This window comes from Mus caroli, unplaced genomic scaffold (genome assembly GCF_978045245.1).
Source record: "Mus caroli unplaced genomic scaffold, Mus_caroli_1 scaffold_12, whole genome shotgun sequence".
NCBI classification, from domain to species: domain Eukaryota; kingdom Metazoa; phylum Chordata; class Mammalia; order Rodentia; family Muridae; genus Mus; species Mus caroli.
In genome coordinates this window covers 35,653,114-35,725,202 of record NW_028227267.1, presented here as the reverse complement: position 1 = coordinate 35,725,202, position 72,089 = coordinate 35,653,114, and the positions used below count along the sequence as shown (strand labels likewise).

The following is a 72,089-nucleotide window of genomic DNA, read 5'->3' as shown; positions in this document are numbered from 1 at the left end:
AAAATAATAATACCAAAAAAAAAACCTTTGTGTTCCTTCTCTGTACTCAGTGAATAGTGACTGCCCACTGGAAGATCAGGGGACTTGTTGCATCTTCTGAGCACCCTAGTTTGTTTTCTTCCTTCCCTGCTACCATTTTCTTTCCAACTTTGCCCATGCTTCACTCAGTTGTTCTTGGCTTGGAGTTTGTCCAGGGTGTTATGATTTGAAAGAATGAGTGGCTTGGTGTTGAGAATGTACTAATCTTAAGGTGCATACCTATGGTGAAGTGCAAGAACAGGACTGCCTCAGGCAGCCCTTTAGACTCACAATAGTCTACAGAACAAACACTGGTCTGTCTGTAGCACTCTGTAACTACTCTTATTCAACATCATTCACTCTGTGTTAAAATCATCCTCAAAGAGGCTGGGGAGAAATGAGGATACTCAGACATTGCTGGTGGATTCAAATGGGGTCACCCTGTGAGATGCCATGTCCAACTCTTAAAAACATTGTACTGCATTGCGCAGGGACCTGGCAATTCCAGAACAAGCAGTAAGTGTCCAAAGAGAAATTAGGGCACATCATGGTTTTAGGGATATTCCTCATAGCAGCCCTGACCTATAAACTATCTATAAGTCCATCAGTAAAGCAGTGAAAATTACACTGAGTCCAGCCTTTCCATGGAGTATCGCCTAGTGGAATAACACATGCAACCATTTGACTGTGAACTATTCAGACTTATTTTCCTCAAAACATCTCTGGCAGAATCTCCTTATAGGGAAAGAAGTTTCACTTAGCATCCTGGTTATGGAGATTTACTAGTTGCCTGGGCTCCTAGCTTGGATCCAAACTCATACAGGCTATGGTAAATGAAGGGCCTATTGGAAGATTCTGCTCACTTTGGAGCCACTGAGGAACAGTGAGCAAGAGGCAGGAACAGGCTGATCTACCTCCATCCAGTGTGCCTTTGTTGGAAACAAGCCTACTGCGCATAGCCTTGGGAACTTCCTAAGCAGCTTTGGCCACAAACCCATATTTCCATTTTCTGTTTTTTAGGAGAAAGCACACTATTGACTGAGCTGTCTATAGGCTATGCCTACTCTGTTCTTACCCCAGTCAAGATTATTTTCTTTTACTTTTTCTTTTAAGAAAAAAAAATATTTCTTTAAAGTATGTGAGTACACCTTCTGTTCTTCAGAAACTCCAGAAGAGGTCTTCAGATCCTTCTGAAGACGGTTGTAAGCAACCATGTTTTTGCTGGGTATTCAACTCTGGAAGTCAAGAAGACCAGACACTGTTACTAAGTGCTGAGATACATCTTCAGCCTTTTATTTTTCAATTAAATGTTTTTTTTTTTAAATTCTGGCTCTGTACTGTCCTGGGAGGTCTCTGTTTTTATCATTAGCTTGGAAAATAAACATGTTTCTTCAATGAAATACATTTGTACGTGTGAATACATGTGCTTGTGTTCGTTCAGAAATGTAGGAATGTGTGTGTCTGGATCTCTCTCTCTGTCTCTCTCTCTCTCTCTCTCTCTCTCTCGTCTGTATCTCTGCCTAGGGCTGTGTGTGTGTGTCTTCTCTGTCTCTGTCTCTCTCTTTCTCCCTCTCTCTCTCTCTCTCTCTCTCTCTCTCTCTCTCTCTCTCTCTCTGTGTGTGTGTGTGTGTGTGTGTGTGTGTGTATGTGTGTGCAGGTTTGTCCTGGCATGGCTGAAAAGATGCAGCGTCCTTTCTCTGTCTCTGAGATGAGGTACTAGCACAGGATGGCAGTACCTAAGGAGCCATATGCATAGCGAAACTATTGGGTTTTGGGTTTAGTTTTTTGTTTTTCCTTCATGAACATCCTTTTAGAGTTCACTTCTTACCCTTGGAAAGATTGGCATGAAGCAGACTCTTGCTGATTACAGTATCCTTTCAATGTGCATGGATTTCCTGTGAGATGGATTCTCTGGGGATTCCCAAATATAGGGGTTCAAAAGGAGAGCCAAGGAAGGATTCTGCACTCCAGAAATAATAAGAGGCTTCACTTCAACATTTGCTAGGCTCCCTAGAAGGCCTCTGTTCAATGGTAGATTCAGACACTGATACAACTTATTTTTCAATATAAAGTATTTAGACTATTGGAGAAATGTGGTGTTTTACTTTAACTCCAGCACAGTGTGTAGTTCACAGTTCAGTGTCAAGCAATTTTTTACATTTGAGAAAAACATCCAGGCCCAGGTTCTCTCTGCCCCTTCTCCTGTAGGGATACAGGAAAGATATCAGATGAAAGGTCATATTGGATTGTCCTGCTGAGTAAAGCTGGTGTTTGCTGGATCACTGACATGGCAAGATCTCACCAGGTTTTTTTTCTCTTCGTCCCATAGGTCTGAAATATTCTGCAGAAGCTCAACAGATCAGAGACCAGGTCAAGATCTTGCTCAGACACAACTGTTCACCAGGAGCACTGGGTGTGCAAAGCAAATTAACCACATCTAATCCTTGCATCTAATCCTTGTAACCATGGCAAACTTGGGCTGCATTTTCTTCTTTTTTGGTTTGCTATGGGTAATGAGGCCTTTATTTTGTCTAGCCTCTCGTCCAGCAAGATGCCTTTTTGGAAGGCTTCAGAAAAGTGCTGACATACATCAAGATCTGCTGGGCATCCAGCAGGACTCTGACAATGCCAATTTTAGATGATCCTGTTGGGTCATCAAGAATTATTTCATGCTGATCAGTCATGTGAATTTGAAAAACTTTGAGGTATCATCTGTAACATCTCTCATGTTAGCCTTGGAAGGACTAGTTCATCAGCAGAACACCCACCCCAATGAGGCACGCCTATATTCATCTTCAACAGACTATTACCATCAGTGACTTCCTTTTCACTATTTTACTAAGGCCAGCAACAGGCTGTGGGTCTGTGCTAAACATCTGCAGTAAGAGAATGATGCTTAGCTTAATTATTGTGTTTCATTTTTGGTTAGAGTTTTGATTTCTTTGGGTCTTTGGTTTTCCTGTATTTTCATTTGAAGTTTCATTATATATTCATTATCGATTTGTTACTGTAATTAATTTGCTTTTTTGCTAAGTCTATATAGTGTTTAAACTGACTCCCCATTTTAAGATGTTATTGAATAAAATTAGTGTATTGTTATGAATAAAACGTCATCCCTAATTATTTCTATTATAAGGACATTCTGCATTTATGTGTGGTTCATACATAGTCCTGTAACACTAGAAGTTTCAGGCAGGAATGGGACTCTTCAAATATCATGTTGTTTAGGCTTCATAAGTAGTGCCCAGCCAGCCAGAGCTCCACAGAAAATTGAGCTTTTGATGTGGATAATGTGTCAAACTATGTGGATCCCAATGTCAGGATGAAAAAAGGATCCATGTTCTATCTTTATAGTCATAAATTTAGCTAAAGTTATAATGTATTCTCCTTTGGATGACCACGTCAATCAAACAAATGAGAAATACAACAGTATTTCTCTAATACATCCCAGGAAATAAAAATATTCACTTTGAATAATTAAAATCTTCTGAATTATAAATAAAGTGATTTGAATAAAAATGACCTTCAAAGGTCATTTCATAATTGAATGTTTGATACCTACTGCATAGAACTGTTTTAGGAAGAACTAGTAGATATGGCCTTGCTGGAGGAGTTGTGACACTGGATGTTGGCACTGAGGTTTCAAAAGCTCATGCCAGTCCCTGCCTCTGTCTTTGTCCCTGTCTTTGTCCCTATCTGTCTCTGTTGATCTCACTATGTTTCGCTCTCTTTTTCTCTATATCTCAGTCTACACTCTCTCTGTCTCTGTCTCTGCCTATGTCTGTCTGTGTGTCTTTCTGTCTGTCTGTATCTATCTCTTTCCTCTGCCTCCTCTATATGTATCAGATTCAAGTTCATCCACTCCTCTAGTTCCATGATGCCCGTATGCATGCCTGTCTGTCTGCTGCAGACAGGCATGTGTACATGGTAGTGCACACCTGTAATCCCAGCAGTCAGAAGGCAGAGGCAAGAAGAACTGCATGAGCCTCTGGACAGCCTGGTCTATGTACTAGATTCTGGAACAGCAGGGGTAACTAGAGAGTCCCAGTCTCAAACACACTCCCTTTTAATGTTCTGTCCAACTGAACAGAATCTTCAAAAGAAGAGAAAGAAATGGATCATAGATATGTATTTAAATGTTTAATATCCTTCCTCATTAGAAAAAAATGCAAATTAAAATAGTTTTAACCTTGTATCTTACTGCAGTCAGAATGGCTCTTACCAATAGACTAAATGACCACAACTGTTGGTATGAGTGTGTGGTAAGAGAACATATATTCACCCGTACAGTCACTATGGAATTCGGGAGAAATGTTCTGTAAAACATTGTAAGAGATAGATCTCCCATATGAACCAGCTGTACTATTTGTGGTGGTTTAAATGAGAAGAACCCTTATAGGCTCATACATTTGAATAGTTGGTCAACAGGGTATAGCACTATTTGATGATATTTGGATCTGTGGCCTTCTGTGGAGGTGGGCTTTGAAGTTTCAAAAGCCCAGCTCAGGGCCAGTATCCCTGCTTCCTTCAGATCCAGATACAGAACTCTCAGCTACTTCTCCAACACCAGGTCTACATCTGCATGATACTGTCAAGAAAAAAATGTATTAAAGTTCTGAAATGGTAAGCAGGCCCCCATTTAAATGCTCTTCTTAAAGGGACCTATCATGGTCCTGGTGTCTCTTTCTAGCAAGAGAACACAGACTCAGACACTATTCCAGAGCATATAGCCAAAGGCATGATCCTAAGACAGAGACCGGGGTGTGCTCATATTTCTAGCTGCTTTCTTCATAATAGGCAGGACATCAAAACAACCCAGATGTAATGTAACTGATGCAAGGATAATGAATATATGGTTCATATACACAATGGTAATGAACTGTGACAATATAAATGAAATTTACAGGTTAAAGGATGGAGACATGAATAATCTTCCTGAGTGATATAACCCAGACCCAAAAAGACAAATACCACATGATGTGTCTTACGTGGATGGTAACTTTGAATGTCTAGAGATGTGTATTTAAACTGTAGTATCCATAAAAGGTAATGCACTAGTGTTGGGTTATAAGACGATATTTCAAGAAAATAATAGAACACATAATTTGTGAAGGAGAAAAAGGAAAACAGTAGAACAGAGTGAGGTAAATGTCTTGGGAGATTGCAGAGGAGTGTGGTGGCTTGAATATGGGAGTGGTACTTTTAGGAGTTGTGGCTTGTTAGAAACAGTGTGTCAGTGTGGAGGGTAGGCTTTGAGACCTGCATACTAACCATATGTCCTGGTGTCTCCACATATCAATATAACTCAGACTAAGACCTGGGACAGTAGACTACCATGTCCAGAATTTGGTAAAGTTGAGTGGGTTGGAAGTCCCAGACCCACAGTAGATGGCAAAATGTCACATGCTTCCTACCAGGCCTCTTTCATGGGACCAAAATCTCTACATAGGAACATGGCCTGTGGTCATTTAGAACAGAATAGTGTTCTCCCTACTAATGAGGTACCTAGAAGATGGTAGGGTTTAGTCAATAAGCTTCCCTTCCTGGACATTCCTTCCTCAGAATGTACTTAACTTCTAGTCTAACCTCAAGACGTGTTATGCTTTCATTTCCATGAAAAACAATCAATAAACAGTTTAGAACCACGGACTGTCTCTGTCATCAAACCAACTGTGGGTTACACGGAGAAAAAGCCTTTGCCTACAGAGCCTTGCCATCTAAGTCTCCAACAGAATGCCCCTCAGTACACCTGGGCTAGTCACATCTGAGCTAATCCAGAATTTCCCATTCCCAGATTTCAGGGCTAGTTCTCAGCCTGCTGGCCTCCTCCATGCTCAGATCCTCTGTGACTTCTAGCAGTGCCTGCATGTCCAAGGTTCCTAGGACCCCTGGCCCTGGTCTCCATGCAGGCCAGCAGGCTCAAACCTGCTGTGAACTACCTGCAACCCAGCACTGTCTGGATGTCAGACAGTGTACTCAATAACTTCTTGGAAACTTTTTCTAATAACATATGCAAATGATCAATCACCATGATCCAATAGGCATCATGAATAGGATGTAAGAATGATTCAATATTTTGGAATTCATCAAAGTAATATACTATGTAATAAATTTAAAAAATTATTACTTGATCATCTCTTTAGATGCTGTATCATCCCACGGATGCAGGAATGATTCAATATATGGACATCCATCAATGTAATCCACAAAATAAAATAACAAAATATATTGGATAATCTCATCAGATGCTGAAAAAGTGTTAGACAAAATCAATACAACTTCAAGATGAATGCATTGTAGGAATCAGAAAGTCGCAGTCTATATCTGAGTATAATAAGAGCAATATAGAGCAATCCAATTGCCAACATCAAAATATATGGAGAAAATTTTCAAGCAATCCCATTAAAATCAGAGACAAGGAAAGACTTCCCCCTATTCCCCTATGTATTCAACATAGTCCTTGACTTTTTAGACACAGCAAACAGTCACAAAAAGCATATCAAAGTGATACAAGTTGGGAGGGAGGAATTCAAGACACTACAATTTGAGGAGTATGGGATATTAGACATAAGTGAGCCCCCAATAATCCAGGAGAGAACTCCTACAGCTGATAAACCACTTCAGCAAAGTCAATGGATATAAAATTAACTCAAAAAATCCAGGAACTTTCCTCTACTCAAAGGATAATTAGGCTGATGAAGAAATTTTTAAAAACTACATACTTCACAATAGTCACAAACAATATCCTGGTATGACTCTAACAAATCAAGGGAAAGATCTGAATGATAAGAACATTAAGTCTCTGAACAAAAAAATCAAAGAAGACCATAGAAGATGGAAAGCTCTCCCATGGTCATTGATGAGCAGTATAAATATAGTAAAAAAGGTCCATCTTGCCAAAAGCAATCTACGGATTCAATGCAATCCCCAACACAATTCCAACTCATTTCTTCACAGAGATAGAAAAAGCAATTCTCAAATTTATCTGGAATAACAGAAACCCCAGTATAACAAAAACTATTTTTTTTTTTTTTTTTAGTTTAGAAAATCTCTTCTTTTTTGATAGGAATAATACTTCCTGTGAGGACTGGTGACAATCTTATCTCTTTAAGATACTTTTACATACTTTCACTCTGAACCAGCAAGCCTGGCATTTAAAAGAGTTGCCTCCCTCCCTCCCTCCCTCCCTCCCTCCCTCCCTCCCTCCCTCCCTCCCTCCCTTCCTTCAATAGCCCTGCTTCAGCAAGAATCACAGCCTTCTATTTTCCACAGTGCATATAGCAGCTCCCACCTTCATCAAGTCAGCTGAGATTGGCCTGGGTATGGCACCACACGCTTGTAATCTCAGCACTCCAGAGACACAGGAAAGAGAATTGGGAGTTCAAAGCCATGCTTAACCACACCTGAGATTTGAGGCCAGCCTGTCCATAAACAACAAAAGGGACTGAGTAGACAGTTTAGTCAATAAAGCACTTGGCTTGCACACTCATGGATCTGAGTTTGATCTTCAAACCCGTGTTAAAAAGCCCAATTTGGGAAAGATGCTTGGTGGTCAAGAACACATACTTCCCCTTTCCCATATTGTAGGCTGTGCCACTTTGCCTGACTGATGGTGTCCTTCGCTGTTCAGAATCCTTTCAGTTTCATAGGATCTATTACTTGTTGATCTTAGTGCCTATGCTAGCTCTGTTCTGGTCAGAAAACCTTTTCTTGTGTCAACATATTCCAAGGTTATTTACTGCTATTCTTCTGTCAGACTTGGTGTATCTGGTTTTATGTTGAGGCCTTTGATCCATTTGGAGTTGAATTTTGTGCAAAGTGATAAGTACAGATCAATTTGAATTCTTCAACATGCAATTGTCTAATTTGACCAGAGCCGTTTGTTGAAGATGCTGTCTTTTTCCCAGCATGCATTTCTGGCTTTTCTATAAAAACTCAGGTGCCCAGACTCTCTCATTTCATTTTGGAACCTGAGCAGAATAACAGCAAATATTTTTACACTTCACATTACACACACACACACACACACACACACACACACACACACACCCTCATTCTCTTATTTGCTCTCTCTTCTCCCCACTCTCATCACACCATTACAGTTAATAGAACACCAGAAGTCCTTTTGAGAAAAGATGGTCTTAAGTGTCAAGATACAATCGTAGCAAAGGCCAGAAGAGTCTGGAAGGAACTTGCCTTTATCCACATTTACCAAGATTGAAAAATTGTCTTAAGGCTCCCCAAGAACAGGCTCTCCTGAGAGCATTCTGTGCTGTCAATTTCCTGTCCTGTAAGAGTGCATGCAAGTAGCCCTTTACTGAGAGGCTGCACATTAGCTTCGGTCCCTTCAGGACTGAGAAAGGGCAGCTATCCAGGTCTTTCTTTCAGAAGATTAAAACTAGTTAGGGTCATACAGAGGTGATGGTTCAACTTGACATTGAATTGGCTTTTCCTCAATTCATTGAGAGGACAAATGCTGGCTAGGGCACTTCTTCTGCTGGTTTCTCAGTCACAGCAAGAGACAGAGCAAGTTTTATTCCTCTGCCAATCTAGTAGTCCCTGGCATTTCTTCTGGCTCTCCACAAGAAAAATCCAGCATTAGAGAAGTCTTGAAGATTTCCTTTTTTTTTTTTTGATTTTTAATATTTTTATTACATATTTTCCTCAATTACATTTCCAATGCTATCCCAAAAGTCCCCCATAGCGCCCCCCACTTCCCTACCCACCCATTCCCATTCTTTTGGCCCTGGCATTCCCCTACATTGGGGCATATAAAGTTTGCAAGTCCAATGGGCCTCTCTTTCCAATGATGGCCGACTAGGCCATCTTTCGATACATATGCAGCTAGAGACAAGAGCTGCGGGGTTCTGGTTAGTACATCATGTTGTTCTAACAATAGGGTTGCAGATCCCTTTAGCTCCTTGGGTACTTTCTCTAGCTTCTCCATTGGGAGCCCTGTGATACATCCAATAGCTGACTGTGAACATCCACTCCTGGCTTTTCTCTTGCTCCATTTCCTGGATATGACAAGTTCATACAGAACTGTCCTGGAACATGGTACTTCATTCAGATGGTTCACAAGAAGCACTGGTTTTGTTAATGTTCCATCAAACCTACTCCCACTAGTGTCCTAACACTGGCAAAGGCAATGAGACATGAGGCATCTATTCCAGGAGTTTCTGATTATTCTCAGAGCAGCAGTACAGCAGCCCACAAAGCCGGCAAAGTTAAGTGAGGTCAAACAGGGAACCTAAGAGCATACTGCTTCTTTCATAAAGTATGTTCTAGAGGATTACCATATCTAAACACACATAGTTTCGTACGCACTGGACACTAAAGTGCTCAGCATACATTGCTTTTGTCACTCAGTTTCCCCAAATATTAGAAGTCCCCAAATTTGGAGAAATTTGAAGGAAAAAATATGTCCCTGGGGTTGGCGATACCTCAAAAAAGTGTGAGGACAGAGAACTGTTTGAGACTCAGAGACCAAATGCTTACCAAGATCAAAGTCGAAGCCCAATAGGAAGATCTAAATAATATGCCATTGGATGAAACATGAAATTCGGAAGCCATAGGCCATGAAGGTAAGTCTTTGGCCTTCAGGCAGATCTATTTCGAATTTTCTGAGGAACCTCCAGATTGATTTCCATAGTTGTCATAGTACTTTGCACTCCCACCAGAAATGAAGTTTTGTTTCTCTTTTCTCACATTCTCACCAACATGTGCTTTTGCCAGTTTTTGATCTTGGCCATTCTTTATTGGAAAGTATACGGCCTTATACCAATCTCAATTGCTTTGGTTTTCATTTCCCGGAAGACTAAGGACTTTCCACATTTCTTTAACTGCATCTCAGCCATTCAAGTTTCCTTGTTTTGATTTTTTTCTATAGTTCTTTGCGACTTTCAGACTGGGTTCTTTTCTTTTTGGTGTTTATCTACTTGAGTTCTTTAGATATTTTGGAATGTAAGGTTAGTGAAATTTTTTTCCCAATATGTAGGTTACCAATTTGTCCTACTGACTATGCCCTTTGCCTTACATAAGTTTTTCAGTTTCATGAGGTCCCATATATCAATTTTTGATGTTAGAACCTGAGCCATCGGAGCGTATTTAGAAACTTTGCCCCTACTCCTGTGAGTTTGGAGCTCTTTCTCAATTTCTCTTCAATTAGATTCAGTGAATCTGGTTTTATGTTGAAGTCCTGATCCACCTGACCTTGAGTTTTATTCCTGGTGATAAATATGGATCTGCTTTCATTTTTCTACATATTTACTTACTGACAGTAGGACCAGCACCATTTATTGAAGATGCTTTCTTTTTTCCATTGTATATTTTTGGCTTCTTTGTCAAAGATCATGTGTCGATATGTATGGTTAAATTTCTGGGTCTTCAATTAATTTTGTTTTTATATTTTAAAATATTTTAATCTTACACTTCAAAATTTATCCTGTTTCCTGGTTTCTGGTTCAAAACCTGTTATCTCATGCCCCCTCCATCTGCATCTATGAGAGAGTTCCCCACTCACACAAACACTGCTGTCTCCTTGCCCAGGCATTCCCCTATACTGGGGCATTGAACTTTCAAAGGAACAAGGGCCTCTCTTCCCATTAATGTCTGACAAGGCCACTGTCTGCTGCATATGTAGCTAGAGCCTTGGGTTGCTCCATATGTACTCTTTGATTGGTGGTTCAGTTCCTGTGAGCTCTGGAGTATCTGGTTGGTTGACATTGTTGTTCTTCCAATTGTTGCAAATCCATTTAGCCCCTTCAGTCCTTTCTCTAACTCCTCAATTGTGGGCCCTATGCTCATTCCAAAGGGTTGCTGCAAGCATCTGTTTCTGGATTCTTCAGTCTCAGGCAGAGCCTCTGAGGAGACAGCTGTAGCAGGCTCCTGTCATCAAACACTTCTTGGCATCTTTGATAGTGTCTGAGTTTGGTGTCTGTATATGGGATGGATCCCCAGGTGGGAATTCTCAGGATGGCCTTTGCTTCAGTCTCAGTTCCACAGCTTGTCTCCACATTTCTTCCTGTGACTCTTTTGTTCAACCTTCTTTGACACTTTTTTTGTTATTTAAATGAATTTGCAAATTGCTTTTCTAAGTATAAGAACAATTGATTTGGAATTTTGATGGGGATTGCATTGAATCTGCAAATGCATGATGGCCATTTTTATATGTTAATCCTGCCAATCCATGAGAAGTGGAGATCTTTCTATCTTCTGAGATGTTCTTAGATTTCTTTCTTCAGAGACTTGAAGTTCTTGTCATACCAATATTTCACTTGCCTGGTTAGAGTCTCCTTCAAGGTATTTTCTTTTGTTTGTGACTATTGAGAAGGATGTGGTTTCCCTAATTTCTTTCTTAGCCTGTTTATTTTTTTAATAAAATAAGGAAACTAATTTGTTTGATATAATTCACATCCAGCCACTGTGCTGAAGTTGTATATCAGGTTTAGCAGTTCTCTGGTGGTCAGTGCTTCTAACCATTGGTTGTGTGCTGACCACTGTGGTTGAATTATGGAAAGCTGCTAACCCCTGTGGTTGGAAAGCTGGAAGAAGCTGAGGAGCAGGGGGGTGGGGGTGGGGGTGGGGGTGGGGGGTGGGGGGGGTCAACCCTGTTGGAGGACAAGAACACTCAGTAATCCCGGACCCTGGAGATCTCTCAGACACTGCAATGCCAACCAGACTGCATATAACCACTGTTATCAGGCCCCCAAAATATATACAGCAGAGAACTGCCAGGTCTGGATTCAGTCAGAGAAAATGCACATAAGCCTCAAGAGAATGGAGGCCCTAGAGAGTTCAAAGATCTGGTGCTGGTGGGCGTGGGGGTGGGGACATCCTGTGGACACAGGGGTTTGTGGGTGGTGGTATGGGTAATGATATGGGGGTGGATCAGGAGAGGAATAAAATCTGGAGTTTAGCCTGGTCTGGTGACACATACCTTTAATCCCAGCATTCCGGAGGCAGAGGCAGGCAGATTTCTGAGTTCCAGGCCAGCCTGGTCTATAAAGTGAATTCCAGGACAGCCAGGGCTACACAGAGAAACCCTGTCTTGAAACAAAACAAAACAAAACAAAACAAAACAAAACAAAACAAAACAAAAACAACAAACAAACAAATCTGGAGTTTAAAATATATAAAGGAAAAAAAATTTTTAAATAGAAGAAAGAAACAAAAGAAGGAATTCTCTGTTGGAACTTTTGTGGTCAGTTAAGTATATGATCCTATCATCTGCAAATAGTGGTATTTTAACTTCTTCCTTTCCAATTTGTATCCCTTTGTCCTCCTTATGTTGTCTAATTGCTCTGGCTAGGACTCTGAGTACAATATTGAATAGGTAGGGACTGAGAAGGCAGCCTTGTCTACTCCCTCATTTTAGTGGCATTGCTTCCAGTTTCTCTCCCTTTAGTTTGATGTTGGCTACAGGTTTGTTGTATATCAATTATACTATGTTTAGGTATGGGCCATGAATTCCTGATCTTCCCTAGACTTTTATCATAAATAGATGTTGAATTTTGTCAAATGCTTTCTCAGCATGAAATGATCATGTAGTGTTTTTCTTGAGATTTTTTTAGATAATGGATTATGCAGACAGATTTCTGTATATGGAACCATTCCTCCATCCATGGGATGAAATCCACTTGATAATGACGAGTGATCTTCATGATTTGTTCTTGGTTTTGGTTTTTGAGAAATGAAATGCATAAGTTTGCACTGGTATCCATAAATGAAATTCAGAAGTTCTTTCTTTTTTGTGGCTTTGTTATCAGTGTAACTGTGGCTCCATAGAGCACATAGGGTATTATTCCTTTTGTTTCTATTTTGTGGAATAGTTTGAAGGGAATTGGTATTAGGTCTTCTTTGAAGGTTTGAAAGAATTCTGCACTAAACCCATCTGGTCCGGAGCTATTGTTGGTTGGGAGATTTTACCCATTGCTTCTATTTCTTTAGGGGTTATAGGACAGTTCACATGGTTTATCTGATCCTGATTTAATTTTGGTACCTGGTATCTGTTAAGATAATTGTCCATTTCAAACAGATTTTCCAGTTTTGTTGACTACAGCTTTGTAGTAGGATTTGATGATTGTTTTTTTTTTTTTTTTGATTACATTGGTTTCTGTCATTATGTCTCCTTTTTCATTTCTGATTTTGTTAATTTCAATACTATCTCTGTGCCATCAGGTTAGTCTGGATAAGGGATTTTCTATCTTGTTGATTTTGTCAAAGAATCAGTGCCTTGTTTTCTTGATTCATTGTATAGTTTTTTGTTTGTTTGTTTGGTTGGTTGGTTGGTTGGTTGATTTCAGCTCTGAGTTTGATTATTTCCTGCCATCTACTCCTCTTGGGTATATTTGCTTCTGTTTGCTCTAGAATTTTCAGATGTTCGGTCAAGCTGCTAGTATATACTCTCTCCAGTTTCTTTTAGGAGGTACTCAGAGCTATGAGTTTTCCACTTAACATGGTTTTTATTGTGTCCCATAAGTTTGGGTGTGTTGTAATTTTGTTTTCACTAAATTCTAAAAAGTCTTTAATTTCTTTCTTCATTTCCTCCTTGGCCAAGTTATAATTGAGGAAAGCATTGTTTAGCTTCCATATGTATGTAGGCTTTCTGTTGTTTTTGTTGTTATTGAAGAACAGCCTTAGTCCGTGGTGATCTGATAGGTTGCATCAGATTATTTCAATTTTTTGTATCTGTTGTGGCCTGTTTTGTGAACGATTATATGGTCAACTTTGTAGAAGGTGACATGAGGTATGGAGAAGAAGGTATATTCTTTTGATTTAGGATGAAATGTTCTATAGATCTTAACCACACTAGATCTCAGAGTTTATTGAGGAAGTACTTCTTCCAGTGGATGCTTCATGCTTGTGAAGGTCTCCTGCAACAGATCTCATTCCTGAGACTAACTATGAATCACACACTTAATGTGTAAAGGAATTAATCCCCTGGATCCCCAAACTGGTGCTGTCAAACCAGGGATTTTAAGCAGAAGCCTGAGAAGGACTGGGGGATGTGTTAAGTTGCTCACTGTCTTTGGACACCTTCTCTTTCTAAGCTAAGTCTAACACAAAAAGGACACCTGTAAACACACAGGAAACCAATCTTCATCAAGTGATATGGGTCTTCTTGTCCATCTTTCAATTCTCTAGTGGATCCTGAGCCTTATTTACTTGTAGGTCTTCAGTGTAGTGCTTGGCTGTTTTGGTAAATGCTATCTGTCAGGTAGCTTAACCTGATATCTAGTGATGCTATTTGTGCAGGTAGATAAGACCTTGACATCAATCTTTAAACAACTAAACTGTCCCGAGCATGCAGTGTGGACTGAGACACTTCCTTTTCTCTTTCAGATAGATATTCCTTGTCTTGAAAGTATTCTGTCAGCCATCTCAAGGACCAATCTTGTAGCAGCCAAACTGACTATGGAGTCTCAAATTGCCACTTGCCTTGTAGCTGTTGTAGCAGATGAATGAAGTTACAGACCTGGAATGTAACTCAGGGAGCATTGACTTTTTTATTAGGTTCAATCATAGCACTGGGAGATCAAAGAGAAGGATAAATTACCCCATCTCACCAGACTTGTTGGAGACAAAAACAAACAAACAAACAAACAAACAAACAAACTGTGAGGCTCCATGGAGTCTTTTAAAGTCTGCCACCCTCTTCATAGATCCGTCTCAGATTCCATTTATTGCCCTTAATTGGGTATATATATTCTCTAGGGAAAGTTTTCAGTGTTGGGGTATAACCCAGAATATAGATACCAATACATAGATTATTAAATTCTGTATCTGTGGTAACTGGCTGACTAGATGGATCAGTGGATAAAGGTAATGTGACCAAGCATAGAGACCTGAGTTCCTTCCCTGTAACCTACATCATAGGAGAGAAAAAACTCCATAAATTGTCCTCTGACTTTCATGTAGGTGGGGGTGCCAGGTCTTAGCAGCTAAAGTTTCCCCCTGCTCACTTACACTGAGAACTCTCCATCTGATACAATCATGTAATTATATGACTCTGTGCTCTATTTGAGAGATTCAGTACTTTTTTATTTTCACTTTTGTTGCCCAGAAGTTAGAGAAACCAAGGAGGCCAGCATCAGACCAACACCTGAAATGCAGGTGAGGGATTATGGATATAGGGAATTTGTAACTGAGGTGTGAACATCATGTGTTCCAAACTGCTCTAAATGGTTTTCAATACATGTGTGGCCAACTGTAGTAGATGCTGTTATTTCATTGCTGTTTCTTTGTTGCTATAGTTTTGTTTAATTGTCTAACTCTGATTACCTCAAAGAGACAAAAAAACTGTGATGAAATTTGCACTAATCCCTGTGGCCTGTTGAATCCTCATTAGATGTCAGAGTCAGCTTTAGTGAGGATGCTGGCCTGGATGATGCACAGCTGCTTGAGGTCGCCTGTACTGCCATATGCAAATAACTTCCTCTGACAAAATAGCAGTTATCAGTGACACAGAGTGAAATTGTTTACAGTGCTAGCACTCCTAGGTTTAAGCAGACACCAGTTGCAAAGTACAAAGGACCCAAAGATGGAAACATATGCCCAGGCTGACAACAGTAGGCTTTGAAATGATTAAATTGACCTGGGAGTAGACAGTGGAATGTGAGGTGCAGGCAGAGGCCTAGTACAGAGTATCTGACAGTTTTCCTGGTAGAAGGTATTCCCACTACTAGAAGGTCTTTGGATCTCTGGTCTAGGCAGCATAAGGAGAGTGATGAAAGTCACTGTCTTGTGAATTTGCTGCTGAGACAATTGCTTTCTATTCTGAATATACACAATGGAGTTGACTCAAGGTCAAGAAGAAACAGCCATTGTTGTAGTTCATTCCTCTGAAGAACATTCTCCTACTCTTTTCAGCCCACATAGATTAATCATGTACCACCTTGTTCCCTGGACACTCACATGACAGGGATATGGTCCTACTTTCCTGTTATGTGTACCAGAAGATCACTTTACAATGGCCCAGATGATCTAGTTCAATCTTGCAAGACACAATAATCTATTCTAGTATGGTGGCACTTGCCTTTAATGCCAGGAGAGGCACAGGCAGACAGAATGCTATGAAATCAATGCAGTCTAAACAGTTGGTGGAAATTATGTTTTTTTTGTTTTTTATTTTTTATTCAGGATCAAGTCAAATAAGTTCCTGAGGCTTGGAGGTTTTAGGTTTACCTTTTAAGGGGACTTTGTACTTGTAGGAAGGGATAATGCAAATATTCACAGATAAATTGTGGAACCCAGGCCTTCATTCAGCTCCAAGGCAAGTGCATCCAGGGGACTAATGGATAATCTGCTTTGGGGATCCCGACTAGGCTAACAGAAGATTATTAAATGTAGTTATTATAAGGGAATTGTCCCACCAGTTCATATAGAGTAAGATGCAGAGCCCACATTTGGACAGGTTTTTTGGCACCATGTATTGCCATGCATCATGTGGGTACATGGTGTCAGGAGACACAGAAGAAGGCCTCATTTCCCTTGAAACTGGAGTTACTACCATCTCACACCATTGCTTGAAATACCAGCACTTGGGAGAGGAGGTCAGAATCAGGAGTTCAGGAGCATCCTTGACTATATAAGAAATTTTAAGTTACCTTCATTCCTCTAAGAACTTCATTGAGTTTCCATCTGTTGCTATGAATTGTAATGCTAAATCCTGTTCCTAGGAAGGTCTGGAACTAGGAGAGTATTCTCCTATCAAAAGCTTTTTTTGTGCAAATATGTTTGCTTAATTTAAAGCCATTAGTTAAATAAAATTGGCTACTGGTATTTACTGGACGGATTAGACGTATTTGAGTTTCTAGTTATGTGGTTGTGGGTGGAGAAGTGAAAGATAAGAGGAGAAACTAGAAAAAAGAGAGAAGGCACCATGGGGGACCTGTACCACGAGCACATATGGAGGAAAAACCGCAAGTATTTGGGGTGCACCACTAGAAAGGTAGCCAGGTGAGATGTTAGAAAAGCAGATTAGGGGTCACCCGACCCACAGTAATTATCTCTATTTTTGTTTTTTTTAAGACAGTGTTCCCCGTATTTCGCTGGCTGTCCTGGAACTCACTTCGTAGATCAGGCTGGCCTCAAACTCAGAAATCCTCCTACCTCTGTCTCCCAAGTGCTGGGAGTAAAAGTGTACACCACCACCTCATAGTAATTATCAAAGCCAAATGATATAACAATAGTCTGAGTCATTTCTTTAGAAGCAAGTCAGATTGAGCTTCCATTGGTTCTACTAAAACTTTGTCTCAAAACAGAAGGTGATGGGGAAAGAGAAGAGCATTGGCTGGAGGGGAGAGGAGAGAAGACCATGGAGAAAATGGTCAAAGACATACTTGAATAGAAAGTCTTCAAGAGTCAAAGGATGTGCATTTTTTCATTGAATTATTTATTTCCATCTGATCACAGCCCCTCCCTCTCTTCCCAGTCAGACTCAATGTCCCACTCCTCCCCCCCCCCAATTCCCTATTCCCTTCTCCCCAGAGAAAACGACCCGCTTTTTTTCCCCAATACCAACCCATCCTGGCACATCAAGATGCATCAGAAATAAGTGCATCCTCTCTCACTGAGCACAGACAGGGCAGCCCAGCTAGGGGAAAGAGATCTAAAGGCAGGTAACAGAGTCTAAATCCGAGGCAGCACCCACTCCAGTTGTTAGTCGCCCACATGAAGACCAAGCTGCATATCTGTTTCATTTATGTAAAGGTCCTAGTTCAAACCCCTGCATGGTGTTGGCTCATGGTTCAGTCTCTCTGAACCCCCAAGGGTTCATATTAGTTGACTCTGTAGGTCCTCTTGTGGCTTCCTAACCCTTCTGGCTACTACAACCCTTCCACCAACACTTCCACAAGACTCTCTGACCACAGTCTAATGTTTCGGCAGTGGGCCTCGGCATTTTTACATTTAAAGGGTGATGGAGAGAACATGCAATTAGAGGGACTGCCCACAACAGGTCAAAATGGAAACCTCTCAGCAGCCTGCAGCAGCTACTTGTAAAAAAAGATGGGTGTCTGTGTTCTTGAGAAGCAGGAGATACCTTCCTCCTGGGTACCTGCCATTTGAAGTAAGGGACTGCTTGATGTAGGCTGTGATAGAAACATCTCAATAGCCTGTGGAAGCTCTTCATACTAAAACATAATTCCCCTTTATCTTAACCTTAGCCCTGTACAATCATTGTATAGAATTCATTGTGCATGACTGCTTTTCAGCTGGCCTTGATATGTATACTTATTTTATTATATCTGAATTTCCTATTTCTTTCTTCTTCTGCTCAGTTGTAGTCTGTGAAACTCGATGTTTCATGATGTAATGATTTTAAACTATGAAAACCTGAGATATAAGGGCTCAGTACAGCACAGTTTAAAATGTTCCAGGTGTATTCTGTGTGTTCTCATCTTGGAAATAATGTAATAATAACTGTGTAATGGTAGTTCCAGATTAATGCATAACTTTCAAAGACAGCTTGAAGAAATTATTAGAAAATGAAATAGAGACAACATTGGGACCCAAGAAATGTAAAAGTTATTGACGTTATGAAATTAGTTTCACACAACATTTGAGAGTAGTCCTGAATAATAAAGTACAGAATATGTCATACTGTATGCCAGTCAAACTAAGTCAAAACACTGGGACTCTTACAAGGGTTATTGTGTGCAATGTACACAATCAGAAAGCTAGCAGAAGTACTGAGTTAAGGGTTAAGCACCTCTGACCCATTCAGTGCTTTAGTAGAGGTTTTCCCATCAGAGCTATACCCTGCAAAGCAGGGGTTGGATCTCCAGTACACACCAGCTACTCAAATGGATACCATGTTTCCTTTTGTAAAGAAATGGAAGAGTCCCTTCAGCCACCATCTGGGAAGGCTCTATCTCATTTTCAGAGCCACTGCAATTGCAAGATTTTAACTTAGCCCCAGCTCCATTGTCTTATGCCAGTATTCTCTGCATTGTCCACTTTCCTGTGGTAGTGTCAGTGATGGGCTCTGCACTATGATTTGTCCCTGTTACCTGACCTGGTGTTGCTGCTCACAAAACCTGCTTCTCTGATCAAAAGAGAAACTTCAAATCACATTCTAAACTGCTTTGGCCCTGAAAGGAAATCGGTGCTTCTACTTTTTTACAACAAAGTAAACATATCTCAAGAAAAACTTTCTATAGATATGATCCATCCCACTAATATAGCACACAAAGAAGGACAAAAGTCCATATTAGGCGATGGAGAGATAGCTCTTCATTTGAGAATATGTTTCTCAAAAGACCCACATGGCATCTAACAGTCCTCTGTCATTTTAGTTCCAGGTGAAACCCAATAACTTCTTCTGGCCTATGGGCAGTGGCATGCAAGTGTTGCACAGACCTACAGAAGGCAAATCATGCGTGAATATAAAATAAAACCAAATAACAAACAGAATCGCCACTGGGGGGAACAAAAACCAAGGGAGAAAACTCACAAAGCATATGGGCCTGGATTTGGTCTCAGCTTTTAAAAAACATCTGGGTACTGAATACTGAACTACACACTGTGCTTGTGTTAAAACCATAAAATGGAACCAAATGTATTGTCAAGCACAAAATTCACTCTCATAATAATGAAAAATAACAAAATCACCAAAAAATAATAAATCCCTATCTCAAAAGTTCCTAAAATTGAATCTCTCTAGTAGTAGTTACCACTGATAGAACATTTGAAGGAAAGCAGAAGCATACATGTCTGTGTTTTCTGACAGCTTTTATATTCCCTTAGAATATGTTTTTATTTCCTGAAAGACATTTCAGAAATACTGATATATTTCCCATTAATTTGTTCAACACTATCATACACAGTATTTTAGCAGCAGCTAAATGTTTGATATGAAAGGATACAATATGGGTAATTTTTCCACCTTCAAGTTGGAATCCACAGAGTTGGACACACTAGACAACTGAATGTACAAACTATTACTTTTGTAGCTCAGTCTGGCTGGGAAGTCATTATGGAACCCAAGCCCCTTACTTAGAACCACCTGTGTCTGATAGGTGTGGGATTTCAATAGGGTGATACCACAGCTGAATAAAGAAGTTTCTTAGCTGGGCGTGGGGGCGCACGTCTTTAATCCCAGCACTCGGGAGGCAGAGGCAGGCGGATTTCTGAGTTCGAGGCCAGCCTGGTCTACAAAGTGAGTTCCAGGACAGCCAGGGCTATACAGAGAAACCCTGTCTCGAAAAACCAAAAAAAAAAAAAAAAAAAAAAAAAAAGTTTCTTAAGAATGAAGAGTTAGAGATCACTGTTTTATTCATAAGAAAACATCCAATTTACTCAATAGTAACTAAAAGTGGGCAGTCAATATGTACAGTGTATAGCCTTATCAAAAAAGTAAATCAATTACAAAATAAAACAACAGCAAAGAAACAAACAAAAAATAAACTTTAAATGAAACAAAAGAGAAACAAAATAACAAAAGTAATCAAAGCTCAAACCAAAATCTAAAAACAACAATTGTGCTAAAGAGCCTTCTTTGGCTGTTATTTTGCAGCACAGACTTACAGCCCATGGCTGTCCTTGGAAACACAGTAGAAAATAAGTTACTTCTGGTAACAATCTTTACAAGAGAAATTTAAGTAGGTCTCCTTTTTTGGAGTATGGGTTTGAAGAACAAGGACACCCAAGACTAAGTAGAAAACATGTTATAGACTTTGGCTCAAAGTCTTTACGATCTTGTAGATAGATTTTGTAATTTTCCTTGATGACCTATCAGGACAAGAAAAATTTACACTCTCAGAATCTTCCTGTTTTCCCAGCAGCTCTTGATGTGTCTCAGCACATGTCTGAATCCCTCTACATGCTCACTCTTGCTGAGCCAGAGCACAGATGAAATTAAGGGTTATTCATTGCAAAGAAACAAAAGTAAAAGAAGAAAATGCCGCAGATGATAGCCATGATTACTGGGGATGAGATGAAATATTTGCTTTGCACATGCAGATATCCCCCTATAGAAGTTATCTTCAAAGGAGACCTTGTCCTGGTCTGTTCCATGTTCCAGTTTCTGCTGGAGTATTTCACACCTAGGGAAGGAAGGAACAAAGGCCTGATTAGGATTTGTCAATTCAGCTCTCCATCCCACACTAGATCTATTCAGCTGGATAATCTATTATGACCTATCATTGTCTAAGGTCATTCCCTGCATCCCCAAGTGTCATAGAGCACCTGGGCTTGGAATTATTTCTCAGCTTTTAAAAACTGCTAGAAACTGAGCTGAGAACTACACATTGTACAGGAGTTTAAAAGAAAAACACTATATTTCTCCAATAGTCCAGGTATAATATATTGAATAATAACAATGTAGCAATGTCTGATACTGAGTTCAAGTGAGATGTGAACAACCTAGAAAACCATGTGGATGCCTTATGGGGAACCTGCCTAGAATTGAAGTGAAGGTTACGATTATTTCTCTAGTGCAGGACCCTGACAGGGTACCACTCATCAACCCTTGTATCTGGAAATAACCAGAGAAAACCTATAACATGAAATCCACAGGCACTGCATGTGTCCTAAAATCAGAAAGAATGTGCTAACTGAAAATATTCCCAAGGCTAGGAACTGAATTTTAAAAGTGATGGTCATGAAGGAACATAACAACACACATGTACATCTGAGACTGTGGTAGAGCACTCTGTCAAATATGCAATTTATTTGTATTCACACAACCCAAGCACAGTATACCTCAGTAACCTGTTGATTTTCCTAGCTAATGCTATTATAAAAATCTCCCAGGATATTTTGGAGTCATAAAAACAAATCTTGAATGGGATAGGTACATAATGAGCAAAGCATATAGACAGCTCAGTCAGTGATAAGCTTTCCCCTCATAAACACAGACTCAGAATCAGGGTTCTTGGCATAGTATCCAATCTGTCTTAGCAAGTTCCAAAAGCTGTGTAGAGTAGGCTTCTCTGCCAGCAAAGGATCACGTGTTGGTGATGGACTAGCCTCTCCTTCACTGTTTCAGTTTTGTCCCAAAGTAAACAGTTCCCTCCATTAGAGGCTCCCTTTGTCATTGCTTGACTGACTTGGTGTCCAAAGGTATGATCCCAGAAAAATAGGACGTCATTATAAATAGGAATCAATGGAACAATTTTCTCCCAATAATGTGACTGTGTCAAGGATATTTTGAGTAAAATGAGGCTAACTAGTTGAAGGTCAAATACTTGCATGGATTATCTAACACTGAGCAGTAGTTCATGAAAGGGCTGCATCACATAGTACAGTTTCACTCTTTAGCTGATGGACATCAGGATATCATCTTCTTCTGGACTACTCTGAGGACCAGTACAGACCTCATGTGCCCTAGAGACTCTCTGGATATCTACTCCTTGTTCTGGAATCAGTGGGTCAAAGGGGACTTCTTTTCTACTTTCTGAACCTCGCTTCTCAAACACCTGATTTTATACTACCAGACCTGTCTGAACGTCCTCATTTCTCCCAACACCCATTGAGGCTGATTTTAACACTGAGAAAATGATTTTGTATAACAGCAATTGCAGAATCCCACACAGATAACATATTGTGAGTTTTTAGATTATCATGACCCTCAAGGGGCTCCTGAAACAGCTCTGTTTTGCACCACAGCTGTGGGAATTCTGCTGGATGCATGTACAGCTACATGCAACTCAATCTCTCAATGATTAGAATCCAAGCCATATCATAAGCAATGTTTTACTGAGTAGAGGTAGCTGGAAAGGCAATGGTAGCAAGCAATAAGGAGAAGAATCTGGAATGCTGAGAATACACAGTGAGCCACCTGATATTCCAGTCGGTCTTTTTAATTCTTCCAAAGCAGAAAAGGGACATAACACATGGATTTTATACACCAACTTCCTCCTCAACACTATGTACCATATTCCATTGATTTTCTCCAAAGGATTTCAATGAGGATCAGTAGTATTGCCCCTAGCCAGTTGAGAGTCTGACTTTAGATTTTGTGTCCTTTTTTTTTTGTCTTGGAATCTAGGTAGAGTTGCACACGAATTGGACTGCTGTATTTGATTTTTCATGAGTGCAGTCTGTAATGACAGGGGCTTTACTCATCATGCTTGGCCTCTAGAGACAGACATGGTTACATGTCTACAGGAACACACACACAAACATACACACACACACACACACACACACACACACACAGTTGTATATTCAAGCATCCATACCACAAACACTTGCAAAGGCATTTTGCCTTACGCAAACACACAACATAGAATAAACACACTGAGTCACAGCTGGTACACAAACATACACACACACACACACACACACACACACACCAACACACACACCACATACCACACAAAGACTGACACAAACACAAAAACATCAATGAAATTCTTGCTCTTATCTAGCATATTTTCTGTTGCATGAGCACATAGTTGGACCTATGATGTGTATAAGGCTCTTAGACTCAAGGGGGCTTTGCAGCCCTGACCTGTACTTGTCTCCTCTTCAGGAACTTTTTCTATGCAAATACTTGCTGGTCCTAAAGGGAAATTACAAGCTCTACACAGATATCCTGGACAACACAGCACTAAATTGCCAAGTAAGAGATTTCTATGTATAGCCTCCAGTAAGCCCCATTTTGACTCATCAAGGCCCTCTCACTAAACCTACACTGAGTCCTTTTGAGCATCCGAGGAAGACTGTGACTTTTGATCATTACTCAGGAACTTTTCAACACATTACTTATTATATGATATTAAATCATCCTCAAAATCAGTCAGGAGAAATCTAGTTAAATGACCTGCTGTGACATTTCTGAAATGCAGCACTCTGCACAACTCTGAGTGAGAATGTATCCTGAAACAAAGCCATGCCCAAAATATAGTTAGCAAAACAATGTCAGCAGAGTGAGCACTGTAGGCTTCTATGTATGCCCATGGTTAAGCCAATAAGACAAGCCAGAATCTTCCAGGCAATAACTCTAAGGAGGAAAAATTAAGAAATGTAATACTAATTTTAAAAATAGTAGTATTGTTTAATGATTTGCTGATATAAATAAGAGACAGATCTCCACCTGGTAGTGGACAGATGAAAATTCTACTGGACATCGAACAACAGGAAGTATCAGGTTTATTGAGAGACATAGGCCCAAAGAACTAAGTTAAAGAATGAATACACAAAATCAGATGTCCTTAACTGGCCTTACAGAATACCCACAAAGGTACAGATTTGCATAAGCATCCATAAACACACATACACATACACACACACACACACACACACACACACACACCTAAAATCATAAAAGACCAAAAACAATGAAGAATCTGTCATGCTAGTGGAAAAAAAAATTTAGACTATGCAGAGCAGATGTTTCAACTGAGAAACACAACTCTGGTATTCTTACTAGGGAAATAGAAAGATCTAGACAACATTCTTCTTGGACAGAATGAGGAGCATACAGAGAGAATTTTTTTCATGAAGCCTCAAAACTCTCACACCAACTGAGATTGTGAGAAGCCTTTCCTACATCCCTGCTCATCCAGCCAGCTCCAGACCACAAGGCCCAGGAAAGAAAACTCCAACAGCACTCAAAGAAAATAGGACTGACATGCTGCTACTCAGGCTCACTGAGTGTGAATCAAGATCTACAGGGGAAAGGGTTGGGGTGGGGGGCAAAAACTGCCAAAAGGCAACAATGAAATCCACTTATTTCTCAATCCCACTAAGCTCTCATCCCTGCAAACTACTTCCTACCTGAAATCTCACATGCTCCCCACAAAATTTTGAAGGCCTTTACATCTTCCTGCAAAGCACTCTACTATTCTAAAGAAGGGCTCCAACACAGCACCCTTCAAACTCAATGTCATATAGAGTGGTGATGTGTAATCAACTTATCTCCCCTAGTGAACTGCAGATTCTGGCAGAAGAGAAAAATTTGCTTGTCAAACATGCAGTTTCTTGATAAAGGCTACCTCCACAAAAAGCCTGGTAGATGATCCCATAAATAAACAGTTGGAGGAGGCATAGGCAAGTGTCTGGTAAGTTGCTGGAATGTTCCATTGGACTTTCTATGTTTATGGTGAGCCATGACAGCAATCTGCCTCTGATACACATCACCCTACCTGCTGCTGCTTGGGACTGGTGACAAAAATGTTCTTGCTGGCCTCATCACAGATCCTTTTTCTTCACCAAAGGATGCTTCCTGTTCAGCTGGCCCCACCAGCAGCTTCCTGTTCTCATTCAGCACCATCCTTACTTTTTCCTTCAATTAATTGTAGTCACTCAGGAGGTAACAGTGCCTGAAGCTGATCCACAAAAAAAGAAACAAAAAATGGTCATTTCCAGCAAGCTTACATTTCTCTGCCACTCTTTTAGAACTAGGATTCCTACAAGAGTCCTGATCCCAGGACAGCCTCAGACTAGAGTTCACACTATACCTATCAGTACCAAATCGAGGTAGGTCAAATCCAGAGATCAGCCGCATGCCACAAGTCTCAAAGGACTTAGGAAAACCATAACACCAATAGTGTTCCATGTACATTACTGAAGAGGAAATGTTCCTCATGGTTGCTTATATGTCTTGTTACCAGAAAACAATCAGCAGGGAAAGGGCAAAAACACTCTGAGGGAGAAGAGAAGACCAACATGTATAAATTCTTTCCATTTTTGTCATGGATCCCAGAACTTTGAATCTGCTGTCAGAATCCTAAAGTTTCAGGGTTGCTTGATATTCCCAGCATGGTGGAAATGGTTTCTATGCAGAGGATCCTGAATTTGGAAGAATAAAGTTTGGAGTGTCTTGGACACTCTTCACACTTAAGAAAACTGAGTCCAAGAGGTACAAATCCAAGACCCTTGCCTCAAGGGAGGGCTCTTATTAAGGAACAGATAGTGGGGCTGGAGAGATGGCTCAGAGGTCCTGAGTTCAATTCCAAGGAACGACATGGTGGCTCATAGCCATCCGTAATGTGATCTGACCTCCTCTTCTGGAGTGTCTGAAGACAGCTACAATGTACTTACACATATAATAAATAATTAAAAAAAAAAAAGAAACAGGTAGTATAGAACTAAAGCCCTTATTTTTGTTCAAAGTCCTAGAAGGCCACAAGCATTCCCTGCCTAGTGCTGCTCCTTACCTGTGTCAGGGATTCACCTGTAGGAATAGTTATCTTCTATGAGTTCCTTGAACTTCTCTATCATATCACTTATTGACTGGGTCATTTTTTCCATATCCAACATTGTCTTCTCATGTTGTGATTTAATGATGGTGAATTCAAGGTTCATCTTACGGTAGAGCATGGCCCAAAGAGCAAATATCCTCTGAACTAAGCAATCAAGTTATCATGTGCAAAAAGGTTGTATCTGAACTACCCAAGCCAATTGTATGCCACATCCTTGTTCCTTCAAAGAAGGTCCTATTAGTACTGAGTAAACTTATTATCTTGCCCAGAGAACAGCAGAGCCTGGGAACCAAATGAAGAGTAATGACCCTCAAGAGCTCCTTGGGTGAGCCTGAAGTAATATACTAATTCTGTGAGAAGTTTCTAATAGACCTGTCAAGATATTGAATCCTTTATCCTCAGGCTGGTCCTCTTGTCTTAGAGCTTGGTGGGTCCCACTATCTAGTGAAAGAAACAGAGAAGTAATCTCTGGGTCAGCATCTTATATTTACATCACCCCATGCAGTTGACGTTCTTCTCAAAGCAACCCCACAATTCTGGCTGTTCAAAGCAAGGGTCAAAGTCCTACTCTTTGACTATCCTGGAGTCTACTTTGAAAAACCCACTGTCATCACGTCTGCTAACATCTTGACAGATGAAGACCCACAGAAGCTCATCAATAATTGTATGAGGAAACAAACATGAAGAAACAGATCAGTCTAGACATATTGTACACCACCACATCCCATGAAAGATTCTGAGGGAATGTTCTACATGGATGGGAACACCTCAATTAAACATGGAACCAGTTACCCAGGGGCTTCGGGAGATATTGTAGCTGAAATTATTTGGCCTCAAGATATATAGACCAAGTCTATGGTGAAAGAAAACACCAGTCATCACTTACCAGGAATGTCAATATGCTTTACTTAATAAATATGTGGATACTATGATATATGGAGAAGGAGGGCTCATCATTGCTGGCAGAAAGAACATTAAAAACAAAGAGGAATTCTTGGCTCTCCTGGAAACTCTTTGAATTCCTCCATGATACTCTTGGTTTCAAGGCAAAGCACATCAACTTAATGACCCCCTTGAGGTCACAAGTAATCAGGTCACTGAGTTGGCATGCCAAAAATTGTTTGAGATCAGTGTATGCTGTGCATGGTGGCACATGCCTTTGATCCCAGCAATTGGGGGCAGATGCAGGCAGATTTCTAAGTTCTAGGCCAGACTGGTCTACAGAGTGAGTTCCAGGACAGCCAGGCAATACAGAGAAATCCTGTCTAGAAACAAACCAATCAAAAAACAAATAAACAAAAAACAGTGGAATCTACTGACATTCAGGTGACATACTGTGACCCACTGTAGCCTGAGTATCCATAGTATAAACAAGGGGAAATAAGGGATGTAAAAATATCTAAAGCATAGCTGAAACCAAAGTTTGGTGGTGGACACCAGAGGGAAGGAACACTCTGCCAGGAAATACTGGCAAGTTTCTGGAAACAAACCTTCACCAGACTACCTGACTGGAATACACACTACTTTCTAAGTTGCTCATAACAAGGTATGGTAAAACTGGACTTAACAGCATGGCTCAATTCCTCCAAGCAATATGTCAGCTTAATAGTAAAATACATGTAAAGACAGATACTTCTGCTAGAAGTGGGAACATATGAGGGGCCAAACAGTGGTCAATTGTGGGAAACTGACTTCACTGATGTGTGTCCTAATGGGGGAGAGTAAGAGTCTATATTTTTTTTTCCTGAAACTTATGAGTTTATCCACTAGTCTGAAACTTCTAAAAGAGTAGCTGAAAAACTCTTCAAGGTACTTGACCAACAATTATACCACACCCTTTGAATTGTGTCAAACTATAGCAGAGCATTCATAGCCAAAAGCTGTCAGTAAACAGTGAATGATTTAGGAATAAATGGGAACCTTCATGGTGCATGCAGACCTCAGAGTTCTGGTCTCATGGAAGTAAAGAAGAGTTCCTTAACGGAAACACTACAAATCTCTCAGAAGAGTTCAGGGAAAGGTGGCTGGGCCTCCTTCTTACTTTGGGCCTATTGTACCCAATACAGGGAGGAATTCATCCCAATACTATTTTATTGGAATGCCTGTCCCATAGCTTTCTAGGCTCAGATATCATCAGCTAGCCAAAGTATAACTATTTCTTTTTCATTAGCCATGTTCTCGAGTTCTCCATAAAGGCTCTTCTTATGACTGCCAGAGAAACAGAGTAGACTTTTGACTGCCCAACCATCTCCCCAGACACCTTTGGGCCTTGTTGTAGTGATATTCCATAACCAAAGGTGGTAGCCAAAGACAACACAATCAATGTGGAAAGCCTTTGCATGATTTCTACACTCTTACACCTCTGAGGATAGGTGGCATTTTACCATGCACTCAGCACACACAGATCAAGAAGGCAGAAGGCACTGATGTCAATGCCAAAAGGAGCCCCTTCTGAAATTATGAATCCATTAAAATAGAGGTTTCACTGGACCCGAGGCCTTTCATCCCTTATCCATCCAATTGAGTCTTAGGTATCTTATGAATACAGGATCATATTCCAACCCCCAACAGACTCAGGCCTGGAACTGAGAACTTAAAAATGTAGATACTGGAGAAGTAAGAGCTAATGTGACCAGGAAGCAGCAATTCAATGTCCCTCTTGGCCTTTGTTCACAGATGCTTATTCTGTCTGGTTGTTTTGGAGATAGAGAGAATGTAAGATTTTAGCTTTTGAAGAAGGGACATAAACTTTACAGTATGATGTTGCCCCTGTAGTGACTTCTTCTATTGCCAAGTACAAGGGAGTTTTCATTGCAAAGAAATGGGGTTGTGAATTAGAAAGTGCAATCTGCAAATTCATCTGGAATAACAAAAAACCTAGGATAGCAAAAACTCTTCTCAAGGATAAAAGAACCTCTGGTGGAATCACCATGCCGGACCTAAAGCTTTACTACAGAGCAATTGTGATAAAAACTGCGTGGTACTGGTATAGTGACAGACAAATAGACCAATGGAATAGAATTGAAGACCCAGAAATGAACCCACACACCTACGGTCACTTGATCTTCGACAAGGGAGCTAAAAACATCCAGTGGAAGAAAGACAGCATTTTCAACAAATGGTGCTGGCACAACTGGTTGTTAACATGTAGAAGAATGCGAATCGATCCATTCCTATCTCCTTGTACTAAGGTCAAGTCTAAGTGGATCAAGGAACTTCACATAAAACCAGAGACACTGAAACTTATAGAGGAGAAAGTGGGGAAAAGTCTCGAAGATATGGGCACAGGGGAAAATTCTTGAATAGAACAGCAATGGCTTGTGCTGTAAGATCGAGAATTGACAAGTGGGACCTCATGAAACTGCAAAGCTTCTGCAAGGCAAAAGACACCATCAATAAGACAAAAAAACCACCAACAGATTAGGAAAGGATCTTTACCTATCCTAAATCAGATAAGGGACTAATATCCAATATATATAAAGAACTCAAGAAGGTGGACTCCAGAAAGTCAAATAAACCCATTAAAAAATGTGGCTCAGAACTGAACAAAGAATTCTCATCTGAGGAATACCGAATGGCAGAGAAGCACCTGAAAAAATGTTCAACATCCTTAATCATCAGGGAAATGCAAATCAAAACAACCCTGAGATTCCACCTCACACCAGTCAGAATGGCTAAGATCAAAAATTCAGGTGACAGCAGATGCTGGCGAGGATGTGGAGAAAGAGGAACACTCCTCCATTGTTGGTGGGATTGCAAGCTTGTACAACCACTCTGGAAATCAGTCTGGCGGTTCCTCAGAAAATTGGACATAGTACTACCGGAGGATCCAGCAATACCTCTCCTGGGCATAGATCCAGAAGATGTCCCAACCGGTAAAAAGGACACATGCCCCACTATGTTCATAGCAGCCCTATTTATAATAGCCAGAAGCTGGAAAGAACCCAGATGTCCCTCAACAGAGGAATGGATACAGAAATTATGGTACATTTACACAATGGAGTACTACTCAGCTATTAAAAAGAATGAATTTATGAAATTCCTAGCCAAATGGATGGACCTGGAGGGCATCATCTTGAGTGAGGTAACACAATCACAAAGGAACTCACACAATATGTATTCACTGATAAGTGGATATTAGCCCAAAACTTAGGATACCCAAGATATAAGATACAATTTGCTAAACGCAGGAAACTCAAGAAGAATGAAGACCAAAGTGTGGACACTGTGCCCCTTCTTAGAATTAGGAACAAAACACCCATGGAAGGAGTTACAGAGACAAAGTTTGGAGCTGTGATGAAAGGATGGACCATCTAGAGACTGCCGTATCCAGGGATCCATCCCATAATCAGCTTCTAAACGCTGACACCTTTGCATACACTAGCAAGATTTTGCTGAAAGGACCCAAATATAGCTGTCTCTTGTGAGACGATGCCAGGGCCTAGCAAACACAGAACTGGATGCTCACAGTCAGCTATTGTATGTATCACAGGGCTCCCAATGGAGAAGCTAGAGAAAGTACCCAAGGAGCTAAAGGGATCTGCAACCCTATAGTTGGAACAACATGATGAACTAATCAGTACCCCGGAGCTCTTGTCTCTAGCTGCATATGTATCGAAAGATGGCCTAGTCGGCCATCACTGGAAAGAGAGGCCCATTGGACTTGCAAACTTTATATGCCCCAATATAGGGAATGCCAGGGCCAAAAGAATGGGATTGGGTGGGTAAGGAAGTGGGGGGCGCTATGGGGGACTTTTGGGATAGCATTGGAAATTTGGAAGGAGATTGAGGAAAATATGTAATAAAAAATATTAAAAATTAAAAAAAGAGGACAATAAAATGGAATTTTCAATAGGAAAAAAAAAAAAGAAAAGAAATGGGGTTGTAAATCAGAGATTGTGTGAAATCACATGGCTCAATATATTCAAACAGTGTCTCCTCTCAAGGCAGTTGCACTCTAAAACATAGAATCCAACTTGTGTAAAAGTAAAGGTGCAGAAGTAGTTTTTTGCCCTCTGGGAAAGAGAGACACCTGGGTAAATCGATTGTTTGTTCCATGAATGGACCCCAGAAGTAGATTTATATTGGAGAAGAATCTCCCTCATAAAAGGATCCTAACAAAGATGAGCTACCCATGCCATGGCACTAACAAACTCACCCCATTCAACACTGGACTTGTAGTGAAGCAGAGAGAAATCTCTAGCTTTGGAAGGAGAAGTTGCCAAGAGGTATCCCCAGGGGCAAAAGAGAAACTCAAGGAAAGGGCACCTCAGAAACTGGTCAAGATGGGGCAAGCTGGTAGGCTATGGAATTTCCCAGTGACATCATCAGTAGTCACTTCCCAGACAATCTCTTGTATCCAAGAGAACCCTAGAATCTTCTGTGATGTCACCAGTGTTGTGGTAACCAGAACAGCTTGTGGGGTATTACTTCAGATCCTCATGGGTTCCCAAGGAGGCATGTTGTCCATGCTCCTCAGGGTATTTCAGAGAGAGAATAGAATACACACAGACACCAGAACAAGGCAGAAAGAGTCTGGACGCCCGTCATGGTGGGAAAGGGCAAGAAACAACTGGTCATGGAGATGGCACAGTGAGTCCTGGGCAAGGTTTGGTGAGCTGCCGAGAGGATGTGGGCTTCAGCTGGTCCTTCCAGGAATAGGGATTATGATCTGGATCCTTCAGATTCTTCAATGGTAGAACCAGAGTCAAGAATGTCTAATAATTAGTTTTACAGACAGCCCGATATTCAAAAGCCTGCAGTTGCTTTGCTGAGAGATCTTAATTTCCCCCTGAATGGAAAATTATGCAGAGCAAGCTCTGTGAGAATAGAAAAGTGTTGTTCTCAGGATAGAGTGTTCATGTACTTCATCTTAATATAGTTTCCTCTAGGATACATGAGCATGTGATGCCAAGAACAGAGAGGGCTAAGGTCTCAGACACTTTGGTATTGAACACACATGATGTGGACTGATTCACAGTCTGGGGTTCCTATAGTAGTGTATGAGCTCTCATCATGCATTTGAAGAAGACTAGAAAAGTTTTGGCTAGTGTGCTAAGAGGTACGGATTTTGTTGTCAGATATGAGCTGACAATGCCCTCCATTTATTCTTGCCTGGCACAGCTTATGCATTTCAGGGCTAGGGTGATTACAATAGGAAGTCAGGCATATGTTTAGTGATGGTGGTTGTGAACAGGGACCTAGCTGAGGAGCCCAGCTTGAAGATACCTATGATGTACTATAAGGGATTCTCGGATGCTGGGCGTGGTGGCGCGCGCCTTTAATCCCAGCACTCAGGAGGCAGAGGCAGGTGGATTTCTGAGTTCGAGGCCAGCCTGGTCTACAGAGTGAGTTCCAGGATCAGCCAGGGCTACACAGAGAAACCCTGTCTCGAAAAACCAAAAAAAAAAAAAAAAAAAAAAAAAAAGGGATTCTCGGTGTCTCTAGATTTTCCTCTTCCTCGGGTTTCAGTGTGGGACAAAGCATGGTTTCCCTTTCCCTGCCCTATTATCTCTACAAGGTTACTAGTGTTTTTCTACCTACAGGGTCTGTTGGGGAGCCAGCACCCCAACCCCCCACCATCAATGAGCAGGAGAAGAGACGGGAGAGGTTGGAGAAGCTCAAAAGAGAGCTCCAGAACATAAAAAATGCCAGAGACGAACTTCAGGGAATCCTGGCCAACTACACTAACAAGGATTTAAATGACAGGTAGTCTTTATGCCCAGATCTCTGCTGACTATCTTGGGCCATCCCTGTTAAGCCCAGATTCCCTCATACCACAGGTGGCTACAACTCCAGGCTGTCTGCATGTCCAAATCAATTTTGCTGATTGGATTGTCGACACAGAACTTCAAGTTCAGATAGGAGTGATATGGGGTCACAGGCATTTTGATTCCTCCAAAAGTTATTCAGAGCCTGTGGCATGAATCACAGTCTGGGGATGAAGGTAGTGATGTGTGAGCTCTCATCCTGCCATTTAAAAAGCTTACACAGGTGTTGGTTTGTGGGAGTTGCTAGGTAATGTTTGTTTATAGCCAATCCTTTCCATAATTGACCAGGCAGTAATTTGGGAACAATTGGTCTTCTCAACAGCTGGAGAGGCCTGTCCCACATACTGCCTCTCAGTATGACTGGGTTAGCTGCAGTTCATAATGGCTTTTCTCAAATTTTGTTCATTATACTCTCAGATAAAGCCAAATCAATTTATTTATTTGGCATTCTGATTGAGTGTAAGTGTGTGTGTGTGTGTGTGTGTGTGTGTGTGTGTGTGTGTGTAAAAGAGAGAGAGAGAGACAGAGACACAGACTCAGAGAGATACTGCGTGCATGTGAGCTTGTGAGTGCGTTTGTGGATGTGTGTGTTCCTGTGTGTATGTGTGTTCCTGTGTGTGTGTGTTCCTGTGTGTGCAGCTTAAGATCTAGAAAGTCTGTGTCATGTGATATATCCTTAGGTTTTGCCTGACTCCATTTCCAGGCAATAGCAGTGAGGAAGCCAGGGAGGTTCATTTTGAGTAGCACAGGACTTGACCTCTGTGCTCACCATGGATGCACATTGGAATCTCCTGGTTTGTTATAAAGACTTTTCCCTGTAGATGTGATTATGTCCTTTGGAAATTTATGTAGCAATAGAGCCAAGGATTGACTATTCCATGTCGAAACCAGGAGGAGAATCATACAGATTTAGCGTGGACCCAGGCCTTTGACACAGATTCCTGGAAAGTTCTGGGAGAGTCAGTCTATTCTTTCAAACCCCTTCAGGGAGCTGAAGCAGATCAGCACCCTGCCTTTTCTTCCCTGGGCTTACTGGCCCAAGGTGAAGAGTAATAAGTTTAATAAGCACCAAGTTGAACAGGTAACAAGGAGCTAGGTCCAGTGGCATATATGTGGTGGGGAAGTGCATGATTCACCTTGAATTGAAATGATCCTTGTATCCTTAGTTCACGGGACAATTTGTTGCTTGGGCCATGCCCTCCCACAGGATCAACTTTGAGACATATATGCTTGAGATGCAACATGACCAGGTGATGACTGACCTGAAGAGAATGCCCAGGGACATCAGTGAGGCCTTATCCAAGTGCAAGGAGTTGACTAAAGAAAATCAGTTCTACTGGTGAGTGACTAACAGGGTCATGACCCAAGAAATAGGCCCAGGATATGTCTGACAATCCTTGTCTTTGAACTAACGTGGGGGCTTAGGTTCTATACTCTTAGTCTCTAAACAGGAAGCCTGCCTCCTTCAAACAAGGCACTAAGATTTTAACATCTTAGACTCATTTTGACCAAGGGTGAAGAGTCTGGGAGCCCCTCAAGCCACTGTTGTTTCCAACTAAGTATCCTCAAGATCGAAACGTTTCCACCATGATGGAGATATCAATCAATCTTGGGCCTCGTGGGCTCTGAAAGTAGATTCATAGATGGGGTTTCCAGGAGAAACATAGAAAGATAGTGTGATGCTTGGGTCTCTTCACTCCTAGAGAATTTTGCCCTATACCTACAGGTGGCTTTTTAATACCACAGACTCATAAGCACATATAGACCCCATGTTCTTTTCTGAGAGATACATGAGTCCCTGTTCGTGTCAGGGTTTTCAAAAGTACCTTGGGTCTTCTGGAAAGTGGCAGTCCTCTGGATTTGATCTCCCTCTATGGCCAATCTGGATACTTGTCTGGGGCTGTCTGGGGATCAGGGCCCATGATAAAGGAATGGTGCTTGGAGGAATGGGAGGAAGATGGATGGATGCTGCCTGGAATCACCATGTTTTTGTTTGTGGCTCAGCTTTAGGAACTGCCACCTCCTGATTGAATCTAAGCTCATCCAGCACAAAGTCAGGATGTTGAGGAGTGAGAACAGACAGCTGCTAAGGGATCAGATTGCATTGGCAGAATACAACATAGAAATAAAAATACTATGTAAAGAAGGCAGCCAGAATATCAAAGACCACTATACTACGCAGCAGCAGGTAGGATGAATGAAGCATCATGGGCAGAATGCCCTAATGTGTAATCATAAAGACAGTCAAGCCTATGTAACCATCCTGCACCTTATCCAGGCTCTCTCCTATGTCTCATCCAGTTTTACACTTCTGTGATCATTTCCAAGACTTTCTGTGGAGTTACCCTCTTTTGAAGAAATTGGATTTCAGCCATGCCCTCTCTTCCCAATACCAGTCGGCCACCTCTAGCTTGCCACTGTAGGCAGAGGAGATCCTGGACCCCTGAATGCAACATCTTTAGGTTCTATGGTATGGAGAGGTGCCTCAGGATGCCACTTCCTGAATTATCTAGGAACCTGGCCCTCTGTTCTGCTCTATGGCAACTCATCCAGAGGGGCTTGAGCCTGTCCTCTCCTAGGACAGAAGGGCAGGCTCCAATTTTATTGTGTATGTATATGTGTGCGTATGTGTCTCATGGCTTGCCTGAAAAGATGCAGCGTCCTTTACATGTCTCTGAGATGAAGTACTCGTACAGGATGGCAGTATCTAAGGAGCCATACACATAGCAGGGCTATTGGGTTTTGTTTTTGTTTTTGTTTTTTCCTTCATGAGTATCCCCTTTAGAGTTCAATGCTTACCCTTGGGAAGAATTCCATGAAGTGTACTCTTGCTGATTACAGTATCCCTTCAGTGTGCATGAATTTCCTGTGAGATGGTTTCTCTGGGGATTCCCAGATATAGGGGTTCACAAGGAGAGCCAAGGAAGGATTCAGCACTCCAGAAATAATAAGAGCCTTCACTTCAAAGTTTGCTAGGCTCCCTAGATTGCCTCTGTTCAATAATAGATTCAGACCCTGATACACACTTATTTTTCAATGTAAAAAATATTTAGACTATTGGAGAAATGTGGTGTTTTACTTTAACTCCAGCACAGTGTGTAGTTCACAATTCAGTGTCAAGCAATATTTTACATTTGAAAAAAACATCCAGGCCCAGGTGCTCTCTGACCCTTCTCCTATGGAGATACAGGAAAGATCTCAGATGAAAGGTCATACTGGATTATCCTGATGAGTAAAGCTGATGTTTCCTGGATCGCTGACATGACAAGATCTCACCAGGCTTTTTTCTCTTCCTCCCATAGGTCTGAAATATTCTGCAGAAGCTCAAACAGATCAGAGACCAGGTCAAGATCTTGCTCCGACACAACTGTTCACCAGGAGCACTGGATGTACAAAGCAAATTAACCACCATTGCATCTAATCCTTGTAACCATGGCAATCTTGGGCTGCATTTTCTTCTATTTTGGTTTGCTATGGGTAATGAGGCCTTTATTTTGTTTAGCCTCTGGTCCAGCAAGACTGCCTGTTTGGAAGGCTTCAGAGAAGTACTGAGATACATCAAGATCTGCTGGGCATACAGCAGGACTCTGAGAATGCCAATTTTGGCCGGTCCTGTTGGGTCATCAAGAATTATTTCATAGTGATCAGTCAAGTGAATTTGAAAAACTTTGAGGTATCATCTGTAACATCTCTCATGTTAGCCTTGAAGGACTAGTCCATCAGCAGAACACCCACCCCAATGAGGCACGCCTATATTCATCTTCAACAGATTATTACCATCAGTGACTGCTTTGCACTATTTCACCAAGGCCAGCAACAGGCTGTGGGTCTGTGCTGAACATCTGCAGCAAGAGAATGATGCTTAGCTTAATTATTTTGTTTGGTTTTTGGTTAGAGTTTTGATTTCTTTGGGTCTTTGGTTTTCCTGTGTTTTCATTTGAAGTTTCATTATATATTCATTATCTTTTTGTTACTATAACTAATTTGTATTTTTGCTAAGTCTATATCTTTTATAAACTGACTCCCCACGTTAAGATGTTATTGAATAAAATTAGTGTATTGTTATGGATAAAACATCATCTCTAATTATTTCTATTATAAGGACATTCTGCATTTATGTGTGGTTCATACATAGTCCTGTAACACTAGAAGTTTCAGGCAGGAATGGGACTCTTCAAGTATTATGTAGTTTAGGCTTCATAAGTAGTGCCCAGCCAGCCAGAGCTCCACAGAAAATTGAGCTTTTGATGTGGATAATGTGTCAAACTTTGTGGATCCCAATGTCAGGATGGAAAAAGTATCCATGCTCTATCTCTATAGTCAAAAATTTAGCTACAGTCATAATGTACTCTCCTGTGGATGACCACGTCGGACAAACAAATTAGAAACACAACAGTATTTCTCTAATACATCCCAGGAAACAAAAATATTCACACTGAGTAATTAAAATCTTCTGAATTATAAATGAAGTGATTGGGATTAAAATGACCTTCAAAGGTCATTTCATAATTGAAGGTTTGATACCTACTTCATAGAACTGTTTTACAAAGGAGTAGTAGATATGGACTTGCTGGAGGGGTTGTGACAATGGAGGTTAGCATTGAGGTTTCAAAAGCTCATGCCAATCCCTGCCTCTGTCTTTGTCCCTGTCTTTGTCACTATCTCTCTGTCTCTGTTGATCTCACTATGTTTCTCTCTCTTTTTCTCTATATCTCAGTCTACAATGTCTCTGTCTCTGCCTCAGTCTTTCTGTTTGTCTGTCAATCTGTATCTATCTATCTCTTTCCTCTGCCTCCTCTATATGTATCAGATGCAAGTTCATCTACTCCTCTAGTTCCATGATGCCTGTATGCATGCCTGCCTGCCTACTGCCAAGTTCCCCACCTTGACAATCCTGGATCACCCTTTTATATTGTTGGCCAACCCCAATTGAATATTTTCTTTATACATTATCCTGGTCAAGATGTGCCCTAGCAATAAAACAGTGAATAAGAAAGCAAAAGAAACTCTTAATCAATGCAAAGATCAGCTACAAGATGGGAGAGGATCTTCACCAAGTGTACATATGACAGAGAGTTCATTTCTAGACAATCGGATGGTGTTTAAAACCAAACACCAGGAACCTGCCTGTTAAATATTAAAACATTATAAATTTAAACATTTCAAAATGTTCTATGGCTGTACATGGTAGTGCACACCTGTAATCCCAGCAGTCAGAAGGCAGAGGCAAGAAGAACTGCATGAGCCTCTGGACAGCCTGGTCTATGTACTAGATTCTGGGACAGCAGGAGTAACTAGAGAGTCCCAGTCTCAAACACACTCCCTTCTGATGTTCTGTCGAACTGAACAGAATCTTCAAGGAAGAGAAAGAAATGGATCATAGATATGTTTTTAAATATTTAATATCCTTCCTCATAGGAAAATGCAAATTAAAATAGTTTTAACCTTGTATCTTACTGCAGTCAGAATGGCTATTACCAGTAGTTTAAGGACCACAACTGTTGGTATGAGTGTGGGGTAAGAGAACATATATTCACCTGTACAGTCATTACAAAAAAACAGGAGAAATGTTCTGGAAAACATTACTAGAGATAGATCTTCTATATGAACCAGCTATACTATTTGTGGGGGTGTGAATGAGAAGAACCCTTATAGGCTCATAGATTTGAATACTTGGTCAACAGGGTATAGCACTATTTGATCGAATTTGGAGCTGTGGCCTTCTGTGGGGGTGGGCTTTAAAGTTTCAAAAGCCCAGCTCAGGGCCAGTATCCCTGCTTCTTGCAGATCCAGATACAGAACTCTCAGCTACTTCTCCAACACCATGTCTGTGTGCATGATTCTGTCAAGACAAAAATGTACTAAAATTCTGAAAAGACCCCCATTTAAATGCTCTCGTTAAAAGGACCTATCATGGTCCTGTTGTCTCTTTCTAGCAAGAGAACACAGACTCAGACACTATTCCAGGGCATATAGCCAAAGGCATTATCCTAAGACAGAGACCTGGGTGTGCTCATGTTCCTTACTGATTTATTCACAATAGGCAGGACATCAAAACAACCCAGACGTAAATATAACTGATGAAAGGATAATGAATATATGGTTCATATACACAATGGTAATGAACTGTGACAATATAAATGATATTTACAGGTTAAAGGATGGAGACATGAATAATCTTTCTGAGTGATATAACCCAGACCCAAAAAGACAAATACCACATGATGTGTCTTATGTGGATGGTAACTTTGAATGTCTAGAGATGTGTATTTAAACTGCAGTATCCAGAGAAGGTAATGCATAGTGTTGGGTTATAGGAGGATATTTCAAGAAAATAATAGAACACATAATTTGTGAAGGAGAAAAAAGGAAAACAGTAGGACAGAGTGAGGTAAATATCTTGGGAGATTGCAGAGGACTGTGGTGGCTTGAATATGCTTGATTATGGGAGTGGTACCTTTAGGTGTTGTGGCCTTGTTAGAAACAGTGTGTCAGTGTGGAGGGTGAGCTTTGAGATCCTCCTACTAAACACCAGTTAGACAGTCTTCTTGGTGCCTTCAGAATAAGATGTAGAGCTCTTAGCTTCTTCTCCAAAGTAATGTCTGCCTAGATGCTGCCATGCTTCCTGCCTTGAAATCAATTGACTGAGCCTCTGAACCTATAAGCCAGTGCCAATGAAAAGTGGCCTTGGTCCTGGTGTCTCCTCACATCAATAAAACTCAAAGACCTGGGGCAGTAGACCACCATGTCCATAATTTGGTAAAGTTGAGTGGGTTGGAAGTCCCAGACCCACAGTAGATGGCAAAAGTGTCACCTGCTTCCTACCAGGCCTCTTTCATGGGACCAAAACCTCTACATAGGAACATGGCCTGTGGTCATTTAGAACAGAATAGGGTTCCCCCTACTAATGAGGTACCTAGAAGATGGTAGGGTTCAGTCAATAAGCTTCCCTTCCCGGACATTCCTTCCTCAGAAGGTACTTAACTTCTAGTCTAACCTCAAGACATGTTATGCTTTCATTTCCATGAAAAACAATCAATAAACAGTTTAGAACCAAGGAGTGTCTCTCTCATCAAATCAACTGTGGGTTATACGAAGAAAAAGCCTTTGCCTACAGAGCCATGCCATCTAAGTCTCCAACAGAAGGCCCCTTAATTCTCCTGGACTAGTCACTTCTGAGCTAATACAGAATTTCCCATTCCCTGTTTTCAGGGCTAGTTCTCAGCCTGCTGGCCTCCTACATGCTCAGATCCTCTGTGACTTCTAGCAGTACCTGCATGTCCAAGATTCTGAGAACCCCTTGGCCTGGTCTCCTTGCAGGCCAGCAGGCTCTAACCTGCTATAAACTCCCTGCAACTCAGCACTGTCTGGATGTCCAGGATTTCCTGGGTCCATGTCCCCAGACTCCTTAACATAGGCCCATGGAATTCAGAACCTCCATTCTCTACTCTTGCCTGTGGTTTTCAATGTCAAATGGACTCCAAGGTGTCAGGGAACCCCAGCTTCGATCTCCCATGCCCAAGGCTACATTCTTCCACCCCCTAAGTAGTGTAATTGCATTTCAATCCAGGTCAATACCAGACAGTGGGCTTAGGATACATACAATCTACCATGTCTGCATTTGGTCTGCCCAGTTGGTTTCCCACACCTGTGCTGCAGACCAGAAAGCAAAACAACACTAAGACAAGGAAGTAGTATTGAGGTGGGATAACTGACTGCAGACTTTTGAAAGGCCACCTGTAAGCCTACAATTTAAGAAGCTTTATAATACACAAACCCATATAAAGGAGGTTTAAATGAAAATACCCTATTATGCTCTGACAATTCCTCCCCTGAACATAATATACTACCCAATGAAAAGCCCAGGGCCAGGTTTGCTTTATCTGTTTGGAGTTGCTCATCACTGAGTCTCATACACACTCCCCAATCATTAAAGACTGCTTCCATTGCTCTTCCTCCCTTTCTGGAAGTCAATGGTCAGACCATATTGCTGAAGAAGATGGTATCTGGCACAGCCATCAATTCAGGCATCTATCTCATTATTTTCTTGAGAACATATCTATTACTCTTTAGCAGTTACTTGGAGATATTTGGCCCATTGCAACCCACCAAATGTCTATAGAAGAGATAATCCCTTGGTAGCTGAGATTGCAAATCCCAGTCCACCATCACCCTCCTAAAATCTGGCAACTGATATTCTAATTTCAGCTTCTCTAAGTGGGCTAAACTGGAGAGGGAGCCCAGGGCCTCAGGCACACCAAGCAGCAAACACTACAGGACAATACACTACACTTCACCACAGCACACTGCACCACACCACACTATAGTATACTACACTAGATAACCCCAGTCCTCCTGTTTCTCTGAGATCAACTTTGGCTGTCCACTGTGGGAACATGTCTTCTTTATATATCTGCACTGGATATAGGAAAATATGTTTTAACCAAGATCACTTTGGTGTTTGTCTAGCAAGTTTGTTGGCAATGTTAAAGATTTTCAATTGACATGCAACTTTATCCTTTGTGAAGATTCAATATAAGAATACAATGTACAACTATCAAATTATTTATCATTTCTTTTCATTGGGAGCTTTCAACTCCCATTTTCATTTTGACCTAATGTTTTCTTGTTGGTTGGTATTGTGGTAGAAGCTGTTCCACACTGTTTAATTTTCTTCTACTAGGTATAATGACCATTACCATACAACCATGAAAATATTCATCTCATCAGATAGATTTAAAGTGGCTAAATACTCTTTTGCAAACAAATTATGGATTATGGAGAATCTGGGGGTTGGGTTTTAAAATACTTTCACCAAAATAGTCAGAATATAAAACCTCTTACCTAGTTTTTGGTTTATTTCGAAGGAACAGCTCACCTGTAGTATAGAAATGTTTTTCTTAAACAAGGACTTGCTGTAACCAAGTTTGGGAGGGTTAGCTTTAATTGTCAGTTGGAAACAACCTGGAGTGAATCTGGGAGGAGAGTCTCAACAAGGGATATTTCCCTGGGTGGCCTGTGGGCATATCTTTGGGGTTAGTTCTCCTAGTCAAATCAATTGATATCAAAAACCACAGCCCACTCTCAGAGGCAATATTCCCTAGACAAGGAAGAGGCCCCGAATACATAAAGGTGGAGAATTGAGCTGAACACAAGTAAGCACTCAAGTGAGCTAGTGAGCATATCTGTGTTCATTTGTCTCTGAATTGGAAGGTCAGAGTGATGTGACCAGTACTCTCAAGCACCAGCTGTCACGACTTCCTGCAATGCTGGGCAGTCACATGAAACTGTAAGCTAAACAAACTGTTTCTCTCCTAAGATGCTTTTTCTGAAGCGTCTTTTCATTTGTCCACCCTGTCAGATCTTCTCATTTGGAGGCTTGGAACTCTTTTTACTTTATTTCTCCATCAAATGCAACATGTTTCTGGGAACTGAACTTTCCCTTCTACAATGTTAAGTACTAGAATTAGTTTCTTTGTTCTTATTGTAATTTGACATCTGTTATCTAACAATCCCCATCTCCTTCCTTCTACTCAGGTCTCTACAAGAACTATCTCATCTACTCTATTTCTATAGAAGATGTAATCCCTTGGTAGCTGAGATCGCAACTCCCAGTCCACCATCACCCTCCTAAAATCTGCCAACTGATATTCTAACTTCAGCTTCTCTAAGTGGGCTAAACTGGAGAGGGAGCCCAGGGCCTCATGTATACCAACCAGCAAACACTACACGAGTATACACTACACTTCACCACAACACACCACCCCTCTCCACACTACAGTATACTACACTAGAGAACCCCAGTCCTCCTGTTTCTCTGAGATCAACTTTCTTTCTTAGCACTTGCTCAGCCTTCCTGCATGGATTATCTGCCCAAACAAGGTGAATGTAATAAAACAAAGGGAACATTTTCTACTTTCATAATCCACATTAAAATTTGCTGTGAACTCTCTGCAGTTCATGACCACCAGGAACACCTGGCCTCCATTCTCCCCATTGCCACTTACTGGGTTCCCTCTCCATTTTTTCTGTTCTCTTTTCTAATCTGAGGATACAGCCTTGGATACTCATTTTTTGGGTACTTTGTCCTTTCCTTCAGACCTCTGTATTTGCTGTTTCTCCCCTTAGGACTCTGTGTATCAGGCTGAGTACTTATAGAGCTGTTTCTATCTCTGCATCAGCCGATACCCACAAGAGCTTCTGGCCCTCAGACAGGTGGTTCTCCAAAGCTTTAGATAAGAGGTGTGACTCTGAATAACACCCTGACTCCTGCAGACGGATGGCTGCTGAACAAACTCCATGACTAGTTGTACCAGGAGGGTTTTGGGACTCCTCCAAGTCTGGCTGCACTGCAGCTTCTCCTACAATTCAATGGGGATGCCTTACAGGTTAAGAGGATCAGTCAAGTACTAACAAGGTGGCCACATGGACACATCCAGAAAGGCATGGTACAGGAGAAGCTGAAATTCCTACTTGTTCATGTGAAGGCTGCTAATAGAACATTAATGTCCAAGCAGCTAGGGTGAGGGTCTTGACCACACCCTATACCCCAACTTGGCCACACCTTCTTATATTGCCACTCAGTGGGCTGAGCGTATAAAAACCATAACAAATATTGATGCAAAAATACTCAATAACTTCTTGGAAACTGAATCTAATAACACATGCAAATGATCATTCACCATGATCCAATAGGCATCATGCATAGGATGTAAGAATGATTCAATGTTTTGGAATTCATCAAAGTAATATACTATGTAATAAATTTAAGAAAGTATTACTTGATCATCTCTTTAGATGCTGTATCATCCCACAGATGCAGGAATGATTCAATATATGGAAATCCATCAATGTAATCCACTATATAAAATAACTTAAAATATATTGGATAATCTCATCAGATGCTGAAAAAGTGTTTGACAAAATACAATACAACTTCAAGTTCAATGCACTGGAGGGATCAGAAATCACGGTCTATATCTGAATATAATAAGAGCAACATAGAGCAATCCAGTTGCCAACATCAAAATATATGGATAAAAATTTGAAGCCGTCCCCTTAAAATCAGAGACAAGGAAAGACTTCCCCCTCTTCCTCTATGTATTCAACATAGTTCTTGACATTTTACCCAGAGCAATCAGGCAAAAAAAAGCAGATCAAAGTGATACAAATTGGGAGGGAGGAATTCAAGACACTACAATTTGAGGAGTATGGGATATTACACATAAGTGAGCCCAAAAAAATCCAGGAGAGAACTCCTACAGATGATAAACCACTTCATCAAAGTCAATGGATATAAAATTAACTCAAAAAATCCAGGAACTTTCCTCTACTCAAAGGGTAATTAGGTTGAGGAAGAAATTTTAAAAAACAACATACTTCACAATAGTCACAAACAATATCTTGGTGTGACTCTAACAAATCAAGGGAAAGATCTGAATGACACGAACATTAAGTCTCTGAACAAAGAAATCAAAGAAGACCATAGAATATGGAAAGATCTCCCATGGTCATTAATGAGCAGGATTAATATAGTAAAAAAGGTCCATCTCGCCAAAATAATCTACGGATTCAATGCAATCCCCATCACAATTCTAACTCATTTCCTCACAGAGATAGAAAAAGCAATTCTCAAATTTATCTGGAATAACAGAAACCACAGTATAGCAAAAACTATTCTTAACAATAAAAGAATGGCTGGGGAAATCACCATCCCTGATGTCAAAATATACCACAGGGCAATAGTGATAAAAATGGCATGGTACTGGTATAGATAGACAAGTAGACCGATGGAATGGAATTGAAGACCTACACTCATATGGTACTTGATCTTTGTCAAAGGAGCCAAAACCATCCAGTGGATAAAAGACAGCATTTTCAACAATTGGTGCTTGTTCAACTGGCAGTATGCATATAGAAGAATGCAAATTGATCTATTCTTATCTCCTTGTACAAAGCTCAAGTCCAAGTCACTCAAGGACCTCCACATAAAACAAGATACACTGGATCTAATACAAGAGAGAGCAGTAGAGAACCTCAAACATATTGGCAAAGGGGAAATGTTGCTGTACAGGACACCAATGGCTCATGCTGTAAGATAAAAAACACTGTCAAATGGGACCCCATAAAATTGAAAAGCTTTGTAAGGCAAAGGATGCTGTCTAAAGGACAAAATTGCACACACATATTGGGAAAACATCTGTACCAACCCTACGTCTGATAGAGGGCTAATATCCAAAAAATACCAAGAACTCAAGAAGTTACACTCCAGAGATCTTAATAACCCTATTAAAGAATGGGGTACAGAGCTAAACAGAAAATTCTCAACTGATGAATCTTGAATGGTTGAGATGTACTTAAAGAAATGTTCAATATCTTTAGTCATCAGGGAAATGCAAATCAAAATGACCCTAAAATTCCACTTCACAGCACTCAGATGGGCAAAGAACAAAAGTCAGCTGACAGGGGATTCTGGCAAGAATGTGAAAAAAGAAGAACATTCCTCCATTCCTGCTGGGACAGCAAGTTGGAAAAACCACTTTGGAGATCAATCTGGCAATTCCTGAGAAAGTTGGAAATAGTTCTACCTCAAATACAGGTATACCACCATGGTACATAGACCCAAAAGATTCTCCAATATATTAAAAGGACACATGCACCACTACTTTCATAGCAACCTTATAATGACCAGATGCGAAAACAACCCAGATGTCCCTCAACAGAGGAATGAATACAGAAAATATGGTACATTGTACAGAAGTACTACTCAGCTTTAAAAACATTACTTCATGAAAGTCAAAGGCCAATGTTTGGAAGTTGAAATATCATCCTGAGTGTGGTATCCTAGTCACAAAAGGATATAGATGGTATGTAGTTATTGATAAGTGGAAATTGTTCAAAAAATGCATGGAATCCTCACGATACAACTAACAGACTATGGGAAACCGAAGAAGAAGGAAGATCACACCAAAGTGTGAATGCTACAGTTCTACTCAGAAGGGGGAAGAAAAGAATGTTTGGAAGTAGGAGGAGAGAAGGATCTGGGAGGGAGAGAAGAGTAGGAGGTAAAGGGGGTTCTGGTTCAGATACGGGAGGAGACCGGGAAGAAGTACAGAGGGAAAGTCATTTGAAAGGAGGTCTGTAGCCACTGGGGAGGGGGAACTGTGTGTAACCACTATAAAGTCTCAGATGCCAGGGACCCAAGAGATTCCCAGAACCCAACATGAAGGACATTAGCCGAATACCAAACAAAGAAGAAGTAGGAACTATACAGACCATATTTATTGGATAAGCATGGAAACCTTCGAAGGATGTAGCCACCCAACCATCTCAAAAGTATTAATCCAGAATTCCTTCTCTCAAAAGTAAATGCAGGGATAAAGAGAGGAGCAGAGCTTGAAGGAAAGGCCATCTAGAGACTGCCCCAACTTGGGATCCATTCATCTGGGGACACCAAACCCAGTCACTATTGCTGATGTCAAGAAATCTGATGCTGTCAGGAGCCTGGCAAGTTTCTCTCTCTCTCTTCTCTCTCTCCTTTTTTTCCCCCCCACAGGTGCAGGAACATTTTTGTTGCTTTTCCCTAAACACAGTGTAACATTGATAGATAACATTTGTATCAAGTTAGGATTATGGGTAATCAGGAGACGATTCAGTATATCAGTATGTAGCAATGGTCCTCAACCTTCCTAATGCTGCAGCAAATCTTTTATGTACTTCTTCATGTTTTGGTGATACTCCCGCCCCCCATACCATGTAATTATTGAAATGCTACTTCATAACTGCAACTTTGGTATTTGGTCTCTCTTGAAATGCTATGCATGCAGCCAAACATGAGACCGAGCAAGGGGACCCAGATTGTGAAGTTAGGACAAGGACTGAAGGAACAGAAGGGGATTGCAACTCCATAAGGAGAACAACAAATTCAACCAAACAGAGCCTCGCAAAACTCACATGCACTAAACCACTAAGCACATACTACATGAGGGGATATCCAGAGTTCCAGCTGGATACGTAGCAGAAGAATGCCTTATCTGGCATCAATGGGAGGGAATGCCCTTGGTCCTGTACAGGCATGATGATCCAGGGTTGGGCAATGCTAGGGCACTGAGGCAGGAGTGTGGGGAGGAGGGGGTATAGGAGCACCCTCATACATAAAGGAAACGCTAGAAGTGGAGAGGATGGGGTTTTTGGAGGGGGAACTGAGAAGGAGGATAACATTTGGAATGGAAATACATAAGAAAATCAATAAAGAAAAAGTAAAAATAAAGTTATAAAAATCACAAATGGGGAAACCCTGGAGAAGGACAATCTACAAAATAGATCAGGATCTACAGATACAAGCCTCACCAAAAGAACTTAGAAAAGAGAATTACAGGCAAAGGAAATACCATAAATGATATTACAAAGTCACTCAAAGAAAATACAAAGAGTAAAAAACTCCTAACTCAAAACATCTAGCAAATACAGGACACAATAAAAAGAACAAAACTAAGAATAATAGAAAAAGAAGTGGGTGAGACTTAACAATTCAAAGACCCAGAAAACATCTTCAACAATATCATTTTTAAAAGTCCTTAACCTAAAGACAGAGATGGCCTTAAGTTTGCAAGAAACCTACAACACACCAAATCGATTCGACCAATACAGAAAATCATCCTGTCACATATTAAACAAAAGTATAAATGTACAGAATAAAAAAAGAAAATATTACAAGCTCTAAGGGAAAAAAAAGTCAAATAACATACAAAGGAAGACCTATGAGAATTACATCAGACTTGTCACCAGAAATGATAATATCTAGAAGATCTTGGACAAATGTCTTGCAAACTCTAAGAGAATACAAATGCCAGCCCGGGCTACTATACCCAGAAAACTCTTTATGACCATAGTTGGAGAAACTAAGATATTCTGCAACAAAAACAAATTCAAACAATATCTTTCCACTACTCCAGCACTACAGAGGATACTAGAAGCAAAATTCAAACAGAATAAGTGTAAACATACCCAAGAAAACACAACAAATGAATTATCTCACAAGAGACCCAAAGAAAAAGAAAAGCATGTTGTCACCATTCCCTGCCCTATTATCTCTATGAGTTTAATAGTGTTTATCAACCTACATGGTCTGTTGGAAAGGCATCACCCCAACCCTCCACCACCAATAAGCAGGATCAGAGAATCAAGAGGAAGGAGAAGCTCAAAGGGATCAAAAATGAGAGAGATGAACTCCAGGGAATCCTAGCCAATTACACTAACAAGGATTTGAACAACAGGTAGTCATTATGCCCAGTTCTTTGCTGACTGTCTTGGGCCCTCTCTGTTAACCTCAGTTTCCCTCATATCACAGGAGGCTAAAACGCTAGGCTGTCCACACATCCCAATTCATTTTGCTGAATGGATTTTCGACACAGAACTTCAAGTTCAGATAGGAGTGAAATGGGACTCAGGCAATTTGATTTCTCCAAAGGTAAATCAGAGCCTGTGGTATGAATTACAGTCTGGGCTTTAGGGTTGTAGTGTGTGAGCCCTAATCCTGCAATGTAAGAATCCTATACAGGTATAAGTTTTGGGGAGATGCAAAGTACACTGTGTTTATGGCCAATCATGTTTGCAGTTGACTTGGAAATAATTTGTGTTCAACTGGTAATGTCAACAGCTGGAGGGGCCTGGTCCCACATACTGTCTCTCAGTATAACTGGATTGGCCATAGTTCATCACTGCTTTTATCACATTCTATTCACTATACTATCAGATAATGTGTGTCCATTTGGCATTCTGATTGTGTTTGATTATGGGGGGGGTGTCAGTGTGTGTGTGTGTGTGTGTGTGTGTGTATGTGTTCCACTTAAGAGCTGGAGTGTCTGTGTGGTATGCTGGGGCCTGAGATTTTGCTTGACACAGTTTCCAGCCAAAAATAGTGAAGACAGAGGGAGCCTCACTTTGAGCAGCACAGCATATGAGCTCTGTGCTCACCTTAGGTGCATACTGGAAATGTAGTATCCTGTAGATACTGATTATGTCCTTTGGGAGTTTATGTAGCAATAGAAGCAAGGATTGACAATTCCTTGTCTACAAACAGATATGTAGGTGGACCCAGGACTACAGCACAGGTTCCTGGAAAGTTCTTGGAGTGCTAGTCTATTCTTTCATGCCCCTTCGGGGAGATAAAGTAGGTCAAATCCCTGCCTTTACTTCCCTGCCTCTACTGACCCCAGGCAAAGAGTAATAAGTTTAATAAGCTCCAAGTGGAACTGGTAACATGGAGCAATGTTGTGGTATATATGTGTTGGGGTAGTCCATGATTCAGCTTGAATTAACATGATCCTTGTATCCATAGTTCATGGGATTATTTGCTCCTTGGGCCATACCCTCCCACAGAATCAAAATTAGGACATTCATGCTCAACATGCAACATGATCAGGTGATGACTGACCTGAAGAGAATGCCTCAGGACATTAGTGAAGCCTTGTACAAGTACAAGGAGTTGACTAAAGAAAATCAATTCTACTGGTGAGTGACTAACAGGATCATGATCCATGTACTAGGCACAGGATATGTCTGCCCATCCTTGTCTTTGAACCAAAGTAGGGGCTCAGTTTATATACTGTTTGCCTCTAAACCAGAAGATCTCAGAAAATGGAAAGATCTCCCATGCTCATGGATTGGCAGGATCAACACTGTAAAAATGGCTATCTTTCCAAAAGCAATCTACAGATTCAATGCAATCCCCATCAAAATTCCAACTCAATTCTTCAACCAATTAGAAAGAGCAATCTGCAAATTCATCTGGAATAACAAAAAACCTAGGATAGCAAAAACTCTTCTCAAGGATAAAAGTACCTCTGGTGGAATCACCATGCCTGACATAAAGCTTTACTACAGAGCAATTGTGATAAAAACTGCATGGTACTGGTATAGTGACAGACAAGTAGTCCAATGGAATAAAATTGAAGACCCAGAAATGAACCCACACACCTCTGGTCACTTGATCTTTGACAAGGGAGCTAAAACCATCCAGTGGAAGAAAGACAGCATTTTCAACAAATTATGCTGGCACAACTGGTTGTTATCATGTAGAAGAATGTGAATTGATCCATTTCTATCTCCTTGTACTAAGGTCAGATCTAAGTGGATCAAGGAACTCCACATAAAACCAGAAACACTGAAACTTATAGAGAAGAAAGTGGGGAAATGCCTTGAAGATATGGGCACAGGGGAAAAATTCCTGAATAGAACAGCAATGGCTTTTGCTGTAAGATCGTGAATTGACAAATGGAACCTCATGAAACTTTAAGCTTCTGCAAGGCAAAAGACACTGCCAATAAGACAAAAAGGCCACCAACAGATTGGGAAAGGATCTTTACCTCTCCTAAATCAGATAGGGGACTAATATCCAATATATATAAAGAACTCAAGATGGTGGACTCCAGAAAATCAAATAACCCCATTAAAAAATGGGGCTCAGAACCAAACAAAGAATTCTCACCTGAGGAATACTGAATGGCAGAGAAGCACCTTAAAAAATGGTCATTTGCTTCTTAGGGGTCACGTGAGACAGGCAGGACAAAATTTACAAGTATTAGATCCCAGTGGAATTGCCAAATGAATGGTTATCATTGCCTTGGGGGGGGGATTTTATGTTTTCTCTCCCCTTTCCCTGCATTGCAAGATGGTCTCTTCACCCTGCCTAGATCTTGACTCACACTGAAAGAGCCTGAGCAGGTACTTGTCAGTCCTGTTTTCTGTCAGTGTTGCTCGAGTTCTTTCCTAGAGCTTATATTCTGGAGCTGACTGGATCAACAGGGATGTGATATAGGCTTCTCTCAGGCTGAGTGTCAGTGTGAGAGATGTGAGTCTTCAAAAATGAAATTTCACTAATGCTCTCAACCTAGTCTAAGAGTGTGCCCCCTAAAAATTTTTATTCCCCAGTGATGGATAGCAGAGTCCTGTGTCTCACATTAAACATAAGTCTTTCATAGTCTCCATTCAACTGTTTCTCTACCATCCATTGCTATCTCCTCATAGTTTTCGACTCACTTATGATTTTTGGTAAAGAAAGGGATGGAGGGAGGGAGGGAGGGAGGGAGGGAGGGAGGGAGGGAAGGAAGGAAGGAAGGAAGGAAGGAGGGGAAGGGGGAGAGGGAGAGGGAGAGGGGCGGGGAGGAGGAGGGGGAGGGGGAGGGGAACGGGGAGAGGGAGAGGGAGAGGGAGAGGGAGAGGGAGAGAGAGAGAGAGAGAGAGAGAGAGAGAGAGAGAGAGAGAGAGAGAGAGAGAGAGAGAGAGAAACCATGTTGCCAACATTTAAAAGTGAATAAAAACATAGATAGTCCAGCCCACCTTTTCCAAATCTTATCATGTGACCTCAGAGTCCCCTTCCCAGTCCTTCCCTCATTCACTACAACTTCCAGACCCAGGGTTTGGAGGCCCACCCATGTGAAAAAAAACAGGGGTACCACGAAGCATGGTACCCTTGGAACCCGAGCATGATATGGGGCACAAAAGGGGAGCTCAAAAACAGCTAGCTGAAGACATGAGACAAAACAGGGCTCCAAGGATCTCAATGTTCCTATTGAAAGAACACTTAAGAACCTAAAACACCAGCCTATCATTCTATGATGGGAGTGTAGGGCTCTTGGAGGACAAGGGGCAGGAATCCAGGCACCCCGGAGTCACGAAAGATGGTTCTGTGGCCTGGTGGGAAAGCATTGGTGTTGGTTGAGGGACCACAGAATCCAACTTACCTGGATTCTCATGGCTCTCCATTTACTGGTCCTCAGACTCCAGTGGCCCTGGGGATCAAGCTTCTTCCTGAAGCTCCACTTCTGGGCCTCTCTTCTGCTGCGAAGCCTTCACACAGCACTCTTTCTCTTGCATGCATCGTGGATGCTGGCAGGGGTCGCAGCAGATACTCAGACACTGGAGTCAGGAGGTCAGGAGACCAGGCCAGATATGACCTTTGTGGCCAGTTCTAATCCAGCCACATGCCCTGGTCCCCCTCCCAGTTGGTCACAGCTAACTTTCCTTTCTAGGTATAGGAGTTCCTGGACCCCTGAAAACAACCCCTTCCAGCTCTATGGTATGGAAAGGTACCTCGGGATGTCACTTCCGGAATTATCTAGGAACCAAGTCCTCCGATCTTCTCTATGGCAGCTAACTCAGAGCACCTCTGGCCCCATCTACTCCTAGGACAGAAGGACAGTCTCCAGTTTTATTGTTTTCTAATTAAAGTCTTTAGTAATAAAAAGTTAAATATGTAAGCATTTAAAAATAAAAATTAGACTCCTTTGCCTTCCTTGCACTAAGATAACCCCCTGAAAATTAATGGAGTGTCTTACTGGCTTCACCAAGTGGATTCTTGGAATAATACAGTGCATCCCTCTGCTGACATTGTTTTTGCTGAGTGTATCATGGAAATGACTTCTCTTCTCATGTCTTCCACCTCATTATTTTGCAGAGTGCCTCATTTCAGAAAAAAAAAAAAAAAAAACCAAAAAAAACAAGGCATGTTAAGTCACTAATATCATTCATTTTGGCCCACATTAGGAATGATGAGTGTGTGTGTGTGTGTGTGTGTGTGTGTGTGTGTGTGTGTGTGTGTGTATGTGTGCACATGTGCGCGCGCGTGCATGCGCGCGCACACGTGCTATTGCACGCCTGTGTGTTTAAATTGGGATTTTTTTTAATTTACATTTTAAATATTATCCCATTTCCTGGTATCCCCTCATTAAAAAAAAACCTCCCCCAATTCCCTTTCCCCTCCCCTTCTTACCAACTCACCCACTCCTGGTTCCTGGCCCTGACATTATATCACATGAACTGTAATGTGTTGAATTGCAGCTACTGGATAATATCTATGGCTAACTGTTTTTATTGGTGCTACCAGAGTCTTATGAGAACTAGCCAAGTTAGGTTTAGAGAGCAGAATATATTTCAACTTGGAGCTTGCTGGAGGATGTTTTGGAACCCTTTTTTAGAACCTTGAATCTTGTGTGGACCCACTTGTGTGTGCAGAGGATCCGCTTGTCTGTTTTATACCATACTTGGAGAAGCAGCAAATATCTGCATGGAAAAAGTTCCTGACAAGGAAGTCAGGACAGGCCCAGATAGCACAGGCTGGGTTAATTTAAGAATCTACTACACAGCTCAGGTCCCAATACCAGGTCAATTGTCAGGAAATGTGCTGTAATATATGTAATATAGCAGTGTTTTCATTGGTGTGTTTGTGTGTGTGTTTGAGTGTGTGTGTGTTTATGTTTTTGCCCAGGTGTTTGTGAACATGTTTATGTGTCATATTTGTGTAACGGTAGGTACCTGTTGTAGGTGCTAGTACATAGTACTGTTCATTCATGTATTCTTTTCTTTTATGTGTGTGTGCATGTATATGTGAAGGCATGTATTCATGTGTCTCTGTACACATATGTATGTATGTGTTTGTATATATTCACATAATCACTTGGTGAGCAAACATCTTAAACTATATAATAGAGGACAACTTAAAAGAGAAAAGTACTCTGTCAGTTCATTTTGCCTTGGGGAAACAGCTCTTCATCATGCCTCTCCACCTAGATCACTAGAACAAATGGAGACAAACATGGTGTAAAGTCAGATTTTGAAGGGTTTGTAGAGGGAAAAGTGCTTATCTGCATTGAAATCATTTGTAAGAAAAGAAAGGAAGGTGGAACCTGGAATTAGTGATGAGTCTGCTGTGTTAAACCCATTTGGCTGAGAGTCAAAAAGGCTGGCTAAGCCTTTGTGTTCCTTCTCTGTACTTGGTGAATAGTAACTGCACACTGGAAAACCAGGGGGATTCTTGCATATTCTTGGCATCCTAGTTTGTTTTCCTGTTTGCCTGCTACCATTTTCTTTCCAACTTTGCCTATGCTTCACTCAGTCTCCCTTCCTTGGAGTTTGTTCAGGGTGTTATGATTTGAAAGACTGAGTTGCTTGGGGTTGAGACTGTCCCAAGCCAAAGGGCCATAAGTATGGTGAAACGTAAGAACAGGGCTGCCTCAGATAGCCCCTTAGGCTCATGGGCTCATGATATTCAGAAGCACAAACACTATGTTCTCTCTGTAGCCCTCTGTAATTCCTGTTATTAAAAACAGCTTTAAAGGTTCACCAGCTCAGGACAGGTATTCTTGCTTCCTGGAGTTCCAGATACAGGACTCCCACACCATATCTGCCCATAGGATGCCATGCTTTTGCCAAGACAAAAATGTACTAAAATTTTGAAAATATAAGCCCAGTTTCAACCTACCACATCCAAGGCTACATTTTCCTACTGTCTAATTAGTGTATCTGCATTTTCATCCAGGTCAATACTAGACAGAGGGATTATGGTAAATATAGTCTAACATCTCTGCATTTGGTCTGCCCAGTGGTTTTTCCACACCTTTACTGCAGGGAAAAAGCAAAACTGCACTAAGACAAGGAGGTAGTATGGAGGTGAGATAACTGACTGAAGACTTTTGAAAGGCTACATGGAAACCAACCATTGTAGAACCTTTATAATATACAAATCAATATAAACAATATTTAAATAAAATTACTCTATTATGCTTTGACAATGCCTCCGCTAAATCCCATAAACTGTCAAATGAAAAACCCAGGGGCAGCTTTTGGTTATTTTGTTTTGGGTTGTTCATCATGGAAGTCTAGTACCCACTCAGGAAACATTAAAGGCTATTGTGATTGCTCTTGGATACTTTCTAGAAGTCAGTGGTAAGACCACAATGCTGAAGAAGATGGTAATTGGCACATCCATCAGGTCAGACATCTATCACATTAGTTTGTGTGTGTGTGTGTGTATGGATGTTTGTGTGTGTGATGTGTGTTGTGAACATACCAATTTCTCTTTAGCAGTTACTGGGAGATATTTGGCCAATTGCTGCCCACCACAGTACTTCTACAGAAGAGCTAATCCATTGGTAGCTGAGTTTGCAACTCACTGCCTACCATGACCCTCTCAACATCTGTCCCAAGATCTGTCACCTGCTGTTCTGATTTCAGCTTTTCTAAGTGGGCATTACTAGAGAGAGAGCCCAGGGTTTTGGGCACACTAAACATTAAGCATTACATTAAACTACACTTCACTACACTACACTACACTACACTAGCCAACCCCAGTCTTCCTGTTTCTCTAAGATCAACTTTTGACTTTCCACTGAGGGAACATGTCTTCTTTATATTTCTATACTGGATTCAGAAAACTATGTTTTAAGCAAAATCACTTTTGGCTTTGTCTAGCAGGCTGGTTGGTAATATTAAGGTTTTTAAACTGGCATGCAAATTTATGTTTTTTTGAAGCTTCATTACAAGAACACAATGTAAAACTATCAAATCATTTAACATTTCTTTTCCTTGGGAGCTTTGAACTCCCATTTCTGACTGACCTAATGTTTTCTTCTTGGTTTGTTTTTTGGTAGAAACAGCTTCTGACTCTTTAATTTTATTCTGACAGGTATAATGTCCATTACCATATGAACCTTAAGATACTGAACTTACGAGATAGCTTTAAAGTTGTGAAATACTCTTTTGCACAAAAAATTGTGGATTGTGGAGAACACAGGAACTGATGTTAAGATACTTTTCAAAAATAGTTAAATATAAAAGTTCTTAATTAGAACCTTCTCTATTTTTAAGGACCAGCTTACCTGAGCAGAGATGTATAGGCCTCTCAACCTGGTACTTGGGATGCTAGGGCAAGAGTTCATGGCCAGCATGGACAACATGGCAGGACTCAGCCTCATTAAACTGAAAATGAGAAAGCGCCTGACTACCTGATACAAAAATGACCTTTATAGCCTTAAATATATAGAGAGTAGAATATAAATGTTTTTCTTAAACAAATACTTTTTCTAACCATAAACTTGCTGTCTGTGAGGGTTAACTTTAATTGTCAATTACATCCAACCAGGGGTCATCTCGGAGGAGAGTCTCATCAAGGGATTATCCATGGGTGGCCTATGGGCATATCTTTGGGGTTAGTTCTCTTAGTCAAATTAATTGATGTAAAAAACCACAGCCCACTGTCAGAGGCACTATTGCCTAGGCAGGGAGGGGGTCCTGAACTGCATAAAGGTGGAGAATTGAGCTGAACACAAGAGAGCACTCAAGTGAGCTAGTGAGCATATATGTGTTCATTTCTCTCTGCTTTGGACTGTCTGTGTGATGAGTCCAGTAATGTCAACCACCAGCTGTTATTCCTGCAATGATGAACAGTCACATAAAACTGTAAGCTAGAAGAACTGCTTCTTCCCTGAGACATTTTTGGCTTGGATATTTCATCACAGCAAGAGAAATGAAACTACCACCTCTAATGAGCCTTTTCATTTGTCCACCCTTTCACATTTTTCCATTTAGAGACTTTGAACTATTTACTTAAGTTCTCCATAAAATATATAGTATGTTTCTGGGGAGTGAACATTCCCTTCTACAGTGTTATGTACTAGAGTATATTTCTAGAGTATATTGTTGTTTGAAATCTCTTATCTATCAGTATCCATCTCCTTACTTCTAAACAAATCTCTGCAACAACCATCTCATCAACTCTGAAATCACACCACACATCATACATCCTTGCTCTGCTTCCCGCACAACCTATGCACTATCCATACCATAAGCATAGCTTATGTTTTTTGGCCAAATTAGATCCTAAGAGGATACACAGTGGGGTGATACATGGAGGAGAGAAAATTACATTTAAAGAAAGGAAGACCTGGAAAGATAACCCAGACTGTAAATATTCTCTGCAAGTAATAGGACAGAAAGTAATAGAACAGGACCCTTGATGTTCTTATCTGACCTAGATATGCCACAAATGTGTGTATCCCTCCATGTTAAAATGTTCATGTGTGCTACATATATCAGGCACACACACACACACACACACACAAACACACACACACACACACACACACACACACACACACACACACACATTTTTATAAAAATTCTTTATCTAACAACCACTGAAGAATATCTTGCCCTGTACCTGACTTTCCATTCTTCAGAGAACGATGATGTGTAAGCAGAACCAGAAGTTAGAAATGCATAAGGCATTCAGTACTTAATGAAAGGCTCTGGTTCTGGGTAACCACCTAGGCTGCTCCTACCATTTCTCCTTGCATGCCATCTGTTCCTCACTGTCATGGTGACTTTCTTCTACTCTGTACAGCTATAGTCCTTTCATCTCCTCATACTTGGAAGACCTACTGAGATTTGTTGAAAGTTTTGTCTTTTTTGTGTCATAATCAAAGGAATGTAGACTAGAATAAAGCCAGTGTTGCAGTAAATCTCTCCAACCCAAATATACCCTGGCAAGGATCAATACAATATGATTACATGCAGTGCACCTAGATTGGGCAGACCTACCAGTACACTAACATCTTTCAGAGCTTAAGATACCCCTTAGAACTTGCAGTTTCTCCAGACCATGTGCTTCTGCTCCAATTTTCTCCTTCTTCCTCCTCCTCTGTGTCCTCTCCCTCTTCCATTTTCTCCTTCTTCTCCCCCTCCACCTTCCCTTTTACCTGCCAAATCATCAGCTCTCCTCTATTTTACAAATTAAAATGGGAATAAGGTTTACAGGAAATCACCTGAGTGCTGACTCATTCCTTGTTCACAACCACTCACAGGAGAACAGAATTAATATCTTATATAATTAGCCCCAGGGCTGTCCACAAAAATCCTGTGATGGGATCATCTCCAGTTTCCTCTCTATTATTCCTGCTAGGAATAACAAGGGGCAATGCCCTTGAGCTTCAGTGAATGTCAACCCTGGTTATGCATGCTGACCACTGGAGGTGTCTTTCTACTAAAAGCTCACCCCTATACTCTACAGTCTTTGACTCTAAACAGCAGGAATGGGATCAGTCATAGGTGTCTTCCAGGAAGCTCTAATGGTTATTCTAATACTCAGGCACTGCTCTAAGCCACAATGTTACCTTCTCCCTCATTAGAGCAGTTTTCACTAATCCCAAGAAATAGAGATTTGGTGCAAACTAATAAGAGGTCATCAGGACTTTGAGACAGTTGGTCTGGGGAGGAAAAGGAAAGATCAGAAATTTTGCATCTGAGGCCCCTTCAGGAGGTGTTCATGTTTTTAAAAAGCCCTTGCACAAACAGGAAAGATGCAAGTCTGGTACATTCTACAGGAAACAAACAGATTTCATGTGAGTGAAGGCTGACATCATTATCCGTGAAATAAATATCAGCAAATGTTTTAAGAATAGCCATTTGAAAAGTCCCATGTTAATTTTCTGGAGCTATCATTACAAAGTACCACAAAGTGGATGCCTTAATCAATAGAGGATTTTTATCCTCGATTCTAAAATTCAGGAGTTCAAAACTATGGTGACTTAATTTCTTTTCCTGTTGCTGTGATATAATATCCGTAGACAAGGGCTAGCTTTCTGTGCTGCCCAGGCAATTTGCAGGACTGCTCTCCTGAATGCTTCAGCTGGTGAGGAGCAGGGCCAACTGTGACACTTGTATGGCCCCACATCCTGCTCCACTACCTGGCACAGGGTTGGGAATTTGGGGACAACCTCTCTCCCATGCCCATGCCACAGCTCAGCTGCCAAGTGACAGAATCATGTCTGCTGTACTCACATTCTTGGGGCTGGGTCACTGTTGCTCCTGCAACCTGGCCCAGATCTAGTGTGCAGCCCAGGTGATATGCTGGGTGTGCTGCTCTAACAGCTATACTTTGTGAGGGATGGGTAAGCTGTCACTCTCTCTTTTCCCTCAGGCTTCCTTCCTGTCTAACTAAGGTGGCAAAGGGTAAGGGCAGGAAAGGCATCTCCCCTGCATTCTGGCTTCCTCACTGCAGAAGAGTGGCAGGACCAGCTATCCTGTGGTGAAACAGGGAAAGATCAAGAGATGTGGCATTAGTGTGTGTGTGTGTGTGTGTGTGTGTGTGTGTGTGTGTGTGTGTGTGAAGTTGTAATCTCTCAGCACAGTGACTTACTGCCTGACTGCCTGATGCCATATTCTCTAGCCATGATGGCCACAGACACATTTTCTGAAATTTTAAGTTCCAAATATGCATTTAATGGTTAAATTCTTTTGCAAATTTACTGGATTAAGAACTACCTAGTGGGCAGGGTGTGGTGGCACATGCCTTTAATCCCAGCACTCAGGGACAGGGGGGTGGGGGGCAGAGGCAGTCGGATTTCTGAGTTCAAAGCCAGCCTGCTCTACAAAGTGAGTTCCAGGACAGCCAGGGCTATACCGAGAAACCCTGTCTCAAAAAACAAACAAACAAACAAGAACTACCTAGTATCGGAATGAGGTTAAAAACTACAGATATATGTACAAGGACATTTCCAAAGAGGATTAACTGGGTACAAAAGACCCACCCTGCAGTTTGGTGGCACAGTTTTATGTCCTTAAATCCCAGACATGTAATTGAAGAAATATTATTAAAATGGAAGAACTTAGAGATATTAATTTTCCTTGTAGAACAGTTTTGACATGTGCTGGAGATACTGTTGTGTTGTTCTTTCCTGGAAATTTTCTACTTTTTTTCTTTTTTGATTTCTTCTTTGATGTATCATTATCTAGCACTGAGTTGTTTAATTACAATGAGTTTTGTACTTATTAGAGATTTGTTTGCTGTTGGTTTTAAATGTTACTGTACTGTGTTGCAATAGGATATGTAGACTTATTTCAATTTTGCTCATATTTCTTTTGTGGCCCACAAACTTGTCTATTTTAGAGAAGAGTCCCTTGATTGTTGAGTACAATGTTTATTCTTTGGTACTTGGGTAGAATATTCTGCACCTATCTGTCCATTTGATGTGTAATATTTAATTCTCATGTTTCTTTATCTTTTGTCTTGATGACCTGTGTTCTGGAGAGTAGCATACTGCAAAATAGCTCACTACTATTCAATTGGTATTAATTTGCAGTAACCATAGAAAACAAAAATGTAAATGGAGACTATGGGAGTAGAATAGGCTATTAGGATACAGGTGATAAGGTGATATGAAATGGAAAGTGGACAAAACAGGGAGAGGCTTAATTTGAGAAGGATGAAGGGGATAATACAGAAGGAGAGGGAATTTGTGGGAAAAACTAACACTAAATTAATATGACTTAAGCGGTCATATTAATTTACAGATACGAAAAATTGTATAACACACATACACACACACAGTAACACGGGGAGAGAGAGAGAGAGAGAGAGAGAGAGAGAGAGAGAGAGAGAGAGAGAGAGAGAGAGAGAGAGAGAGAGAGAGAGAGAGAGAGAGAGAGAGAATTATGCTACTGGGATAAAAAGTCTTCCCCAGAGCCATAGGCTATCGAACAAAAAATCCCAATATAAGGCATGGAATACATCCTTTGGCTGTGTTAGTCAGAAGGCTCCAAGAGTCTCTTAATGAATCATAGACTATTGATTTTTGTGAGGCCAGAGAGCTAGGGGCTGAGGGAAGCAGGCCTGGAGCAAGAGGCAGTTGAGGCATGTCCAAACCCTGGAAATTTCATCCTCAGAGTGGCAGCAATAGAATACATTTTAGACTTTCAGACGGATTATCTGAAAAGGTGTAACTGCAAATCATGTGGCAAAAGAGCTTTTCAGAGGATTCTACTGGTTGTAGTGTATAACTGTTGTCATTCATTTCTCCAAGTTGTAGGGCTGAACAAGATCACTATAAGAAAAAAGTGTTTATGGACAATAAGAATTTCTATCATGCTCCAAGCTGAGAACCTAAGAAACTTCATTATTTGCAGCTAATGTGTAGACTTGGGGATGAACAAAGCTTTGAGTTCATTAGGCTCAATAGCCATTTCAGAGAGAAAGGAGCAATACCATACTCAGGTCTGTGCTGCTGTGTGTAGTACATGTCAGGAAAAGGGGGAGGGGAGCTATGTGCTCCAGGACAAAGCATTGAGAACACTTAGGTTGCAAGAATTTGTATTCTATACTATATTGGTTATGCTATATTATATTATATTTATGCTACAAAATTATTAATGTACATCAAGAAGATATTCATCTTCTTAGGAGTTGAAAGACCTGAGCAGAGATTAGATGATGTTGCTGGTAAGCAGGGGTAGTTTATTTCCACATAGAGGTGTATGGGCTTCCCCTCTTGCTGAGGTTGCACCTGGCAGTGCTTCAGAGAAGGCAGAAGCTCATCCAGAGCTGCTCAGAATTCAGGAGAAAATGTCTAAGACTGTAAATTAATACTTGTCCTCACCAACCACCAAGAATATTTAATCGATGTGAGTTAAGTAAATTTAAAAGACTTTGAGCAAAATCCTGTAACATGTGTCATCCTTGGTCTTACAAAGTCTTAAACTACAAAGCCCCCAAAGAAACATGGCAATGCTTGCCTTGATAGCTATTACATCTGAAAATTTCTACCTTGTCTTCATGGCTGACCACTTGTTGTAATTCAGTACCACTAAACTGCCCCTGTTTATTTGGGTTTTGTTTGCTTACAGGCTTAGCGTTTTTGGTTGCATTAGTTTGAGGATTTGATATTTATTTTCTCTTTCTTTTTTCTCGTCACTATTTTGATATTTTGCTAAAGCTATATACACTGCATATACTGATCCAGCTGAGTAGAGAGAGGTTCTTTTTATGCCAGTACCGAGTGAAATGTCTGCATTTTTATGAATTGAAAAACAAACCAACAATAAGGAAACAAGTTCAAAGCCTACACTCTCAAGCCCAGCATTTTTAGCCAGCTATGGTGTCAACTTCTGGAGCTCCAGAATTCACAGGCAGAGATGTTTTTCTGTACTCTCCAGGCATCATGGTCTAAATCATGAATTCCCAGTGCTTCACAAGGGTATATTTTGGGGTGTGTGGATGTCATGGCCTACTCTGTGAATAAGCACTTCATGATAGAAAATGGATTTATACTGTATCCTTTAGGTCATATAATTAGATACCCCTAAAATATGGTATATGGTATTCACATGTTCCTGTAATAGTCATGCTGACCACATTTGCCATGGCACTCTGGTCGAGTCAGCTTTTCAGGTAGGGATGCCTAAATAAAAGCTGCTCATAAAGCAAAAAGAGTTTCACAGAAACTTGCTTCTGGAGTCTGGCTTTCTCTTTAACCCATACATTAATTTTCCATTCCCACGTTAGTCTAGTGGATGGATCCACGTGCTCTCTTTATTATAAATGCCTTTTAAGATTGAATTCTGACATAGCTAAAGCCTTAGTGTTCCAACAGTCCTAGAACGTCCTTGAGCAAGACCATGGGCTTGAAATTCAGTAAGAATGTTGCTTATTCACTGACATTCAGAATAGCCTCTGGTACTACACTATCACTTAGAATAAAAGTCAAGTCGCTCCCATATACAGGAATTTACAATGGTTTAGGAAGTAGTTTAGGGCTGTGGTTTTAGAGTATTGCATTATTCATGAGATGGTTAGCTAGAATGGAACTCCCTAGTTAGAACCATGACTTGGGTGTGAAAGCCCTTGCCCTAGGAGTGAAAAGATCTCACACCAGGCTTCTAAGACTATAGCTGATCTTAGATAGGGCTGACTTTGTTTCAGTTATTTTATTGCCCAGTTCCTGCCAGTCTTTGTGTTTTCATTCCTCTGTTCTGTGTAAGAGTCATTAAGCATCCGGTTACCTCATTTGTACCTTGCGAGTATGTCACCCAACTTCGTTATTGTCTTCTGCATAAAAAGTCTGATGCTCGAATTGGCATTACATTCAGATTCCACAAGACCTCTCCTGTGTGCATCTGTTTGTCATTCATCCGACGCTTTGCCCACAGGTGACTAAAGACCCGTTCCGTGCAGACAAAGGGGCCCAGAGGGTCTGTGGCACACATTAATAAGAGTCACAACTGTATTGCTCTAAAGCTTCTTAGGAAATGAATATTCATTTGGGGTTCATAATAAATCAGGACCCAGATATAGCTGTCTCTTGTGAGACTATGCCAGGGTCTAGCAAACACAGAAGTGGATGCTCACAGTCAGCTATTGGATGGATCACAGGGCCCCCAATGGAGGAGCTAGAGAAATTACCCAAGGAGCTAAAGGGAACTGCAACCCTATAAGTGAAACAACATTATGAACTAACCAGTACCCCCCAGAGATCGTGTCTATAGCTGCATATGTAGAAGAAGATGGCCTAATCGGCCATTAGAAGAAAGAGAGGTCCATTGGTCGTGCAAACTTTATATGCCTCAGTACAGGGGAAAGTCAGGGCCAAGAAGTGGGAGTGGATGGGTGGGGTAGTGGATGGGGGAGCGAGTGGGGGACTTATGGGATAGCATTGGAAACGTAAATGAAATAAATACCTAATTAAAAAATAGAAATCAGGTAACCCAGAGCTATCTGCTTTTCATTTCCTCAAAATATAGCATTGGTGATAACTGTAAAGCAGAAATACTGACCTTTAAGAAAAAGACCTCCCTACTATCCATGTGGAGATTTCCCATACATGTTGAGATAGGGCTTTCTTTTTAGGTAATATTAGTGTGACTACACATTTGATGCCTTTAGGTTTTTTGTTTATTTGTTTGAATTTGGAGCATTGCTATTTTTTTAAATATATGTATGTTTTACCTACTGCAAGCCGCACCTGGTACCAGCAAAACCTGGAAAAGCAAGCCTGCCAGGCAGGAGGGGCAGACCCCCACAGGATCCCAGAGGGGGCTCTAGAAAATGCCTCAGGACCACATCTGTGCACCAAATGCATGCAATTCCTCCAGAGGCCAGAAGAGGGCATCGTGTTCAACCCAGAGACTCATTAATAGGATTGTTAGCTGCCCTCTGGGTCCTCTGTTGGATAGACAAATGCTCTTAATGGAGGAGACTTCTTTCCTGTATCTACACTATATTTCTTCTTTGTCCTTCAAGATTGTGTGGTTTTCAATTGAACAAGATCATCCAAAATCAAAGATAGAAGTTTATGGAGACCTATAGGTTCAGGTGCTTGAAGAAGGAATTCTAATTTTCCTAGGTTACCTGGCACCCATGCAGATCTGTTGTGGGTTCAAGATAATGCCATAGAATTGTCAAGGCTTGAGCAGATCTGTCACCTCTCATGTAGGATAACCAGGCAGACTAGGCATGAAATGCCTACTTGATGAAATGCAGAATTGAGAAGTTCCTCAGTGGGTAGAAATGGAGGAAGGAATAACCATTTAAGGCCAGCTCACCAGTGTTGTGATAAAACTTCAAACTCTCCTGCATGGATGGAGCCTGAAATAGAGGTCACATGCCTATGGTGGAGAGCATGTCTGTGCAAGGCTAGGAAGGGAGAGAGATGGTTGATATTGATCTTGACCACACTGGATCTCAGAGTTTATTGAGGTAGTACTTCTTCCAGTGGATGCTTCATGCTTGTGAAGGTCTCCTAGAACAGATCTCATTTCTGAGACTAAATGTGAGTCAGAGACTTAATGTGTAAAGGAATTCATCCCCCGAATCCCCAAACTGGTGCTGTCAAACCAGGGCTTTAAAGCAGAAGCCTGAGAATGACTGGGGGATGTGTTAACTTGCTCACTGTCTTTGGACACCTTCTCTTTTTAAGCTCACTCTGACACAGAAAGGGTCACCTGTAAATACACAGGAAACCAATCATTATCAAGTGATACGGGTCTTCTTGTCCATCTCTTAATTCTCTGGTGGGTCCTGAGCCTTATTTACTTGTAGGTCTTCAGTGTAGTGCTTGGCTGTTTTGGTAAATGCTACCTGTCAGGTAGCTTAACCTGATATCTAGTAATGCTATTTGAGCAGGTAGATAACAGCTTGACATCAGTCTTTAAATGACTAAACTGTCCTGAGCATGCAGTGTGGACTGAGACACTTCCTTTTCCTTTTCAGATAGATATTCCTAGTCTTGAAAGTATTCTGAAAGCCATTCTCAAGGACCAATCTTGTAGCATCCAAACTGACTATGGAGTATCAAATTGCCACTTGCTTGTAGCTGTTGTAGCAGATGAATGAAGTTACAGGCCTGGAATGTAACTCAGGGAGCATGGACATTATTAGGTTCAATCATAGCACAGGGAGGTCAAAGAGAAGGAAAAATTACCCCATCTCATCCAGACTTGTTGGAGACAAAAAACTGTGAGGCTCCATTAAGTTTTAAATCCTGCCACCCTCCTCATAGATCCCTCCCAGACTCCATTTATTGCCCTTAATTGAGTAGATATATTCTCTGGGGAAAGTTTTCATAGTCGGGTTATAACCAGAAAATAAATACAAATACATAGATCATTAAATTCTGTGTCTGTGATGACTGGCTGATGAGAAGGCTCAGTGGATAAAGGTAAGGCAACCAAGCATAGAGACCTGAGTTCCTTCCCTGTGATCCACATCATAGGAGAGAAAAAACTCTTATCAGTTGTCCTCTGACTTTCATGTACGTGGGGGAACCAGGTCTTAGCCCACAGCATCTCAACTTTCCCACGGCTCGCTTACACTGAAAAATTTCCACCTGATACACACATGTAAGTATATGACTCTGTGCTCCATTTGAGAGATTCAGTACTTTTTTTATTTTTACTTTTGTTGTCCAGAAGCGAGAGAAACCAAGGAGGCCAGCATGGGACCATCACTTGAAAACCAGGTTAGGCATTATGGATACAGGGAACTGGTAACTGAGGTGTGAACATCATGAGGTCCAAACTGCTCTAAATGGTTTTCTATACATTCATGGCCAACTGTAGCTGATGCTGTTGTTTCACTGCAGTTTCTTTGTTGCTATTGTTTTGTTTTATTGTCTACCTCTGATTACCTCAAAGAGACAAAACCTGTGATGAAATTCCCAATAATTCCTCTGTCCTGTTGAATCCTCATTAGATGTTAGAGTCAGCTTTAGTGAGGATGCTGGCCTGGATGATGCACAGCAGCTCCGGGTTGCCTGTAATGCCATGATAATATCTTCCTCTGACAAAATAGCAGTTATCAGTGATACAGAGTGAAACGATTTACAGTGCTAGCACTCTTAGGTTTAAACAGACACCAGTTGGAAAGTACAAAGTACCCTAAGATGGAGGCATATGCCCCGGCTGACAACAGTAGGCTTTAAAACGATTATATTGACCTGGGAGTAGACAGTGGTATGTGAGGTGCATGCAGAGGCCTAGTACAGAGTGACTGACAGTTTTCCAGGTAGAAGGTATTCCCACTACTAGAAGGTCTTTGGATCTGTGGTCTAGGCAGCATATGGAGAGTAATGAAAGTCACTGTCTTGTGAATTTGCTGCTGAGACAATTGCTTTCTATTCTGAATATACATAGTGGAGTTGGCTCAAGGTCAAGAAGAAACAGCCATTGCTGTAGTTCATTCCTCTGAAGAACATTCTCCTTCTCTTTTCAGTCCACATAGATTAATCATGTACCACCTTGTTACCTGGACCCTCACATGACAGGGATGTGGTCCTACTTTCCTGTTATGTGTACCAGAAGATCACTTTATAGTGGCCCAGATGATCTAGTTCAATCTTGCAAGACACAATAATCTAGCCTAGTATTGTGACACTTGCCTTTAATACCAGGAGAGGCAAGGGCAGATAGAATGCTATGAAATCAATGCAGTCTAAACAGTTGGTGGAGATTATGTTTTTTTATTCAGGATCAAGTCAAATAAATTCCTGAGGTTGGGAGGTTTTAGGTTTACCTGTTAAGGGAACTTTGTACTTGTAGGAGGGGATAATGAAAATATTCACAGATAAATTGTAGAACCCGGGCCATCCATCATTCAGCTACAAGTAAATGCATCCAGGGGAATAATTAAGAATCTGCTTTGGGGATTCTGACTAGGCTAACAAAAGAGTACTAAACGTAGTTATTATAAGGAAATTGTCCCACCAATTCATATACAGTAAGATGCATAGCCCACATTTGGACAGGTTTTTTGGCACCATGTATTTCCATGCATGATGTGGGTACATGGTGTCAGGAGACACAGAAGAAGGCCTCATATCCCTTGAAACTGGAGTTACTGACATCTCACACTATTGCTTGAAATCCAGCACTTGGGAGTGGGGGTCAGAATCAGGAGTTCAGGAGCATCCTTGACTACATAAGGAATTTTAAGTCACCTTCATTACTATAAGAACTTCATTGAGTTTCCATTTGTTGCTACGTATTGTAATGCTAAATTCTTTTCCTAAGAAGGTCTGGGCCTAGGAGAGAACTGTCTTATAAAAAGATTTTGTTGTGAAAATATTGTTGCTTAATTTAAAACCACTGGTTAATTAAAATTGGCTACTGGTATTTACTGGAGGCATTAGACATATGTGAGTTTTAGTTATCTGGTTGCTGGTGGAGAAGTGAAAGATAAGAGGAGAAACTAGAAAAAAAGAGAAAGGCACCATGGAAGACAGGTACCATGAGAACATATGGAGGAGAAACAGCAAGTATTTGGGGTCCACCCCTGGGGAGGTAGCCAGGTGAGCTGTCAGAAAAGCAGATTACGGGTCACCCCACAGTAATTATCTCTGTGTTTGTTTTTTAAGACAGGGTTTCTCTGTATATCCCTGGCTGATCTGGAACTCACTTTGTAGATCAGGCTGGCCTCAAACTCAGAAATCCTACTGCCTCTGCCTCCCAAGCACTGGGAGTAAACATGTGCACCACCACCTCACAGTAATTGTCAAAGCCAAATGATATAAGCATAGTCTGAGTCATTTGTTTGGAAGCAAGTCAGGATGAGCTTAAATTGGTTCTACTAAACGTTTGTCTCAAAAAAGAAAGTGATGGGGAAGGAGAAGAGCATTGGCTGGAAGGGAGAGGAGAGAAGACCATGGAGAAAATGGTCAAAGACATACTTGAACAGATATTCTCCAAAAGCCATAGTATGTACACTTTTTTATTGAATTATTTATTTATTTCCATCTGATCACAGCCCCTCCCTCTCTTCAGATCCAATGTCACATCCTTCCCCCTCCAATTCCCTATCCCCTTCTCCCCAGAGAAAGGGACCATCCTTTTTCCCCAGTACCAACCCACCCTGGCACATCAAGTTGCATCAGGAATAAGTGCATCCTCTCTCACTGAGCCCAGACAGGGCAGCCCAGCTAGGGAAAGGAGATCTAAAGGCAGGTAACAGAGTCTAAATCCGAGGTAGCACCCACTCCAGTTGTTAGTCGCTCACATGAAGACCAAGCTGCACATCTGTTTCATTTATGTAAGGGTCCTAGTTCAAACCCCTACATGGTGTTGGCTCATGGTTCAGTCTCTGTGAACCCCCATGGGCCCAGATTAGTTCACTCTGTAGGTCCTCTTGTGGCTTCCTAACCCTTCTGGCTACTACAACCCTTCCACCAACACTTCCACAAGACTCTGACCACAGTTTAATATTTGGCTGTGGGTCTCTGCATTTTTACATTTAAAGGGTGATGGAGAGAGCATGCAATTAGAGGGACTGCCCACAACAGGTCACAATGGAAACCTCTCAGGAGCCTGCAGCAGTTACTTGTAAAAAAGAATGGTGACTGTGGTCTTGAGAAGTAGGAGACACATTCCTCCTGGGTACCTGCCATTTGAAAAAAGGGACTGCCTGATGTAGGCTCTGATAGAAACATCTCAATAGCCTGTGGAAGGTCTTCATACTAAAACGTAATTCCCCTTTATCTTAACCTTAGCCCTGTACAATCACTGTATAGAATTCATTGTGTATGACTGCTTTTCACCTGGCCTTGATGGGTAGAAATATTCTATTATATCTGAATTTCCTATTTCTTTCTTCTTCTGCTTTGGTGGAGTCTGTGAAACTCGATGTTTCTTGATGTAATGATTCTTTTTTTTTTAATTTTTAATATTTTTATTACATATTTTCCTCAATTACATTTCCAATGCTATCCCAAAAGTCCCCCATAGCGCCCCCCACTTCCCTACCCACCCATTCCCATTCTTTTGGCCCTGGCATTCCCCTATATTGGGGCATATAAAGTTTGCAAGTCCAATGGGCCTCTCTTTCCATTGATGGCCGACTAGGTCATCTTTCGATACATATGCAGCTAGAGACAAGAGCTCCGGGGTTCTGGTTAGTACATCATGTTGTTCCAACAATAGGGTTGCAGATCCCTTTAGCTCCTTGGGTACTTTCTCTAGCTTCTCCATTGGGAGCCCTGTGATCCATCCAATAGCTGACTGTGAGCATCCACTTCTGTGTTTGCTAGGCCCCGGCATCGTCTCACAAGAGACAGCTATATTTGGGTCCTTTCAGCAAAATCTTGCTAGTGTATGCAATGGTGTCAGCGTTTAGAAGCTGCTTATGGGATGGATCCCTGGATATGGCAGTCTCTAAATGGTCCATCCTTTCATCACAGCTACGAACTTTGTCTCTGTAACTCCTTCCCTGAGTGTTTTGTTCCCAATTCTAAGAAGGTGCACAGTGTCCACACTTTGGTCTTCATTCTTCTTGAGTTTCATGCATTTAGCAAATTGTATCTTATATCTTGGGTATCCTAAGTTTTGGGCTAATATCCACTTATCAGTGAATACATATTGTGTGAGTTCTTTTGTGATTGTGTTACTTCACTCAAGATGATGCCCTCCAGGTCCATCCATTTGGCTAGGAATTTCATAAATTCATCCTTTTTAATAGCTGAGTAGTACTCCATTGTGTAAATGTACCATAATTTCTGTATCCATTCCTCTGTTGAGGGACATCTGGGTTCTTTCCAGCTTCTGGCTATTATAAATAGGGCTGCTATGAACATAGTGGAGCATGTGTCCTTTTTACCGGTTGGGACATCTTCTGGATATATGCCCAGGAGAGGTATTGCTGGATCCTCCGGTAGTACTATGTCCAATTTTCTGAGGAACCTCCAGACTGATTTCCAGAGTGGTTGTACAAGCTTGCAATCCCACCAACAATGGAGGAGTGTTCCTCTTTCTCCACATCCTTGCCAGCATCTGCTGTCACCTGAATTTTTGATCTTAGCCATTCTGACTGGTGTGAGGTGGAATCTCAGGGTTGTTTTGATTTGCATTTCCCTGATGATTAAGGATGTTGAACATTTTTTCAGGTGCTTCTCTGCCATTCGGTATTCCTCAGGTGAGAATTCTTTGTTCAGTTCTGAGCCCCATTTTTTAATGGGGTTATTTGACTTTCTGGAGTCCACCTTCTTGAGTTCTTTATATATATTGGATATTAGTCCCTTATCTGATTTAGGATAGGTGAAGATCCTTTCCCAATCTGTTGGTGGTTTTTTTGTCTTATTGATGGTGTCTTTAGCCTTGCAGAAGCTTTGTAGTTTCATGAGGTCCCACTTGTCAATTCTCGTTCTTACAGCACAAGCCATTACTGTTCTATTCAGGAATTTTTCCCCTGTGCCCATATCTTCAAGGCTTTTCCCCACTTTCTCCTCTATAAGTTTCAGTGTCTCTGGTTTTATGTGAAGTTCCTTGATCCACTTAGACTTGACCTTAGTACAAGGAGATAGGAATGGATCGATTCGCATTCTTCTACATGTTAACAACCAGTTGTGCCAGCACCATTTGTTGAAAATGCTGTCTTTCTTCCACTGGATGTTTTTAGCTCCCTTGTCGAAGATCAAGTGACCGTAGGTGTGTGGGTTCACCAGCAGTCTCAAAATCCTGTGGCAGGGGTCGTGGGTAGCTGGCGAGTGTCTGCCGACCCTGCGCCCTAGCTACCCTGGTGCTTTTCCGTAATGATTCTTAAACTATGAAAAACTGAGATATAAGGGCTCAGTACAGCACAATTCAAAATATTCCAGGTGTAGGCTGTGTGTTCTCATCTTGGAAACAATGTAATAATAACTGTATAATGGTCGTTCTAAATTAATGCATAACTTTAAAAGAAACTTTGAAGAAATTATTAGAAAATGAAATAGAAACAACGTTGCGACCTGAGAAATGTAAAAGTTATTGAAGTTATGAAATTAGTTTTACAAAACATTTGAGAGTAGTCCTGAATAGTAAAGTATAGAATATGTCATACTGTATGCCAGTCAAACTAAGCCAAAACACTGGGACTCTTACAATGGTTATTGTGTGCAATGTACAGAATCAGAAAGCTAGCAGAAGTACTGAGATAAGGGTTAAGCACCTCTGACCCATTCATTGCTTTGGTAGAGGCTTTCCCATCAGAGCCCTACCCTGCAAAGCAGAGGATGAATCTCCAGTACACACCAGCTATTCAAATGGATACCATGTTAACTATTGTAAAGAAATGGAAGAGTCCATTCAGCCACCATCTGGGAAGGCTCTATCTCATTTTCAGAGTCACTGCAATTTCAGGGTTTTACCTTGGCACCAGCTCCATTGTCTTATGTCAGTATTCTCTGTATTGTCCACTTTCCTGTGGTAGTGTCAGTGATGAGCTCTGCACTATGATTTGTCCCTGTTACCTGGTGTTGCTGCTCACAAAACCTATTCTCTGATCCAAAGAAAAACTTCAAATCACATCCTAAACTGCTTTGGCTCTGAAAGGAAATGGGTGCTTCCACTTTTTTACAACAAAGTAAACATACTTCAAGAAACACTTTCTACAGGTATGATCCATTCGACTAATATAGCACACAAAGAAGGACAAGAGTCCATATTAGGGGATGGAGAGAGAGCCCTTCATTTGAGAATATGTTTCTCAAAAGACCCACATGGCATCTAACAGTCCTCTGTCATTTTCCTTCCAGGTGAAACCCAATAACTTCTTCTGGCCTTTGGGGAATGGCATGCAAGTGTTGCACAGACCTACAGAAGGCAAATCATGCATAAATATAAAATAAATGCAAATAACAAACAGAATCGCACTGGGGGAAAAAAAACCCCGAGGGAGAAAACTCATAGAGCATATGGGCCTGGATTTTGTCTCAGCTTTTAAAAACATCTGGATACTGAATACTGGACTACATTCTGTGCTTGTGTTAAAACTCCCTTAAAGAACCAAATGTATTGTCAAGCACAAAATTCACTCTCATAATAAAAAAAACAACAAAATAACCAAAAAAATAATAAATCCCTATCTCAAAAGGTCCTAAAATTGAATCTCTCTAGTAGTAGTTACCACTGATAGAACATTTAAAGGAAAGCAGAAGCATACATGTCTGTGTTTTCTGAAAGCTTTTATATTCCCTTAGAATATGTTTTTATTTCCTGAAAGACATTTCAGAAATGCTGATATATTTCCCATTAATTTGTTCAACACTATCATTCACAGTATTTTAGCAGCAGCTAAATA

At 41.0% G+C, this 72,089-nt stretch overlaps 1 long non-coding RNA gene and 1 pseudogene across 1 annotated transcript; one reads left to right on the top strand and one right to left on the bottom strand.

Moving 5' to 3' along the window:
* Positions 1-20,295: 20,295 nt before the first annotated feature.
* LOC147001718 (uncharacterized) lies at positions 20,296-51,994 on the bottom strand. The gene is made up of 3 exons (XR_015044728.1): positions 51,685-51,994; positions 25,113-25,295; positions 20,296-21,065 (listed from the first exon to the last, which is right to left on the bottom strand). It is a non-coding gene; the product is annotated as an uncharacterized LOC147001718 (long non-coding RNA).
* LOC147001719 (uncharacterized) lies at positions 31,613-49,457 on the top strand (annotated as a pseudogene).
* Positions 51,995-72,089: the final 20,095 nt, after the last annotated feature.